At 34.5% G+C, this 71,636-nt stretch overlaps 6 protein-coding genes and 1 long non-coding RNA gene across 14 annotated transcripts in view; 4 read left to right on the top strand and 3 right to left on the bottom strand.

Annotated features, from left to right (window-relative positions):
• The window catches only part of LOC145803346 (uncharacterized), a 4,540-nt gene extending 1,294 nt beyond the window's left edge, over window positions 1-3,246 (top strand). The window contains exon 3 of the long non-coding RNA XR_014345452.1: window positions 3,028-3,246. This is a non-coding gene — a long non-coding RNA (uncharacterized LOC145803346). The remainder of the gene's footprint in view (window positions 1-3,027) is intronic.
• Window positions 3,247-12,901: 9,655 nt separating this feature from the next.
• LOC114268294 (C2 calcium/lipid-binding plant phosphoribosyltransferase family protein) lies at window positions 12,902-19,918 on the bottom strand. Of its 3 annotated transcripts, none has more exons than XM_028209428.2 (2): window positions 19,461-19,918; window positions 12,902-16,137 (listed from the first exon to the last, which is right to left on the bottom strand). In XM_028209428.2, the coding sequence occupies exon 2, from the start codon at window positions 16,072-16,074 to the stop codon at window positions 13,069-13,071; it is 3,006 nt and encodes a 1,001-aa protein (XP_028065229.2). In that variant the 5' UTR covers window positions 16,075-16,137; window positions 19,461-19,918; the 3' UTR covers window positions 12,902-13,068. The 3 variants fall into 3 exon arrangements, with proteins under 3 accessions (XP_028065229.2, XP_082752234.1, XP_028065228.2); XM_082896108.1 differs by having other exon boundaries at window positions 19,202-19,851; XM_028209427.2 differs by lacking the exon at window positions 19,461-19,918 and adding an exon at window positions 16,990-18,406.
• Window positions 19,919-25,021: 5,103 nt separating this feature from the next.
• LOC114268295 (glutathione S-transferase T1) lies at window positions 25,022-36,155 on the top strand. The gene is made up of 7 exons (XM_028209429.2): window positions 25,022-25,261; window positions 25,348-25,421; window positions 26,522-26,582; window positions 27,308-27,361; window positions 34,454-34,533; window positions 34,630-34,835; window positions 35,738-36,155. The coding sequence occupies exons 1-7, from the start codon at window positions 25,197-25,199 to the stop codon at window positions 35,948-35,950; spliced, it is 753 nt and encodes a 250-aa protein (XP_028065230.2). The 5' UTR covers window positions 25,022-25,196; the 3' UTR covers window positions 35,951-36,155.
• A 672-nt stretch (window positions 36,156-36,827) lies between these two features.
• On the top strand, window positions 36,828-50,313 carry SR (serine racemase). 6 transcript variants are annotated; one of them, XM_082896102.1, is made up of 8 exons: window positions 37,000-37,141; window positions 38,402-38,669; window positions 38,816-38,902; window positions 38,994-39,224; window positions 42,861-42,934; window positions 43,032-43,218; window positions 44,408-44,657; window positions 49,997-50,313. In XM_082896102.1, the coding sequence occupies exons 2-7, from the start codon at window positions 38,494-38,496 to the stop codon at window positions 44,652-44,654; spliced, it is 1,002 nt and encodes a 333-aa protein (XP_082752228.1). In that variant the 5' UTR covers window positions 37,000-37,141; window positions 38,402-38,493; the 3' UTR covers window positions 44,655-44,657; window positions 49,997-50,313. The 6 variants fall into 6 exon arrangements, with proteins under 6 accessions (XP_028065232.2, XP_082752228.1, XP_082752230.1 ...); XM_082896104.1 differs by having other exon boundaries at window positions 49,925-50,007; XM_082896103.1 differs by lacking the exon at window positions 49,997-50,313 and adding an exon at window positions 48,080-48,726.
• LOC114268296 (tubulin beta-2 chain) lies at window positions 45,684-48,507 on the bottom strand. The gene is made up of 3 exons (XM_028209430.2): window positions 48,114-48,507; window positions 47,677-47,946; window positions 45,684-46,595 (listed from the first exon to the last, which is right to left on the bottom strand). The coding sequence occupies exons 1-3, from the start codon at window positions 48,505-48,507 to the stop codon at window positions 45,916-45,918; spliced, it is 1,344 nt and encodes a 447-aa protein (XP_028065231.1). The 3' UTR covers window positions 45,684-45,915.
• An 11,934-nt stretch (window positions 50,314-62,247) lies between the features above and the next one.
• LOC114268300 (actin-depolymerizing factor 7) lies at window positions 62,248-64,230 on the top strand. Its single transcript, XM_028209434.2, has 3 exons — window positions 62,248-62,449; window positions 63,560-63,819; window positions 63,916-64,230. Exons 1-3 carry the CDS (start codon window positions 62,447-62,449, stop codon window positions 64,064-64,066), a joined length of 414 nt encoding a protein of 137 aa, XP_028065235.1. The 5' UTR covers window positions 62,248-62,446; the 3' UTR covers window positions 64,067-64,230.
• A 476-nt stretch (window positions 64,231-64,706) lies between these two features.
• LOC114268299 (putative LRR receptor-like serine/threonine-protein kinase At1g63430) lies at window positions 64,707-70,627 on the bottom strand. The gene is made up of 13 exons (XM_028209432.2): window positions 70,139-70,627; window positions 69,827-69,965; window positions 69,459-69,530; window positions 69,200-69,343; window positions 68,959-69,108; window positions 68,191-68,307; window positions 68,040-68,104; window positions 67,327-67,596; window positions 66,871-67,076; window positions 66,622-66,754; window positions 66,382-66,539; window positions 65,406-65,621; window positions 64,707-65,195 (listed from the first exon to the last, which is right to left on the bottom strand). The coding sequence occupies exons 1-13, from the start codon at window positions 70,221-70,223 to the stop codon at window positions 64,947-64,949; spliced, it is 2,004 nt and encodes a 667-aa protein (XP_028065233.2). The 5' UTR covers window positions 70,224-70,627; the 3' UTR covers window positions 64,707-64,946.
• Window positions 70,628-71,636: the final 1,009 nt, after the last annotated feature.

Genomic DNA, 71,636 nt, shown 5'->3' with positions numbered 1-71,636 from the left:
GAGAAGACAGGACTCCAATCGGTTTCCCGGTTTGGGAGTTAGAGCCATATTTCGGTTTAGGCAAACTAGTTCTTTAAGAAACTTAAATTCGAGGTGTTGACACCCCAAAATCACCAAATGGGGTCGGATTGGCACGAAACTTGGCACACACGACCGCCTAGGCACGAGAGACTTGTGGGAGAAGACGGGACTCCAATCAGGTTCTCGGTTTGGGAGTTAGAGCCATATTTCGGTTTAGGCAAACTAGTTCTTTAAGAAACTTAAATTCGAGGTGTTGACACCCCAAAATCACCAAATGGGGTCGGATTGGCACGAAACTTGGTACACACGACCGCCTACCCACGAGAGACTTGTGGGAGAAGACGGGACTCCAATCGGTTTCCCGGTTTGGGAGTTAGAGCCATATTTCGGTTTAGGCAAACTAGTTCCTTAAGAAACTTAAATTCGAGGTGTTGACACCCCAAAATCACCAAATGGGGTCGGATTGGCACGAAACTTGGCACACATGACCGCCTAGGCACGAGAGACTTGTGGGAGAAGACGGGACTCGAATCGGGTTCCCGATTTGGGAGTTAGAGCCATATTTCGGTTTAGGCAAACTAGTTCTTTAAGAAACTTAAATTCGAGGTGTTGACACCCCAAAATTACCAAATGGGGTTGGATTGGCACGAAACTTGGCACACACGACCGCCTAGCCACGAGAGACTTGTCAGAGAAGACGAGACTCGAATCGGGTTCCCGGTTTGGGAGTTAGAGCCATATTTCGGTTTAGGCAAATTAGTTATTTAAGAAACTTAAATTCGAGGTGTTGACACCCCAAATCACCAAATGGGGTCGGATTGGCACGAAATTGGCACACACGACCGCCTAGCCACGAGAGACTTGTGGGAGAAGACGGGACTCCAATCGGTTTCTCGGTTTGGGAGTTAGAGCCATATTTCGGTTTAGGCAAACTAGTTCTTTAAGAAACTTAAATTCAAGGTGTTGACACCCCAAAATCACCAAATGGGGTCGGATTGGCACGAAACTTGGCACACACGACCGCCTAGGCACGAGAGACTTGTGGGAGAAGACGGGACTCCAATCGGGTTCCCGGTTTGGGAGTTAGAGCCATATTTCGGTTTAGGCAAACTAGTTCTTTAAGAAACTTAAATTCAAGGTGTTGACACCCCAAAATCACCAAATGGGGTCGGATTGGCACGAAACTTGGCACACACGACCGCCTAGCCACGAGAGACTTGTGGGAGAAGACGGGACTCCAATCGGTTTCCCGGTTTGGGAGTTAGAGCCATATTTCGGTTTAGGCAAACTAGTTCCTTAAGAAACTTAAATTCGGGTGTTGACACCCCAAAATCACCAAATGGGGTCGGATTGGCACGAAACTTGGCACACACGACTGCCTAGCCACGAGAGACTTGTGGGAGAAGACGGGACTCGAATCGGGTTCCCGGTTTGGGTGTTAGAGCCATATTTCGGTTTAGGCAAACTAGTTCCCTAAGAAACTTAAAGTCGAGGTGTTGACACCCCAAAATCACCAAATGGGGTCGGATTGGCACGAAACTTGGCACACACGACCGCATAGCCACGAGAGACTTGTGGGAGAAGATGGGACTCCAATCGGTTTCCCGGTTTGGGAGTTAGAACCATATTTCGGTTTAGGCAAACTAGTTCCTTAAAAAACTTAAATTCGAGGTGTTGACACCCCAAAATCACCAAATGGGGTCGGATTGGCACGAAACATGGCACACATGACCGCCTAGGCACGAGAGACTTGTGAGAGAAGACGGGACTCCAATCGGTTTCCCGGTTTGGGAGTTAGAGCCATATTTCGGTTTAGGCAAACTAGTTCCTTAAGAAACTTAAATTCGAGGTGTTGACACCCCAAAATCACCAAATGGGGTCGGATTGGCACAAAACTTGGCACACATGACCGCCTAGCTACGAGAGACTTGTGGGAGAAGACGGGACTCCAATCGGGTTCCCGGTTTGGGAGTTAGAGCCATATTTCGGTTTAGGCAAACTAGTTCTTTAAGAAATTTAAATTCGAGGTGTTGACACCCCAAAATCACCAAATGGGGTCGGATTGGCACGAAACTTGGCACACACGACCGCCTAGGCACGAGAGACTTGTGGGAGAAGACGGGACTCCAATCGGTTTCCTGGTTTGGGAGTTAGAGCCATATTTCGGTTTAGGCAAACTAGTTCTTTAAGAAACTTAAATTCGAGATGTTGACACCCCAAAATCACCAAATGGGGTTGGATTGGCACGAAACTTGGCACACACGACCGCCTAGCCACGAGAGACTTGTGGGAGAAGACGGGACTCCAATCGGTTTCCCGGTTTGGGAGTTAGAGCCATATTTCGGTTTAGGCAAACTAGTTCCTTAAGAAACTTAAATTCGAGGTGTTAACACCCCAAAATCACCAAATAGGGTCGGATTGGCACGAAACTTGGCACACACGACCGCCTAGGCACGAAAGACTTGTGGGTGAAGACGAGACTCCAATCGGGTTCCCGGATTAGGAATTAGAGACGGATTTCACTCTAGGCAAACTAATTCCTTAAGAAACTTGAATTCGAAGTGTTAACGTTCCAAAATCACCAAACGGGGTCGGATTGGCACGGAACTTGGCACACACGACCGCCTAGACACGAGAGACTTGTGGGAGAAGACAGGACTCTAATCGGTTTCCCGGTTTGGGAGTTAGAGCCGTATTTCGGTCTAGGCAAACTAGTTCCTTAAGAAACTTGAATTCGAGGTGTTGACGCTCCAAAATCACCAAAAGGGGTCGGTTTAGCACGAAACTTGGCACACATGATCGCTTAGGCACGAGAGACTTATGAGAGAAGACGAGACTCGAATCGGGTTTCTGGTTTGGGAGTTAGGGTCGGATTTCTATCTAGCCAAAATTATTTACTTAACTATCTTTGTAATTATATAGTAATTAATTTTTTATGTTTTTTTGTAATTAAAATATTAATACATAATTATATTGTCACTAATTATTTTTATTTTTTATTTTCAGATATTTCCTGAGTAGCAGTTTGCTTCTTGTGGAATGCAGCCGTGTGAAGATTGCGACGGACTTTTGTTTATGAAGAAAACTTTTATTTTTGATTTACATTATTTAGATTTGTGAACAACATTATGTATGTATTATGTAAAATTATGTGGTTGGATAATTTTGATGATGTGTTGTTATGAATGGAAGAGTACTTTAATTATGGATGAAATTTTATTTATATACAGGAATTTTTATATTATTATATAGTTATCGATTTTTTTTAGTTATTTTTATTTAATACATGTAATTTGCATATTTTTAATAATTTTAAAACTGCATTTTTTGTTAGAACCAAGTTTTTGTGACGGTAGCGTACCCGTCGCCAATGATATTGGCAATATGAACAAAAGGCCTTTAGCGACGGTACTTTCACCGTCGCAAATAATATTTTTAGAGACGGCACACTTTTCTGTCGCAAATAACAGTATTAACGACGGTATTAAACCCGTCGCAAATAACCATTTTTAGCGACGGTATTTTTATCGTCTCAAATAAACCCTTTTGCGACGGTATTTTAGTGTCGTCTCAAAAACTTCAGATTTTTACACATTAATTGCGACAGTATTTTGCCGTCGCTAAAAGGCATTTTTGCCGTTGCCAATATTTTTGCGACGGCGTTTACCGTCGCTAAAGACCTTTAGCTACCCTTTTTTTGCGACCCCCCTAATACCGTCGCTAAAAGCTATTTACCGTCGCAAAAAAGCATTTGAGACGGCTTCTTTGGTATTGGCGACGATATTTTACCGTCGTAAAAAAGCGAATTTTTTGTAGTGAATAAATTCAGCTTCTGTAGTAGATTTCCTAGAATCAACATCGCTGGCCATGTCAGAATCTGTGAACCCATCAAGTATCGGCTTACCATCCCCAAAACACAAACACACCTTCGAAGTCCCTCGAAGATACCTTAGAATCCATTTTACCGTTGCCCAATGTTCTTTACCCGGATTAGAGAGAAACCGACTCATCACACCAACAGCGTGAGCAATATTCGGCCTTGTACAAACCATGGCGTACCTCAAAGAACCAACTGCTGAAGCATAAGGAATTTTCTGCATCTCTTCCTTGTCTTTCTTACTTGTAGGACATTAATTCGAACTAAGCTTGAAGTGACCCGCAAGTGGACAACCAACCGGCTTTGCTTTATTCATGTTGAACCTCTCAAGAACTTTCTCAATGTAGTTTTCTTGAGACAACCAAATCAGCCCCTCTTTGTGATCACGAACAATTTTCATACCAAGAATTTGCTTTGTTGGTCCCAAATCTTTCATAGCAAAAGATTTACTCAACTCTAACTTCAACTTGTTAATCATGGTAGAATCTTGACGCACAATTAATATGTCATCAACATAAAGCAAAAGAATAATAAATTTACCATTCGAGAAATTTTTTACAAACACACAATGTTCCGAAGTGGTTTTAGAAAAACCATTATTCATCATAAAAGAGTCAAATTTTTTGTACCATTGCCGCGGGGCTTGCTTGAGGCCATACAAACTTTTCTTCAATTTGCAAACAAATTCTCTTTCCCTTTCTCCACAAAACCTTCTGGTTGCTCTATGTAAATTTCTTCTTCAAGATCACCATGAAGAAATGCGGTCTTCACATCAAGTTATTCAACTTTAAGGTTCATACTTGTAGCCATGCCAAGTACAACCCAAATAGAAGACATCTTCACAACTGATGAAAAAATTTCATCAAAGTCAATGCCTTTCTTTTGCCCAAAACCTTTCACAACAAGACGTGATTTGTACCTCAGATTCTTACTATCATTCTTCAATTTGAAGACCCACTTATTTTTCAGAATTTTTCTCCCCTTAGGCAACTTCACTAAATCATAGGTGTGATTTTCAAGTAAGGAGTTCATCTCCTCTTCCATGACATTTTTCCAATCACCTTTCTTTGCATGCTCAATTACTTCTTGGTAGCTCTCGGGCTCCCCTTGATCGGAAATCAACACAAATTCATTGGGAAGATACTTTATTGAAGGATGTCGGTCTCTTGTAGATTTTCTCAACTCAAGTTGTGGTAGCAGTTCTTGAGTTGGATGCTCTTCCTCAATTTCAAGATCAACTTCATTAGGATTAGCATCATCCTCTATATTTTCAATAGGTGGCTGCACATTTCTCCTGTTTTCATCATCAACTGAAGATGAAGGAGATGGATCCATGTCAATGAGATCACTAGTTTTTGGCTCCGGTTGATCACCTTTGCCAAAGTCTTCAATTGTTTGGTTTTCAAGAAACACAACATCACGGCTTCGAATGACTTTCTTGTCGATCAGATCCCACAATCTATAACCAAACTCATCACGCCCATAGCCAATAAAAATGCATTGTCTTGACTTGCTATCAAGCTTGGACCTCTTATCCTTTGGAATGTAAACAAAAGCTCGACAACCAAACACTCTCAAGTGCTCATAAGATACATCTTTACCGGTCCAAACTCTTTCTGGAACATCACCGTTCAAAGGATAGGAATGAGACAAATTGATCACGTCAACCGCTGTCCTCATTGCCTCACCTCAAAAGGATATTGGCAATTTAGCTTGTGAAAGCAAACACCTTGTCCTTTCCATAATGGAGCGGTTCATCTTCTCGGCAATGCCATTTTGTTGAGAAGTCTTCTTAACTGTCTTTTGCTGCCGAATACCTTGGCTGCGACAATACTCATCAAATGGCCCAATGTATTTACCACCATTGTCTGATCGGATGTACTTCAATTTCTGCCCTGTTTCTCTTTCAACCATGGCCTGAAAATGCTTAAATATTTCTAGAACTTGATCTTTAGTTTTTAGTAGAAAAGCCTAAACTTTCCTTGAATAATCATCAATGAAAGTAACAAAATAAAGTGCACCGCTATGTGTTCTAACTTTTAAAGGACCACAAACATCCGAATGAATCAACTCCAACACATTTTATTTTGTAGAAGCAAAATTTTTATGAAAAGAAACTCTATGTTGTTTACTCGCCAAACAATGAACACAAGTTTTAAGATGTGTACCTTTCAAACTGGATAGAAGGTCTTTCTTGAACAATACTTGTAGCCCCTTTTCACTCATATGGCCAAGCTGCTTGTGCCACAATTCGGTAGAAGTATCATCTTGAAGTGCATTGACAACACCTCTTTATATTTTAAATTAACCAACTAACGAAATAGAAAGGCTTTATTTGTGGCTAATTTTCTATCATAAAGGCTCTCTAATTTTTTCCATAAATCATGTGCCGAAGTTTCAGTAGTAACATGATGAAACACACTGTCATCAATCCATTGACAGATAACACCAACGGCTTTTCGATTATGCCTATTCCATTCATCATCTTTCATACTCTCGGGTTTGTCACTACCACCCTCAATAGGTCTATACAAATCTTTACAAAATAATAGGTCCTCCATTTTAGTTTTCCATGTTACCCAATTGCTTCCATTGAAGCTAGACATACGACCCACATTTCCCTCCATTGATTTACACAAATAAATATATCCAAATAAACCGTAAGCTCTGATACCAGTTTCTAGGGAAAATCAATGATTCCCCACAAGTAAATCAATCAATGGGAATAAAAACTAATGCGAAAAAATTAAATTAACAGCAACACAAGAATTTTTACGTGGTTCCCTCAATGTGAGGTACGTCCACGGGATCGAAATTTGATTCCACTATCAACCAAAAAGTTTCCAAACTATTACAAACGAGACACGAATGGTCTCACAAAATCACCCTTAGGTGAATTCCAAATAATCACAAATAACAAGAAGAAAGACCTCATCAAATAGATGAACCAAAATCTTCAGAACCAGAGTTGAAGAAGACCCAAAATAATGCACCCAAAACAGCCGAATCCAAAGCAACAAATTAATCACCAATATTCAACCCACCAATTAGACTTCTCTAAGAAACTTGTTAACCAAGAACAAACCCATCAAAAGGAGCACTATCTCACGGAAAAACCATGAATCAATGTTGGTTGTCGTTCTTTTCCACTACTTCGGAGCAAAAACATAAACAATATATATATTGTTAAATCTAGGACTTGTTTTTATCAAAACCCTAGTTGTATTCAAATTGAATTGGGTTTTCACAAATTAGATATAATATATAAAAATATATTATAACTAATACCAAACCAAATTAAACTTTTTTAATAAATCAATTGGGTCACATACTCCAATAAGAATGTATACCCAACACCCTTCATATATATATATATATATATAAACACATACATATTTATATATTTATGCTCCTATATATATATATATATATATGCTCTTACACATATATAGATATATGGCCCAAAGGTAGATGCTGCATATATATATAGACAAGTAGTCTCTTTTCTTTCCCAAAATCATAGGGCACCAACTATAAAATCATTTGCTCATGAATGACTTGTAACACTTGACCAAATAACAAATTGAATGGGATCATACCTTAAATGTGTAATACTGCTATCAAATAGACAAGTTTTGATGGGTCAATGGACTTTACTTGAGAATGTCATTTTGTTCTACGCTTAACGGGTTTTAACTCAACAAGTGGTCTATTTTCTTTCCTAAAACCATACGGCACCAACTATAAAATCGTTTGCTCATAAATGACTTGTAGTACTTGGCAGTGGCCGAGCTAAGAAATTATATCAGAGGGGGTACTTATTAATTATAATATTAAAAAAATTTACAAAAATATTTTACATAAATTTTTACCATTGACTTCAAGAAAGATAAAAAAAAATAATATTATTTGTAATTAGTGTATCATAGACAATATTAAAAAAAGTCATGGATATAAAGTTTTAAAATAAATTACATAATGATGAAGTAATTTTTTATACAAAATATACGTAAAAATTCAATATAATAGTCATATCACGTCATCATTAACATATGATATCACCAATCAATAGTAAATAAACACATGGAGGATGAACCTTACATGTCAAATATAACTAACAATTCAATAAATTCTATATTTTCATTGAGATTAATTATGTTTGCATGTTAATAATGATAGACATCACCGTTATATTGAAATTTTAATAGATAATAACATCGTAGTCTCTTTATTTTTAATCAAAACAATCATTATTATTCTCATAATTTTAAAAATGTCATTGATATTTTACTCTAAATAATATTTTTATAAATGTTTTTATTTAAAATATTTTCTTTATGTTTGTAAAAAATTAAAAATTAAAAAAAAATTCAAATCACGAGCACATGACCCCTTAGGCCCTTGTTAGCTCCGCCCCTGGTACTTGGCCAATTAACAAATTGAATGGGATTAAATATGTAATGCTGCTATCAAATGGACAAGTTTTGATGGGTCAATGAACCCTACTTGAGAATGTCATTTTGTTCTATGCTTGACGGATTTAACTTAACTTTGTTAAAAAATTACCCCTTCCGGGATGTGACACACTTGGACACAAACCCCTTTTTTATCACAAAAAATTCCGTAGTTTTGCAAATTTTGTTATATATATATATATATTATTTCCATGCGCCTATTCATAAATTTAGAAAATCTAGATAAGATGAGAGTTTGATTTTTAGGCCATGGTAAGATTACTATAGAGATTTTATCAATTATGACAATTGGTGCCTTTCTCTATTGACACTTTTTTCTACTTACACTTTTTGAGAGGGCAATTTATATGTAAATTGGGCCGAGCTGGGTAATGGACCATTATATGGGCCACAGTAAGAAGGACTGAGTAAAAAGGCCTTGTAATTAGTCCAGTCTAGAGGAGCCTTGCAGATAGCCCGATCTGAAAGAGCTTGGTGGTTAGCTCGGTCACCACGGTCGGCGCGGTGATAGTTAGCCCGGTCAAACCATCTTGAGCCGAGGTATTTTTGGCTTCTATTTAGGACCTTGCTGTTGAGTAGCTCAGTCCAAGTACACTATGGTTAGCACGGTCTACAAGCAAAGCCGATGTACATGTTACACATAAAAGCGACGGGATAAATGTAACATGAGTATTGTTAGCTTGGTTACATTGTCATTGTGTCATGGCAATGCTAACACGGTCGTTTGGGTATGACACCGAGCTAAGACCATCTCACTTGGTTTAAGCAGTGAGGGGGGTGTTGAAGGATAAGCATTATCTTTCAGGAGTATGATTCCTAGAAGAACTCTGCATGGAGGAATAAGAGTCCTACTAGGATTGTGCCACGTGGAACCTATAAAAGCTCATAATACCACCTATGGAGAGGTAACACAACTTTGATTCTCGAATACATAGAGCTTTTGTTTATTTGTCTATTTTGCTGACTTAGGCATCGAAGAGGTATCCGGCACACACCCGCCGGCTAGCTCACGTTTGTGTTTTCAGGGAGTAAAGCGACGACGTTTGGAGGAGCGTGGACTTGATCAACAGGATTATACGAGAAGATTATTTCTTGCTCGCTAACTCTGTTACGACATATTTTTTTTTTCGCAAAACATGGCATGTTAACTTTAGTTGAAATCACAATCTCAAAATGTTCTAATTCCATATTTTAACTTTGGTTGAAATCATAATCTCATGATTGTGTTGTTACAACTTGAATTTAATTCCATTAAATGCTAAAATTATATATATTGGGGAGTGACACACGTAATGTGTGTATAATTCAGATAAGTAAGTATAAAAATAAATAATAAAGAAATTAATATCATAATATGTGTGTTGTCTAAATAGTAAGAGTATTTTTAATGAAATTCAAGGTCTTGGGTTCAAATCTTATTTATGCCTTTGAATAATATTTTTTTATTTTAGGATAGAAAAATTTACCACGTGACAGAAGGAGAAACCACTACACTCTTGGACACTAAGTTAGTGCTCGTATATATAATAGTATAGATATAATCAGATACATATCTATATATGCACATATAAATATTTAGTATACATATAGATCATGTTATAATATATATTCTCAAAATAGTGTACTATATGTAACTTAGGACATTTGTGGTGTTCATAATTAAATCTTTTTCAGTCATAATTAAAAACAAGTCATAATTAAATACCACAAGTATAATTAAAGACCTTTTAGATCATAACCAAAATAATAATTACAATAGATGATAACTAACATCACAATGAGTCATAACTAACACCATAATGAGTCATAACCAAATCATAATTAACACCACAATAAGTCATAATCAAATATCACAAATCTCACAACTGCGACATATGATCCTATATATGTGTGTTAACTTTTAAATCTAAGTGACTACATATATATTCTACTTTTCCTTTTCTTTTCTTTTTTTTTTATATGTTTTTCTACAATGTCTCTCTTTATAAAAACTCTTTCTACACTCTTTCTCCTCAACAATTCATTGGTAGGGTTGTTGATAACCACCAATGCATATTCTAATTCCATTGTCAAATAAATTCTCCAAACCTCATATTTTCAAATCACTATAAAAGGAGTTTTTTACATTTTATTTCAATAGTTAATGACTTTAAGAATAATTGATTTTATATGTTTACAAATTATTTTTGACCACTGAATTAACTGAATAAAAAATATTCACAATTATTAAATGATTATAAAAATAAAAATTGTGCCATAAACAAAAATTATTTCGGAGGCATTTTTTTCAACAACACTTTATAGCTAACTAAATAAAATTATTTATAATTAAGTATTAAATGAAATGATTATAACAATAAAAATTGTGCCATAAAAAAAATTATTTTGGAGGCATGTTTTTAGACAACACAAAAATTATTTTTGAACTACTGATTTTATTTATTTTTTATAAATATTTTTTACACAACACAATAACAAAATAAAAAATATTAAATAAAATGATTATAAAAATAAATGCAACCACAATTTATATATTTTTTTATTTTATATGCTAATGTAATGAAATAAAAAATTTAAAAAAATATAAAGAAAAAAAATTTATATAAGATTTTTTCTTTAGATTTAAATCACTTGAGTATTTGTTCTTTTTTTTTTTGTAAGTTTTTATTTTTTATTTTTGGGGAAATAAAACTATTCGGAATATTGTAAAAAGGAGGTACCTGTAATTATGCTAAACCATAGGGGATGTAAGTTTAATTTATCACAATGTGGTTGAAGGGTATTATGGTCAATGTGGTTGAAGGGTATTTAGGGGATGTAACTATGAATGAGAGTGTCAGCTGTGTCTTTTCACAATGTGGTTAAAGGGTATTATAGTCAATTCTACTGTCAAATTAACATCGTTAATGCTCTTTTAATGAGAAGGGGGAATCTGACTATTATTTTCAAAAGTAAGAGAGGTATGTGTAATTTTTGAAACCACATGGAAGATATCTTTAATTAAGACAAACTTTAGGGAAGGTAAATGTAATTTATCCTATTATATTTAAAAATTAAATAATATTTAATAATTAATTGATATGGTCAGGATAGAGAAGGGGAGACAAATCTCTATCTCTTTCTTGATTCTTATTAATTGCAATTTCAATAATGTGCTTTATTTATTAAAAAATGTATATATATATATATATATATATTTAAAAAAAAAAAAAAAAAAAACGCACTTTGGGTGTGAACGTGGGCGTGTGAACGAGATCTTTTGAATAAAATGTGGCCAATGCGGAGCGGAGGAGTAATGGACTGGGCTACTTGGCTAGGGTTTAAATTGTTGAATCTTAGAGTCCACGTAAAAAAGAGGAAACATTTTATGTCATATCATATATGCACTTTTGTATTATATTATGTATTTTACAGTAAATATTATATAATTTTTTAATAAAATTATACATTCTTATAGTATTAAAAAATATGTAACATAATCACAAAAACACGTAACTTTATTTCTGAGATACAAATTATTATAACTATATATCAAAAAAGAAATACGTATATTTACTATAAAAAAAACTCTAAACATATATCACAAAAATGCAAATCAAAATCAATTTTGTCTATTATTATTTGGGTAAAGTATGAAAAAATATAATAAATTTTATAATTTGGATAATAATTGTATTAAATTTTTTAAAAAAATTTAATTTACATAAAACTTAGTCCTGCTTTCATTAATAATTTATTAGTGATATAGATGAAAAATAATATTATCATCTCTTTTACATGACAATGTATATTTTATCTTATTTATTTTTTTGTTTTTACATTATGTAAATTAATTTTAATCTATTTAATCTTACTAAATGTAAAATTAATATAATTATATTAAAATTATAAATTTTTTATTTTTTTTATTTTTTTTCCAAATGTCATAGTCAATGTGATTTATCCTTATTCATATTATTATAATCGTTATTAATGTGTTTCTAGAATATATGGCAAATGTTTGTCCACACGGTTGAAACAAATGGCCATTTTGTTGGATCTCAAAGCCCAATCAAAATCAACTTGTTTATTAAAAAATGGACATTTTCTAGAACATTGGTCTTTTCCCTTCCGTTATTTCATTTATTCAAAATAATAATAAATATTATTTGTAAATCCAATTAAGGAAGTGATAGAGACAGAATTGTTAACATTCTTAAAGTATCTTTAATAAATGGAAAATATTATAAACCTCAAATACTTTATTAAAAATTCACATGAGCCCCACAGTCACAATCGTGTATGCGTGTATTAAATTTTTTAATAATTTTTGTTGTATTCTTAACATTACTGTTAATAAATATTGTTAAAAAAAAGTTCAAGTTTGTTAAAAGTTCCAACAAGAGAACTAAAACACTAATATTCAAGTCTGTTAAAAAAAAGAAGCAAGGACTTAATTTTGGAGAAATAGAGAGAGCACAAGAGGCAATATCTAACAGATTAGTATAATTTCAATGAATAACAAACTCATTAAGACTGCTAAGCGTTGTTCTCCCTGCTAATTCCACTCTTAACAACCATTTATTATACATATATAAAGTATGTTAAAAGTCCATACAAGAATTATTCGTAGTTCTGGATGTTCTACAATAAAGTCACCTTAATTCCAAGTAACAACAACATTGTTGCTCTGCTCCTAGTACAAATCCAACAAAATCACAACATACTATCAGTCCTAGCCGGCAATCGGCGAAAAAAGTTGATCGGCACTGACGGTAGCCAATGGCGAAACCTCGGATGCCTCATAACATAAATCCCCGCCAAAGCCGCCACCACCTGGAAAGGAGTGACGTAAAGTGCTATGGCAGCCACAAGACAGAACGTGACGAAGATGGCTGATGCACGAGGGTCCCGCCAGCTCAACAGCGACTGAGCTCGCTCCCCTTGGGTTGCAATATCTCCCACTACGGTCTGAATCCTACCCGCCACGCTTCTGAGCCGATCATACCTCATTCTGATGAGCTCCGGGCTCCGACTTGTAGGAAATGTGTCAAACTCTTCATCGAGCTCGTCAGGGTGCACGGCCTCAGCTTGTGAGATCTTGGTGTTCATGTGAGGAGGGTACCGAGGGCGGTAGCGGAAGTTCCATATTCCTATAAGAAACATGTAGAGGAAAACTGTGGGCAAAATCAGTTCAGGGAAGAAAACTAGCATGATAAAGAGAATATGTACAAGCACTGTTGTGATGGGATTCCTCCACAAGCACACATCCCCAAACCATTTGCCCAAGGCAAAAAGTCCTGAGAAAACTGACATTAGCCGGAAGAAATTCGCCTTGCTACGGCGCATGCTCCAAAGGTGCGAGTCCATATCAGACATGTATTCCACTACCTCCTTCCGAAGTGGTGGCTCTGCTCGGCCTAGTCGTGCCGCCACTATGTTGACCGCTTGGTGGCGGAGCATGTCGAGTTGCATTACCGAAAAAGGCCGGACATAATGCATTTTGGGCAAAAGTGGTCGTGAGTATATGTAGAGCATGTTTACGAATGATGTACACGAAAATCGAATTGCCAAATGCAACTCCCCCATTTTCTTTACGCCGGTCTGGTGAAGAACAAGCAACGGATAGGAATGTGTATAAATACGGCCTGTTTCGAGCGTAGAAATACGAATCCGAACCTTCCCAATCCTTAAATCCTTGTTACCATTTGAACCCTTTTCCCCAAGCTGGCTATTATCAAAAACACCAACGGTTAGAACCGTCGCTGGATCAAAAACCTCCCAAGTATACTGCTCGTTATACTTAGGACACAGGTTGTCAACTATGGTTCGAGTCCGGACCCATTTGTGACTGTACTTTGCTACACAATACGTATCAGACGTGCCTTTCCCATCTCGTGTTTTCATAGGATGGAGCCCTACGGCATTTAAAATTCCAAGTTCTAAAACCCCAATTGATGGCCTCCAAAGCTGTTTTGCCGTGGGTCGGAGATCACTACTGTAGTGAGTCGACTCATCAAGTACGTGGTAGCCTCCGTCTAGACAGACTCGGAGATGGAGCTTACTAGAGAATTTATCTTTCTTTATCTGATCCACATCCACAGCAACTGGCTTTTCCAGGTTAAACCATCGAGAATGGATGATCCGATCATCAGCACGTTTCTCTACAATGCTCAAAGGAATGATAGTCCGTCCGATGATCTCGTCTTTGCCGGGACCCAAACGATCCTCAACTGTAAGTATAAGGTGATCTTCGAAAGGTTCGGCAACAACAAACAAGAGATCCTCATTCCAAAGCGGGTTGCATGATCTAGCCTGAACATTTTTTGTTTTCATAACTTGGTTTCCGATCTGTGCCTTGACATACACATCAGGGAAGTGATTTTTCTCTGTAGGAACCAAGTCTTGAGCCTCAACAACGGTGACACGCACATACCATAACCGTGGTGCGTGATAGACCTTCGAGCGTATTAGCGTTGAGGCAGCCGCTGAGCTGTCAATGGGTGTAGCTGCATCGGAATGCCATGCATCGGGGAAAGCTTCATCTGCCTGAGTGCCAATCCAGATCGCTAGCATTAGCTCACCCTTTATCTTCTCTCCCTTCTTATCTTCAAGCCGGTACCACTCTGGAGCGAGTGGACTATCTGGCGGCACTCGCATTGGCACCTCGTTGATCTCAAACCTAACAAGGCCGACAAAGTCATCCTTGACCAAATCCTTGTCCTTGACCACGACTTCTAGTACCGACGCTTGCATACGTTCTTTCGAGAAGGCAAATACCACATTCCACGCTGGATTTTGCTGTTTCTCGATGTGCTTCGTAATCCCTTTGTAGTTTCCGATTCTCGCTTCCACGTATGGATCGAGACTTCCTGTAACATCCATGGCGGGAAGATCACGAGCCTTGACAACTCTTACGAAGAGGAAGTGCATCTGTTCAACAAGATCGTAAGTGCTCGCAGCTTTGTCTGTATGAATAACACGTCCCCCGACGACTCGTCCTCCTCCAAGGAATGGGCTTGTCTCTTTAAGTGCATAGTCAACTGGTTGTGCCGATGAAGCAGAGTACATGCGGATGAGCTTCGGAGGCTCGGTTTCAGCTTTCATCTCATCAACCCTCACATGATGTGGTACTGCAACATCAACAGAAGAATTCTGTTGTTGCTGTTGGGTATGATTAGTGTTCGGAAGATGATGAAAGGTACGTCTTGTCTCAGTTTTGACATTAGAAAACATGTTTGGTGCAGCATTTGGAACTGATTGGGCACGTGCTCGGGTATCTTCAACTGCAGGAAGTGGGTTAGAGGACTTTATGGATGGATCATCAGTAATATAAACTTTAAGGCCAAGCTCCCCTCTAACACGTGAAAAGATTCCACGCTTTTCCAATGGGTAGTGTAAGACAATAGCATCTGAATAGGAAACAAACGATGTCCCATTGAGGGAAACTTTCCCAAGGAAGGACGTAGTGTGACCGGCATTGATGTTGTTGTAGATATAGGCATCGAGAGTAAGATTGTGGAGGTTGGAAGGGTCTGATATGTTGAAGTAGAAGCTCTCATTCCAAACGGGATTCAGATCTTTCTCTTTGATAGTTGTACGGAACCTTTGATTATCAAAATAAAGCTCCACAACAGCACTTGATGAACCGTGCCCATCTTTGGGAAGAAGGTTATGGGCACTAACCACATCCACTCCTATCTTGAGGTTGCTGATTGTCATCTTTGGGGTATCGTTATTAGAAGATATGCGAATTCCTAAAGAGATGAAGATGTTTGAGGGTACCTGAGAAAAAGGAAAAGTCAATTTAGTATCTGTGAAGTAAAAACGAATGTGTAGAGGAATAACGAATAATTAAGATATCAGACTAATTTGTACAGGTAATTCCCCATGAATTAACATCAAATAAAATATGCAACACACAAACAGACAGAGCACATTAGCTTAGACAGAGTGCAGCCATAACAGTAGGCCCTATGATTCAAAAGCAGTACTATATTTGACACACAAATGTTGCTACATTTCATGAAATTTGCCAGAATAAAGAACATGAAAGAAAATGAAGTTAAATCTTAAAGGAAATTTCACAAAGACAACTTTCTAGCGTAGAAAAGTAATATAAAGTGCCCCTGAAGTTGGGGCATTTGTTACTTTCCAACAAGATTTGCAAATCGCGATTTCAATCACACAATAAAGCAGTAAAACAAAAACAAGCATACACAGAAAACAAGAAGATATACATGGTCCATGGCCTTGGGCCTCCATCTCTGTGACAAAAAAATGACATTAAATTTAAGTTTGAACTAGGTGAGACATAAAGACAAATGTTGACATGCTGATACAGATCAATAGAAAAGTAGGACAATTTGAAAGATCTTAGTACGTTTTCTCAAGCATAACCAATTTAACAAATGAGCAGATTGTCCACCTTATGACCTTTAAGCCGTTTTTTAGAAACATTCACTGCTCAAAGAATTGATTTCTTTTAGGATTCCAATGAAGTAAACTAGACATAATAAAAATAAATACATAAAACCTAAAAATCAAATTATCAAATGAGCCAAAGTATGAATGGAAAAGAAGAGGTGCACATCATAATGAGAAGAAGGCTGAGCAAAAGATGTAAGGGATTTGAACCTCAAAGGTTGAGCCCGAAGATGGCAATCTTCAAAATATATGCTTCTCGGAAGCTCAAGCATCCAATCTTAAAAATCCTAAAAAATTTCTTCAATGACTCAACTATTACAATAAAGAATCCAATGTTAATCCATAAAGAATAGTGAAAAATAAAAAAGTAAACCAATATAACTTCTGATAATACTCCAAAGACTAACCTACACGGTCATTAAAGTGGTATATTATTTTTTTTAAAAAAGTTATCAACACATCGTTTTGGTGGGATTCCTGCGATAAAATTTTTGTTTGTAGATCATTGTCCTAAAAGGGAAGTCCCAGTATACAACTTCTGCTAATGCAGGATCTGGGGAGAGTGACGGAGAGAATATTTCCATAGTTTGAACCCGTGACACCCAGGTCGTAGTAGAACAACCTTCTTATATTCATAATTCATAGAAGTGTATCATGCTATACAATAATACACATGAATAGCATCACAGAAACAGAGTTTTCCATGTTCTCCCAAGAGATAAAAACAATTACCGCAGACAATTCAAAACGATCAAAGCATAATTGCCACATGTGAAAGATACCCAAGTTTGCGAGCGAATCCCAAGCAGACAGATCAAGAAAACAAGCTGTGAAACAGCTTTTCTGCGAGCCGTTATGAGCTGAATTTGAATTTGTTAACTGGATTCAAGAATGTTAACATATGAAGCCTAATTATAACAATTATTATATTGTCGAATAGGAGTGGGCGCGGGTCGGTTGCGGCCACAGAACCTCCAATCTGCCATCCGTCCGTCAGATTGGCGTCAGATTGGCGGATTGGAGAAAATCAATCCGCATCCGTCCGCCAATCCGACGGATGTGGATTGAGCGGTTTGGCAGTTTGGCGGATGGATGCGAATCGGTTTGACGGTTTAAAATTTTATAAATTTTTAACATAATTCAACTTGTGCCTTCCTAAAAAAAAAACAATATATATATATATATATATTACAGTCAATGACTTAAAAAAATATTACAATCATTGCATGCCTCATCCAAAGCAAGAAAGTTTGAAACTTTAGAATATTACAATCATTGCATGCCTCTTGCACATACAACAATCACAGCATGCCTCATCCACATAAAGTATTACAATCAGTGATTTTTAAAATATAAAAACAATTTAAACCACTAAAACCATGAACAGAGCAGTAGTACAGATTGTATGTCTCTGTATTGTTACATCTATATCTGTTTTTGAAAACAAAAATCAACCAGCATATATCATATTTTCTATTTATTATTTTTAGAGATAGATTTAAAAATCAAAAATTATAGATAAATAATATGTTTATTTTTTTCAATTCAAAAAAGATATTCAAGTTGAAATTTTTTTTTCAACAGAATATTTAAACTCCTTTTTAATTGAAAACACAAACAGAATATTTAAACAAACTAAAAACACAAAGTTTTATAAATTACTAGGGGTGTTCGCGGTTTGGCGGTTCGGTTGCAGTCAAAGGAATCTCAAATCCGCCATCCATCCACCAGATTGGCGGATTGGAGAAAATAAATCCGCAACCGTCCGTTCGTCATCACGCATCCGTCCAAAATGCGGCGGATCGGTTCGATTCAGTCGATTTTGACGGATCGATATATCGGCTGCTCACTCCTATTGTCGAACTCTAATAAAGACAAAGAAACCTATCTATAAAAAATTAAATAAAATCATTTAAATAGAACCAGTGACAGTAAAATACACACCTATTTTGGTGGAAAAAACTAATAGAACCCCAAAGATCAGATCTCTTAGCAGGGAAAAAAAATCTTGATGTAAATAACAAGAAAATATTTTAAAACACCCACTAGTTGAGATTCAGAAACCATTTTTTTTTTAGAAAATATTTTCTGGTCAACACTTTTTTTTTTCTTTTTTTCTTTTTGAGAACCATGTGCTAAGATCTACCCATTTAAACTAAGAATTTTAAATTTGTAAACATTAAAAAATTAAAATTAAGAAGGCATATACAGCATTCTTGAAGCTAAAGGCCCTTGAGGGTAGCTAAAGACACGTGAACTTTACCCAAACAGTGGATTAGCATAAAAGTAAAGGTAATGAAACAAAATTAAAAAAAAAAAGAAAAAAAAAGAAAAAAGAGCATAATCTTTAATAGAAACAAAAATCTACCAACTTTACATCATTGAAAGTAAGAGACAAAGAGATTAAACAGTAAAAGCTCACCAGATTCACAGAGAAGCACTATTAAATCTTCAATTCCAGACACAAATTCAAACAAATAAAAGCAAATAACAGATCTTCATCTCTGAAACTCAGCTAAAGTTGAAATTTATTCCACTTTCATGACCCAAATCGATATTCTACTAATAAACCCAGCAATTCCGAGAATCAAACTTGAAAAAGTGAGTGACAATAAACCCACAAAAACAAAAACAAAAACAAAAAAGAAAAGAAAGAGAGTGAGAGATTTTGAGGTTCAAACCTGTAATTTTTTTTTTTTGGGGGGGGGGGGGGGGGGGGGGGGGGGGGGTTGGGTGGGTGTTAAATCTTCAGATTTTCTTCATTTGAGAGAGACCCAGAATTTCTCATCTTGGTTTCTACCCCTGGAAGAGAGAGATAGAGAGAGAGACTTATGGGAAGGGCACATGGAGCTAAAAGAGAGGTAGAGAGAGAGAAAACATAAATGCAGCCATGGAAATGGAAATGAGAGTCTGAGGTGGTTGCTCTGTGTGTGTGTCAGTGGTACATGTACTCATGTGTGTATGTATGCATGCACTGATGATGCACATTACATACTACATATACTTACATGTATATATATATGTAGAGATAGACAGAGAGAGAGAGAAAGAGAGAGGATTGAAAACGAGGAAGGGGGGGATTTAAAAATAGCGTTTGCCATTATTGTTGCTGTTTTGCAAGTTTACGTATTTACGCTCGCTCTTCAAGGCTTTCGTTTCATTGAAGAAATTTTATAACAAGTGGACAAGTTCAAGTTGTTAACATGGACCCTCACTTTTTATTTTTATTTCTGTGAAATTCGAGGTTTGTTTTTTTGTTTTTTTATTTTTTTATGGATAAATTACAGTGTCATCTCTTAATTTTTTTGTTTAACATAGATTCTTCTTTTACATTTGAAAAATTATATTTATTTTTTGTCAGATTAAAATGACATATTTATCTCTTAATCTTTATACATATAAAATAGTAATAAAATAATATTAATATTTTATTCATGTTATTTTAACAGAAAGAACAATCATTTATTTGGTTTAACTCGTACGAAAAAATCAATTTTTTTTTTAATTTTTACTAATTTTTTAAATATTTTAAATATATATTTTTTATTTTTTAGATACACCTAATCTATATATACTTAAGAATTCAGTAATACTATAATAAATATGAATGACGATATTTGATAGTACTGTAATAAATGTGAGTGAATAGACGAGAAAAAAATGATGGTGAAAATAAAAATAAAATTTTTTAATCATATATAAAAATTTATACAAAATTATTATAAAAATATTGTGATAATGATATTATTATAAATATAAATCATGTTTATGAATATTTTGTTTTAAAGTGAAAGTCACCATTAAGTTATATCATTTTGTTTGAAAAATTTATATAAAGTTATCACTCAATAAGAATATGTTTAAGTAAAATTTAACGATGAAAAATTGTAAAATGTAGTCATGGTGATAGAAAAAAAAGATAGGAAAAAGGGCTAAATAATCATTTAAAAAATTTTAGGACATGACATAAATAATTCAGGGGTAAATTTATAATGAGATTACAAACCTCAAGGAAGATAATGTAATTTTTCAAAAGGCAAGGAAATTTATATTAAACAAAAACCTCACAAGCGCCAATGTAATTTACCTTTTTTTATTTATTGATTTTTATGATTAAAATTATTTATTTTATAAGATTTATTAAGCATATCATCTACTCACAAAATTTATTAATAATTAAGATTACATTCATCTACAAATCACATTTGTTCGATAAATTTTATAAGATAAATAATTTAAATTATAACGGTTAATCTAAATGATACCCATTAAGAGCACATTTGAGGTTAACTTTGTAGTAATTTTTTAATTTTTTTATCAGTATTTTTGTAGGAAGTGCCAAAAAAAATTAATTTTTATGAATGAAAAGGACTGGTATAACATTAGGCAACCATATGGTGTGTGGTAGGGGTGAGCAGCGGATATACCGATCCGCCAAAACCGACCGAACCGAACCGATCCGCCGCATTTTGGATGGATGCGTGATGACGAGCGGACGGTTGCGGATTGATTTTCTCCAATCCGCCAATTTGGCGGACGGATGGCGGATTTGAGATTTATTTGGCCGCAACCGAACCGCCAAACCGCCAAACCACGAGCACCCCTAGTAATTTATAAGATTTTGTGTTTTCAATTTGTTTAAATATTATGTTTGTGCTTTCAATTGAAAAAGAGTTTAAATATTCTGTTGAAAAAAAGTTTTCAACTTGAATATATTTTTTGAATTGAAAAAAATAAACGTATTATTTATCTATATTTTTTGGTTTTTAAATCTAAATCTAAAAATAATAAATAGAAAATATGATATATGCTGGTTGGTTTTTGTTTTCAAAAATATATATAGATGTAACAATACAGAGACATACAATCTCTACTACTGTTCTTTCATGGTTTTGGTGGTTTGAATTGTTATTATATTTTAAGAACCACAGATTGTAATACTTTATGTGGATGAATCATGCTGTGATTATAATATGTTGATGAGGCATGCCGTGATCATGATATTTTAAAATTTTAAACTTTCTTTCTTTAGATGAGGCATACAGTGATTGTAATACTTTTTTAAGTCATTGACTGTAATACTTTCTTTCTTTCTTTTTTTTCTTTTTTTTTTGAGAAAGTGCACAAGTTGAATTATGTTGAAAATTTATAAAATTTTAAACCGCCAAACCGATTCGCATCCATCCGCCAAACCGCCAATCAGCTCAATCCACATCCGCCGGATTGGCGGACGGATGCGGATTGATTTTCTCCAATCCGCCAATCTGGCGGACGGATAGCGGATTGGAGGTTCCGTGGCCGCAACCGACCCGCGCCCACCCCTAGTGTGTGGTAATCTAATTTTGGACCTCCGTGGGCATATCTAAAGACTCATCTCAATTATTTCAATTATTTATTTGGTAGGACCTATTAAATAAAGTATTTAAGTAAAAATAAAGATAATTAAACATTAATAATTATATAATTAAATTAAATTTGTTTTAAGAAATAAATGAAATTTATTACTTTTTCAATAAATATAATTTGATCTTATAATTTTAATATTAAACTAATATAATTTTTTACATAGATTAGTAATTCAATAAATCTTATCAAATGAATAAATTATACCTTTTTATAATTTTATTTTTAATTTAAAAAAAAAAAAAAAAAAAACCTTTATATGATAACTACCAAGCCTTAACCAGTTCATAATGGGTCCATCGTCATCGTGTTGTGGATCATCGTATTGCAAAATTATGAGCGAGCGGCTTAGTCACATGGAGCCCACATGTGCAGTCGGCTCCCGCACCGAGGATTGCTAGCAGTTTGACTACGATGTACACTGGGCGTTTGTGCTTGGATTAATATTAGAGAGCCTGAGCCTGTGTTGTAACGCTTTTTCAAAGTTAATTCTGCCTTTTTATTTGTGTTTTGTATTTGTTTATAATTTTCTAAAGTTAATTTTACGTTCAATTTAAAAATTTTATTTTAGGCAAGAAAATTTAAGTTAATTGGTAATCTAGTTAGTTGATCGGAACAATAAATTTTTTATTTTTTTGTAATTGACAAATGGGTATGTTTGGTTTGTGTTTTAGAGATAAAAAGTACGAAGAGTTGTTTGGTTTGATTTTTTTCAAAAGATGTTTTGAAAAATTATTTTGAGAGAGAGTTTTGGAAAAAGTGATTGATTTAATGTGTGTGAGAGAGAGATTTGTTTGAAAAACTTGTTTGGTTTATAAGTTTTGAGAAATTTTTTTGGGAAAATTTGTGTGGTTTGATTACTTTTAAAAACTTATTTGTAGATAAAATTTCCCAAAATTTTTTCAGAAATACAAACCAAACGAACCCATTAATTTTTATATATTTGGAAAAAAATATTTTTTGATTTTTTTATGAGTTTTAATAGAATTTTGAGTTGTGTGTCTGGTTATGAGTTATAAGTTTTTGTATTAAATATCATATGCCACATCAAAAATTTCTTACTCAATTCAAAACTCTTTTCAAAATTCTTTTACCAAAAAAATTTTCTACACTTAAATCATAATTCCAAAACTCACAAACTCAAAATATAATTCCTACTATCAAATTATATTTAAAAAGTTTTACCAAACGCAATCTAAAAATTTTAGCAAATTTATTATTAAGGTTTCCAACATTTTTATTGTGATTATTGAGTGTCTTGGTCATGTAATAGTTTAATATGGTGTTTGATTTATGAATTTAGAAAATAATTTAAAATGAAAAAAATTGTGTAAAATTACATATGAAACATATGTATATTTTATTTATAATTTATTGTTCTTTTCTCTTTTCTTTTTTAAATTTGTTCCTAAATCCTTGAATCAAATACAGTCTAAAGTATTATAATTAGTAAAGAAGATAAGATTTATAATTTTGTATCGAATAATTAAAAAATATGAAAGAATATACATAATGGTTAATCCAAAAATATAAACATATAGAGTTTCAAGAATATTGATTTTTTTTTTTTTTTTTTATGAGTGGTTGTACAATTCATTTTTCTTATGAAAATAATACCTTTTTTTATTTTCTATTTATGGGTTTGGTTAATTATTACTGTATAAATAAAAGACGAAATATTCATAAAATATAATATTTTTTATTAATTTAATTATATTTTTTTATTAAAATCAATACTCTTTTTAATATATTTACATATTTTTTAAAAACCTTTTGTATATTTCTTCATATTAAATAATATTCAGGAGATACTCCTTAGCATTGGTCACCACTTCATTCAATCATTGCTCATTATCTCCCGGTCTTTATCAACACCACCCTTACAAGCATTTAGGTTATACTTGAAAAGGATTGAAGCAACCCAAGGGTGTGTTGGAAACTTGGTAAAGGCCTGGGTTAAAATCTAAGGTTTCAAGTTCAAAATTTTTTGAGCCAATTTCCTAAGCGTAGTGCAGTTGGTTAGGAGATTAGTCTTAAATTATTACTACCACAACACTTGGTATAGGCCCAATGTTCCCCCACTGCGTGAGTCTTAACTTAAGCGGAACTTCCCATGTTGTAGTCTCCTAGACAACAGAATACCTTAGTTTGTAGTCTTCTTACTTGGAAAGGACAACAGAACACCTTAGTGATTTTTGAAAAAGGCATTGCCCCGGACTTACGGATGGATAACAAGACACCTTAGTAATCTTGAGTCTTGACTTAAGCGGAACTTGTTTTGGGAAGTTAGGACAAATTCTCAGGTTATAGTCTCCTTACTCGGAATGGATAACAAGATACCTTGATGATCTCGAGTCTTGACTTAAGTGGAGATTGTCTTAGGAAATTATGGCAAGTTCCTAGGTTGTAATCTCCTTACTTGGAACGGACAACATGATACTTTGGTAATTTCTGCAAAGGCTGTTGCCCTGGACCTACAGACGAACAACAGGATACTTTAGTGATCTCTGTAAGAGGCACTGCCCTGAACCTACGGAAGAATGTGAGGATTTTCTTCTAAAAGAAAAAAAAAAGGATTGAAGTATACAGTTATGGTGTAGATAGATAGATGTATTTGGTAGTGTGTGAATGAAATATAATAATTATTTTTGATATTAAAAAGTTTGTATAATTTTATTTTTATTTTCTAGTAGAACAGTTGCATAAAAAATTCTATCAATAAGATATTTGTAATTTTTTTAAATGTAAAAGAAATTATATTTTTGACAAGTCCTACAAAATATTATTTATAATTTTTTTATTATCCAAAAATATATTGATTCAACCCGAGTATTTTCGGAAAGGATCGGGTGTATCCGTACCCGGTTCATGGCTTATCAATAACAAAACCACACACAGCTCAGCTCAGCTGAAGCCTCAAAAACCAGATTGAAAAATCACGATACATACAGAGAAACACTCTGATTCCTGATTACCAAACACTGTAATTGATTTGAGAGAGCGAGATTGAGAAGATGAGGCTAAAACTGTACGTTGATCGAATGTCACAACCATCTCGCGCTGTTCTCATCTTCTGCAAGTAATCATATCTCCCTCAAAATTCCCTAATTCATCGATTGAAAAACACTCTTTTGCTCAAATTTATATTTCTATCTGATTTTGTAGGGTAAATGGGATAGATTTTGAGGAGATTAAAGTCGATTTGGTTAAACGTGAACACTTGAATCCTGAATTTAAAGGTGATTGTTTCAATATCTGTTTACATAAAACATATTGTTTCCAAACATTCTTGCTTAATTACATGTGCTTATATGAATGTATGTGCATTAGTGAACTTAATTATCATTTTGTGATTAGCAATCGACTTCGTTACAAACCCATAAAAAAACCATATTTTTTTTTTCAGCTTTTTTTGTTTGGTGATTTTTTTTCCTCAAAATTATGTCAATTTTTTACTTTTACGAGACGAATTTTAAAAAAATTTAAAAATTGAAAAAATCCAAACAAAAAAACCAAAAGAAGAGCCGAAAATGTCACTGTTTTTGACTATTTTTTTTCCCTTGTGTTCTTTTTGGGCTTTTTTCAATTTTCGGTTGGTTTGGTTGAGTAGAACTCAAAAGCTTAAGACTTTTTGAATTTTTAAAAAAATTCACTGAAGACTAAAAAAAGCAAACCCCAAACACTATAGAATTGATTTGCAAAGAAAGAAGGAAAATTGGCATTGTAAAGTCACCAAAACTGATGGATACAGAATTTCAAAACAATGTGAAGTTTATACCTACATATATTTGTATATGCTTACAAATGTATATACAGAACAGACATACATGTGTATTTGATAGGTTAATTCTACTAAAAAGTGGTGAAGGGGACACATCCTGATTCCCGTGTACAGGAAAGTATGAGGAAGTATATGATTAATGTCCTCGTAAAAAAGTATTATGACTGTTTATGAGTAATTTTGTCACTTTTTTCTTCAAGTTTGGTGGCATATGAATGCCACCATATGATATGATAGTAGAGGTAGAGCTTTGAAGTATGTTCCTCTTACCTACATGCATATCTGTCTTGGGGTCTGTATTAATTATTTGGTGTACCACATTAAATACTATGTGGGACTCCCCTGATGAAGTTTGTTCTTTTTGAACTGTTTTACCTACAAAATATTTAGTTAAACCTTAGCATGTACTTCAAGTGAACTTAAAACATACGGTGAAAGCGCTTTTGACAAAAAAAAAGAAAAGAAAGTGCTTTTACTGACAGCCTGAAACAAATATGTGAGGAAGGTACTGACTGAATGCAAATTATTTTTTTTTCCTTTATGCTAATTTCATTTCAGAAATAAACCCTATGAGACAAGTGCCAGCAATAGTTGATGGAAGGTTTAAGCTGTTTGAGAGGTTCGTAGAATTTTCATTCTGCCTCTTCAACTATGGATTAATACTAGTCACTTGGCATTAATGATGTTAAAGATCAATGTGTATTTCTCATGCCTCACAATCTATTTTAGTTTCAAATTTTGGTCACGTCCTAAAATTTATATAAAGAGAGATAGTTTAATATAGTTTTGGCCACATCCTAAAATTTAGATTTGATATATATTTTTTGGCCATATTCAGAATCTCAGATCCTATGATAACTTGGCCTTTTTTTATTTTGACAAATTGGATTCATTGTATAACTGGGAAAATTAGTGGGGCGTAATGCATTTTCACAAATTTTATGTCATTCCTAGGTAGTTGGCCCTTGATTCTGTGTCATTCCTGTAATTGAATGATGAAATTCTAGAAGTTTCATGTCTTACGAAGCCATAAGATATGTATCTGGTTCAAAATGCAAAGTTTAGTTTGCTTATCCCTCCATGGCTTCTGGTTGGTTCAATTCAAGTGTTCTTTGCATAGTTTTTGTATTACTTGGACTCTAGGCATTAAAGGCACTGTTATGCACATTCTCCTAGTGTTCGTATTCTTTTTCATATATGAATTGTAGAGACTGTTGGTCACTGCTATATCTACAAAATTTTGGGATGATGCTCTTCAATCTTTTTGTTCTTTTAACATTCTAAATTATACATTCTGTTTTTAAGCTTATATTGACTATCTTATGCATTTGATATGCTTTGCAGTCATGCAATTCTTAGGTATCTTGCTTGTGCATTTCCTGGAGTAGCTGATCACTGGTGAGAATTGTTGCTTCTTTTTTGCAATTAGTTTTGCCTATAAGGACCTGTGTTATATCAGTACATATTGTGTTAGATACCAATTTCGGACACGAGACAACATGGCATGGGTGTGGTATATGTACACATACCCTACAGTTTTGTCTGTCAAGACTTGGGGAGCACATTCTTGGTTTCCTCAGATTCCTTCCAGTATGTTAACTCAATTTTAAAATGAGGGAAGACACCTACTTCCTGTAGTTAAGCTTGGTGGTGTTCATACCCTTGAATCTGGTTCAAGTTTTTCTAGGAGCTTGGAACTATATTAATTTGTAACTTAGCTAAACAGTAACCTTCTGTAACTTGCCCATTTTTGAAAACTGAAGTTTCCATATATGATATCCTGTCTCGTGAACACTTCAGCTTCCCAGGGTATAGGAGAACCAAACAGGACAAGTTCAACAATTTTTCCATGTTTCTATCCTAAAATTTTGAGGTTTGATAAATATGAGATATGATGTTCACTTAATGTACTTTTTGTTTTTTTACAAAATGCATGTCTATTTCACCTGTAGTATTCATTGCGCATCCCAAAGCTGTTATGTACTTGTGTCTCATATTTGATTATGAAAATCCTAAGTGATTCATGATTAGATCAAGATTTAAATATTCCAATTCCCAAACAATCAAAATACACAATCTAAATCAACAAGCACTTCCGAAAGTGATTTAGATTGTTGTTTTCGAAATAAACAATAAATCGATACAAACGATTTTTATGTGGAAAAACCACAATTGAAGCACATTCAATTGTAATAAAAAATCACGGGCGAAACGCCACTAATCAATCCACTACTGAAGAAAGAAAAATTACAAAGACAACCAACAAATTACCAAACGCATCAAATTTGTCTTCAAGCCTTCTGAAAATCTTTCACCACAGCCTTCGTCTCGGAATTGATCAGTATGAAGTTGAATCCATAGCTTCTAATGTCGAATCAACGACCACGTACAGTATCAAACTCCTTTGATGCTCCACGCTTGAATCTTCGGATTCCACCGAAGAAGAACACTCTTGAATATTAAGAAACAAAGTCCTTGATGTATGTATCTTAGATCATAGGTTTCAAACCCTCTCAAATATATAAAGGAAAACTCACAAAAACTTCAGAGCAAAACTTCAAAAGAAACCCTAAGACTCTGAAAGAAGATCTAGGAAAAAGTAAACCCTAAAATCAGCTTAAAACAGATATATATATATAAAAAACAGAGGTCGCGATCTTCGCTCGAGGGCATGACAGCCCGCTCGAGCGGATTCAGTAAAATACGCGTGTGACCAAACAGGTTTCCGCTCGAGCGCTGGAACACACGCTCGAGCGCAAAATCACACTTCTCAGTATGTTTACAGACATGACCAACTACTGAGATAGCACATATTACGCTCGAGCGCCAATGGTCCCGCTCAAGTGGGAAAGTCAAAAAACAAGAAAAAATTACAACTTTTCAAAACAGAGTTTGTACAAGGATTTGACAATAAAGGGACCTAACAATCTCCCCCTTTGTCAATTCCCGGACAAAACTCTTCTAAACAATTTTCCTTAAAACACAGGCACTAGACAACCCTAACACAACCTATTGAACATTAAGAAAACAAAACTGAAGCCTTACAAAAAGGTTGAGTTACCATCAGTCATCCACCTGTGAATCAGAGAGCAACACAAAAAAACAACTGTGGAACTTCATAAGAATATAACAAATGACTATGAAATAACAAAAGTCCACAAAAACAATAGATATACAAAAAAAAACAAGTATAGCCAAAGTATATCAAAGTATCCAAACCAAACCACCAAATATCCAAACTGTATCATCCACTAAATATCCATACTGTATCATCAAACATTCAAAAATTCTTCCCCTTTTTGGCCGGGAGATAAGGAGCAAAACAGTCCAACAAACAGAGATCTGTGTCAAGCATCAGGGGGAAGAGGAGACTGCTGGATCTGAAGCAAAGAGATAATATGAGCGAGCAGAGTAGTAGTCTGGACGGCGGACTGCTCTAACTGTCCAAGGCAGCCATCGAAGGTATCAAACCAAGCATCTAGAAAACCCAACCGCTGTGTCACAACCTCCTCGAAATGTCGAAGCTGATCATAAAAAGTCCGGGGTGGAACATCATCCTCAGCACCAACTGTGGCAGCATCAATCTCTGCCTCCTCGGCAAGTCCAGCTGCTGTACCTGCGGAAGTACCAATCTTAGAAGACTCCCCCTTGACATGTGCACGACTCTGGGAAACAGTCTTCTTAGTGAAGGGCCTAGATGGAAAGGTATACTCATCATCCTTTAAAACTGGGACTTCAAGCTGGGAAAAGAGACGGTTGATTAAACAACCATAAGGGAGACCTAATTGCTTGTTACCAAAGACAGCAATCATCTTACGAAGAATGAGGGTGGCAAGATCGATGGACATATGACAAGCAATACAGAAAAGAACGAACCCCTGTTCTTGATTGATTTCAGAAGAGTGAGTGGTGACAATAATATTAGCACACAAAATAAGATTAAGCAGTCGAAACTCGAAAAGGAGTTCAAACTGTTTAATCAAAGTGCCCTTGATCCAATTACGAGGAGCACCACACAAAACTTCAACCACGACATTAAAATCACAACTAGGACGAACCGGAAAAGGATAATGTTCCGAAAACACATGGTCAATAATAAGAAGCCCTCTAATAAACTCGGGAGTGATAGAGATGGACTTAGTCTGAACCCACGTGGTGAAGGAAGGACCAATATCATCTATATTCTCAATATTACAGAAAAACTCACGACCCAGTCTAGATTTTGGCGTCCAGAGAAGGACAAAATCAAGACTCCGCCTAATGGATCAAACAAAGGACGGATGGGAATAGACTCGAAGGTATTTGGCTGGACATGACGTTCGAGATGAATAGTCCTAGACGCAAACGACTTTCTGAATAACTTGGCTTGTTTGGCAGAGGGAAATCGATCAGGATTAAACGAAGGACGAGACACTGTAGACTTGCGTCTTTTGAGAGCAGACATGGTGACACCAAACACAACTAAAGCCCAAACAAAACAATCCCCAAAACCAAAGCAACAGAGCACAGCAAACATTAGTAATAGTATTAAAAAAGATATCAAAACCTAGCATAATAACAATGATAGACTCAGAGCATAAGATGAATGACAGTATAATGAAAATAAGGCACTAATTTGTATCCAAAACAAAGCAAATCTGAACCAAACTCACCAAATCAACATATAATTGAGAGATGAGAGAACACAATGAAAGGCATTAGAACAACAACTTAGAACCCTAGAACTATGGACACAGCAGACTACATAAAAACTCAGTGCACTCACCATTAAGAGGAAACCAAGACTCGGTGACAGTACGTGAGGCCAAGGAAACAACCGAAAGACGACCTCTACAAGAGCCGAAAGAATAGAGGAAAAAAACAAAGAGAAAGGGAGGGAGAAACTAACCAAGGTTGAATCAGAGATGAAAGAGGAAGGAGGATGGCAATATTAGGCCCAATGAGGTCGCAAACCAAGCCCTAGCGAAGAGAGATTGAAAAATGGGGAAAAAAAAATGAACTGAAGGGTCGTGGGAGCGAAAATTTTAATCTCTGATTCAACCTTGGTAAGTTTCTCCCTCCCTTTCTCTTTGTTTTTTTCCTCTGTTCTTTCGGCTCTTGTGGAGGTCGTCTTTCGGTTGTTTCTTTTCGTTTTTTTTGTTTATTTTTTTTTTTCTCCTTTGCCTCACACACTGTCACCGAGTCTTGGTTTCCTCTTAATGGTGAGTTTACTGAGTTTTTATGTAGTCTGCTGTGTCCATAGTTCTAGGGTTCTAAGTTGTTGTTCTAATGCCTTTCATTGTGTTCTTTCATCTCTCAATTATATGTTGATTTGGTGAGTTTGGTTCAGATTTGCTAGGTTTTGGATACAAATTAGTGCCTTATTTTCATTATACTGTCATTCATCTTATGCTCTGAGTCTGTCATTGTTATTATGCTAGGTTTTGATATCTTTTTAACACTATTACTAATGTTTGCTATGCTCTGTTGCTTTGGTTTTGGGGATTGTTTTGTTTGGGCTTTAGTTGTGTTTGGTGTCACCATGTCTGCTCTCAAAAGACGCAAGTCTACAGTGTCTCGTCCTTTGTTTAATCCTGATCGATTTCCCTCTGCCAAACAAGCCAAGTTATTCAGAAAGTCGTTTGCATCTAGGACTATTCATCTCGAACATCATGTCCAGCCAAATACCTTCGAGTCTATTCCCATCCGTCCTTTGTTTGATCCATTAGGCGGAGACTTGGTTTTGTCCTTCTCCAAACACCAAAATCTAGACTGGGTCCGTGAGTTTTTCTGCAATATTGAGAATATAAATGATATTGGTCCTTCCTTCACCACGTGGGTTCGGATTAAGTCCATCTCTATCACTCCCGAGTTTATTAGAGGGCTTCTTAGTATTGACCGTGTGTTTCCGGAACATTATCCTTTTCCGATTCGTCCTACTTGTGATTTTAATGTCGTGGCTGAAGTTTTGTGTGGTGTTCCTCGTAATTGGATCAAGGGCACTTTGATTAAACAGTTTGAACTCCTTCCCGAGTTTCGACTGCTTAATCTTATTGTGTGTGCTAATATTATTGTCACCACTCACTCTTCTAAAATCAATCAAGAACAGGGGTTCGTTCTTTTCTGTATTGCTCGTCATATGTCCATCGATCTTTGCCACCCTCATTCTTCGTAAGATGATTGTTGTCTTTGGTAACAAGTAATTAGGTCTCCCTTATGGTTGTTTAATCAACCGTCTCTTGTCCTGGCTTGAAGTCCCAGTTTTAGATGATGATGAGTATACCTTTCCATCTAGGCCCTTCACTAAGAAGACTGTTTCCCAGAGTCGTGCACATGTCAAGGGGGAGTCTTCTAGGGTTGGTACTTCCGCAGGTACAGCAGCTGGATTTGCCGAGGAGGCAGAGATTGATGCTGCCACAGTTGGTGCTGAGGATGATGTTCCACCCCGGACTTTTCATGACCAGCTTTGACATTTCGAGGAGGTTGTGACACAACGGTTGGATTTTTTGGATGCTCGGTTTGATGCCTTCGATGGCCGCCTTGGACAGTTGGAGCAGTCCGCCGTCCAGACTACTACTTAGCTCGCTCATATTATCTCTTTGCTTCAGATCTAGCAGCCTTCTCTTCCCCCTGATGCTTGACACAGATCTCTGTTTGTTGGACTGTTTTACTCTTTGTCTCCCGGCCAAAAAGGGGGAGAATTTTTGAATGTTTGATGATACAGTATGGATATTTGGTGGATGATACAGTTTGGATATTTGGTGGTTTGGTTTGGATACTTTGATATACTTTGGCTATAGTTGTGTTTTTTTTTTTTTTTTAGAAATCTGGTGGGCTTCATAAGTCTGCAAGTTTCCAACCAACTGATCAAGCTTGAGGGTATCAACATTCCGAGCCTCCAATGGCTGTCACTTTTGATTGGAACCTCTCGGGTAAAGACCTCAAAATTTTTCCAACAACTTTAGCTTCAGGGATTTTTTCACCAAGTGTGAAACAGGAATTCACGATGTTACTAAGTTTTGCATAGAAATCATCAAACGTCTCATCATCACGCATAAAAAAGGTTTCAAAGGCAAAGGTGAGACGTTGAAGTTTTGACCTTTTGACAGAAGTAGTACCTTCGCGAATTGTTTCAAGAATGTCCCACGCCTCTTTTGCTACCTCACACGTGCAGATACGACGAAACTCTTCAAGTGTGACGGAGCAAAAAAGGGAATTGAGAACCTTGCTGTTCCAACTCGAGTTTTGATAGTCGGTTGTGTCCCATTTATCAAGGGGTTTGGGAATCTCAATATCATCAATGGTGACAGTAGGTTCACTCCACCCATAGAGCACACAATGCCAAACTTTCTTATCGATGGATTTTAAAAACGCTCTCATACGAGCATTCCAATAAGAATAGTTTGTACCATCAAGTAACGGAGGTCTATGGGTCGAGTTACCTTCACGAATTGAATCCATATCGCCAATCACACAAAATCACACTCCTATAGTTTTGATAAAAAACAAAGAGTGATCTGCTCTGATACCAATTGAAAATCCTCAGTGATTCGTGATTAGATCAAGATTTAAATATTCTAATTTCCAAACAATCAAAATACACAATATAAATCAACAAGCACTACGAAAGTGATTTAAATTGTTGTTTTCGAAATAAACAATAAATTGACACAAACGATTTTTACGTAGAAAAATCACAATTGAAGCACCTTCAATTGTAATAAAAAATCACGAGCGAAATGCTACTAATCAATCCACTACTGAAGAAAGAAAGATTACAAAGACAACCAACAAATTACCAAACGCATCAAATTTGTCTTCAAGCCTTCTGAAAATCTTCCACCACAACCTTCGTCTCGGAATTGATCAGTATGAAGTTGAATCCACAACTTCTAATGTCGAATCAACGACCATGTACAGTATCAAACTCCTTTGATGCTCCACGCTTGAACCTTCGGATTTCACCGAAGAAGAACACTCTTGAATATTAAGAAACAAACTCCTTGATGTATGTATCTTAGATCATAGGTTTCAAACCCTCTCAAATATGTCAAGGAAAACTCACAAAAACTTTAGAGCAAAACTTCAAAAGAAACCCTAAGACTCTTAAAGAAGATCTCGGAAAAAGTAAACCCTAAAATTAGCCTAAAACAGATATATATAGAAAACAGAGGTCGCGATCTCCGCTCGTGGGCATGACAGCCCGCTCGAGCGAATTCAGTAAAATATGCGTGTGACCAAACAGGTTTCCGCTCGAGCGCTGGAACACATGCTCGAGCGCAAAATCACACTTCTCAGTATGTTTACAGACACGACCAACTACTGAGATAGCACATATTACGCTCGAGCGCCAATGGTCCCGCTCGAGCGGGAAAGTCAAAAAACAAGGAAACATTACAACTTTTCAAAACAGAGTTTGTACGAGGATTTGTCAATAAAGGGACCTAACAGATTCTAATATTTATATTCTGCAGCCTGGTTCTTAACAATGTTTTCTGTTAATTCTTAAAGGTATCCATCTGATCTATTCAAAAGGTCAAAGATCGAATCAGTGTTGGATTGGCATCACTCTAATTTACGCCGTGGTGCAGGTATTTTATTCCCAATGTTTTGGTATAGTAATTTTTCACCCTTTTATTTATGTTTTCTAAGGTCTATGTCGTTCTTGATTGATCTTTCCTTTTCAGCTACTTATGTTCTAAATACTACGCTTGCACCTGCGCTTGGCCTTCAATTGAATCCACAAGCTGCTGCTGAAGGTGAAAAACTATTGTTTGCATCACTTGCAAAGATTGAATCTATTTGGTTGAAGGGGAATGGTCGGTTTTTGCTGGGAAGCTCTCAACCATCCGTAGCAGATCTGAGCCTAGTTTGTGAAATAATGCAACTAGAGGTAAATAATTAAAATTATGTTGGTAATAATATTTATGTTTGTGTGTGGTGTGTATCATTTTAAAAAATACAGAAGTTCATCAACTTTGAAGTTGCCTAGCCAAATAAAAAAATTAAAAAAGAAAACAAATATTCAACTTTGAACTTGGAGAATGAAAAGTTTTAAGGAAAATGTCATTGAGAAATCAAAACAGACAAGGCTGGCCTTCAGTTTTTGGGGCCCTAGATGAAGTCCTAACATAGAGTCCTTCATATATTCACGCACACATGCACACATACACACACACACACAAAAAAAAAATCTTTCATATATTTACCAATATTACGTACTAAAATGTACTTGCATGAATAGAAAAATTCAGTTAAGGAAAGACACTAAAATAATTTAAAACTGTCATCAAATAAAAATCGAACAAATTGTAACTATTACATAAACGTTACTTTCCTCTCATTTTGAACTGCAAAATTACTAACTAAACTTGCATAATGTAGAATTGGACCCTTTTTATTCGAGGCCTAATATGTAAACAAATTTTTTATGGACCAAGTATAAGGGCCAGATTTTTGGGGGGCCCTAATTCATAGCAAAAATTTGGGGGCCCTAGGTGTCAGCCTTGCTCACCTATGCCTATGGCTGGCTCTGAATACAGCTAGGGTTTACCATCTAGATTGTCTTGGACATTTGGATCTATACTTTTGGTTAGAGCATGCATTTCTGAAATTCTGATCCTAGATGAATTGATTCCATGACCATGACAAGGACTATGTTACGATTTCGTTGACCAATGGATGAAGGATGGAACATGATCATTATAATTTTTGTCTAACTTATTTTGTTATGTATGTGAAAAAGTTGGAGAATTATCTTAAGATCTCATTGAAGGAAAAATTGTTTGGAATCAGGTTTTGGAAGAGAAGGATCGTGATCGAATATTAAATCCATACAAGAAAGTTCAGCAGTGGATGGAAGATATGAAGCGCGCAACGAGGCCTCATTTTGAGGAAACGCATGGAATCCTCTTCAAAGTGAAAGCAAAGCTACAAAAGCAGCAGTTGTTGGGAGCTAATAATGCAACCAATTCTAGTATAAAAACTTCATTGCAGTCGAAGATGTGAGTACTGTTATGAAATGTATGTTTCAAATCTGTAGTACTCTCTATCTGGTACCGGGGCCTGTGATCATATGGTGAAAGGAAATGTAGACACAGCCAAGCATAAGACTGTTGTACTCGGAACTTTTTATGTTGTTTTTTTGAAATTTGTAGTGGAACTTGTGCATGTGTTGAATAAAAGCCCACCAGATTGGCATTGTTTAAGATTATGAACCTTGGTTTTGTTCAAGATTTTGTAGGGGGGAGAGAGAGAGAGAGAGTGAGAGATCTTAATGGATTGCAAGCATAATCATTCATTTTTATAATTTTTTTCCAGTAAAAGGAACTTAATTAACTAGAAACCAAAACTGAAAGCTAACCCTTTCATATCTTCCATAAAATTAATTTATTAGAGTGATCATATACACTTATGTATAATAGATTTATATGAAAAATTATGGGCTAGCTTTTGGAAAAGGAGTATCAATTTTGTTGGTGTCTCCCAATTTGATGATAAATTATCGAATAAGTTTGACTTCTAACATGTGTGGTATGTTGTTTGAATAATCGGATAATAAATAATCATTTTGTTCCATTTTTTTAGACAATCAATGTTTGTTGTTGTTTTTTATTATTGAGTGAATACACAATCACGTTATAAATCAGATCTATTAAATAATTTTTCTTAATATAACAAAAGATAGTCAAATATTAGAAGAGTTTCAAAATTAATGTAAAGTATTTTGAAATAAAATATTTAAAAAAAAAAATCTTGCACTTTTTAGAAAGAAAAAAAAAAAAATTTATTTGTGTCTCCCAATGAGTTGTTATTAGCTAAACATTTTATGTTACTACCTTGCACCAAAAAAAAAAAGAAAAGAAAAGGGGGGGGGGGGGGGTTTGAAATCAGTAAAGCTAAGAAATCACACAAATCATCAAGAAATTTATCCAAAATAGTAATGAGTGATCCATGTTTTATATTTAAAATGAATTTCAATTGTGATTTTTTTGATTAAATTTTCTGTAATAGAACAATCCTTTACTATTTCATTTGCTTCGGAGGCCAAAATGGTAAATATGTTCTGTTTATATTAGATGCCATGAAAATGGAGAGAGAGAGAGAGAGAGAGAGAGAGAGAGAATCAATTGGTTAGAGCAGAGAAGTGAAGGAGTGAATGCGCTTGGTGATTGAAATATCTTCTTACTGGCTACTATTGTAAGTTTGATTCATTCTATCGCATTTGATTTCAGTTTCGATTGTAAAAACTTGGAGATAATTATGAAAATATTTGACAGTAATTGTTTGAAATTTGAAACTATTTAAAGTGCAAATTGCTCTGCTCTTAGAGAACTTAGAGTTCTTATCATGGTGAATTGTTCCAATTGCATAATTATTCAATTATATGTCTAAATTGAGAGTGGGATATTGGGGAAGAAGAGTAGGGAAAAACCCTTTTGGAGATTAGGAATTTGTCAATTTTCTTTTGCTACAAACAAAAAACCCTTTGACTGATTTTGTTTTTTCTTCTTTTTTTGGCACTGGTTTAACCCATCTAGGGAAGAATAATGATGAGCTTGTGTTTTTGAACATTTGCATAAGATGAGACACCCTAGAGAATGTATTTTTTAGCATGTGCAGAGACTATATTTGACCTTTAATTATCATTTATCAACATTATATATATATTTTTGGAAGCGATTAAGAGCATCTCCAACCCAAACCTTCACCAATTTTTTCAAATAATTTGATTACAAATTTGAGTAAAAAGCTTGATTTGATATGAATTCTCCAATCCTTTCATCAAATTTTCTTCAAAATTAAAATAATAAATAAAATACTCCCCTCTTATCTCAAATTTCACTTTTCATTAAATTTGATAAAAAAACACATCTCCAATGCTTCATCTTTTTAAATTTTCATCGAATTTATATTTGATGATTTCTCAATTTGATGAAAAAGATAACTTTCTCTTGATTTGATGAAAGGATTGGAGATGATTTTTTAGCACTTATTCATGAAAAAAATGAAGGATTGGAGATGCTTTCAGAAATACAAACTTCTGTCCAACAAGAACTAGGTGTGTGATTCATAATCATTAGTCACTAAGTCGGCTTATGTTTTATTTCTTTAGACTCAAAAGTTAAGACTATTGAAACCACTCCTATATACTCATTTGTAATTGGAAAGTGACTTGCAAATAGAAAACTTACACAAAAAACACATCTAGAATGATGTGTCAATGACATTTATGAAATTATGAGGGCAATAGTGGGTGTCAATGGCATTTGTGATTTAGGTTCATGTTTACCCACCACCCACATACTGATGCATTCATCATGCATGTCTCACTCTTTCTAATTCCCTTTACTCAGTTTTTCCTATTGTAAAACATGGCTTTTTTAATTACCAAGTTCCCATTCTATATTTTTCTGAATAGATGCCAATGTTTGGCATTTTTTTTTTTTTAATAATTAGATATCCTATAAAAAGTCTTTGGAGTGATTGAAAGTTATTGATCCAATCCCAACCACCTGCAAGACCAAAACTCTTTCAGAAGAGGTGTGCCAATGGAAACAAAGAGCCAAATGAGAGATGAGAAGTATGCTGCTGATATTTCCTCCATAAGAGAAGCGCAAGTACGCATCAGTCCATTCATACACAAAACACCAGTCCTCTCCTCAGAAACTCTTAATTCTATTGCTGGAAGGAAGCTACACTTTAAATGTGAATGTTTTCAAAAAGGGTGAGAAGCTAAATGATGACGTTATTTTCTACTTATTTTCCAAGTGAAGTATGATTTTGCATTCTTACTATTTTCTATTCACCTTCAAATAGCTTTCCGTGAAACTTAAGGCCTTTCTTTGTGTCCTCTCCCCTGTTGCTTATCAGTGGAGCATTTAAATTTCGTGGTGCATGCAATGCTATATTCTCACTCAATGATGATCAAGCAGCTAAAGGGGTCGTAACTCACAGCAGGTTTGCTCTGCGCCTGTCAATATCCCATAATGTTGATTTTGATTTTTCCCCCCTTGAATGTCCACTGATTAATTACGTCCTTCAAAATTAGTGGTAACCATGCAGCAGCAATATCTTTAGCTGCGAAACTACGGGGCATTGCAGCATACATTGTAATACCCAAAAATGCTCCAAAATGCAAAGTTGAGAATGTCATACGTTACAATGGCCAGGTTATTTGGAGTGAGCCCACTATGAGGTCAAGGGAGGACATGGCAACCAAAGTGTTGCAAGAAACCGGTGCAGTTTTTGTTCATCCATATAATGACGGACGCATCATAAGGTGCTAACTTGCATTTATTTTGTATTTTTGTCGGTTACATGGAATTTTGTCATGTGAATGTCCTCCATAATATTCTTGATTTTTCTCATGATTCCCTATTGGGGATTCTCTTCCATTTCTTGAAAGTCTTTCTTAGCCTATGACCTTGTTCCAGTACATGAAACAAGAACTAAAACGTGGTACACCGTATGCTTTAAAATGTGATATGATAGTGACACATCTAAAAAAAAAAAAAAAGAGGGTATGATAGGCGTAGACAAGGTTCTGAAAAACGGTTGCGGTAGCCGTAACGGTGGCGTTGGCGCGGTTGCGGTTGCGGGGTGTAAAGGCCGTGGTGTAACGGTTGCGGTAACCGGAACCGTGAATTTTTTTATTCTTCGCACAATTTGAAAAAAACTTACTGATACGCATATTTTTTTTCCATGATCATATTTATTGGGTTAAAAATAAATATTGATCAATTTTTATAAATTTTTAAGTATGATCCAATATATTTTATATTTTTAAATCACTATAAACTGAGTTTTTTACATTTTATTTTAATAATTAATAACTTTATATTATACAAAAAATCAATCACTAACTATTATATATATAAAATAAACAATGATAAAAGTAAGAGAATAAATAAGAGCCTAAATATATATATATATATATATATACATATTTTAAACAAGCCAAATAGATAATGACCACACTTATTATTATTATTATTTTCAAATAATATATAAATAGACACACACAAACAAAATGGTTGAGTGATAGCAGCTGAATAGAATAGCATAGGCCTTACAGCTTCAACAAATCAATAACATGTTCTTCATGTTCTCTCTTTTCTCTCTTTATCTCTTGCTCTTCCATTTTCTCTCTTTATCTGCCCTCTTCTCTCTATCCCTCTTCCTCCATTTTCAGCTTTTTTTTGTGTGTTTTTTTGAAAGAAACAGTTTGGAACCGTTATGTAACGGTGCATAACAAGCCGTTACGGCTGTTACGGCGCCGTTACGACCGCTACGGCAGCCGCTACGACCGACACATCTGTGAATCTCAATCACACTGCAAAAGCGGCCGTAACGGGTGGCGGTAACCGCCAAAACCGTTACGTAACGGCGTTACGTAACGGTTGCGGCTGCTTTTTAAAACCTTGGGCGTAGACCTACGTTACAAGGACTCTTTGGAATTTCAAAGGTACCCGTGTCGACACGACACGTCACGGGTGCGGGATACAGTCGGGATACGGCTCTTTACAAATGGATATGGCAGAAGTAACAAAAGAGGAGAGAGCAAAGAGAGAACCTAATCGCCGACTTCGATCTCATCTTCTTTGCTCGATGCTCGGTCTCGATCTCGATTTGCCGACTTCGATCTCATATTCGATCTCATCTTCTTCGCTCGACTTCAATCTCATCTTCTTCGCTAGATGCTACTCTCTCGATCGTCTTCTCTCGTCTCTCGATCTCTTTCTTCTTGTCCTCTTTCGATTTCTCTCGTTGATCTGTCTTCTCTCTCTCTCTCTCACTGATAACAAAAAATCATATCTAATATAAATTATTTATATTATAAAATAATTATATACATAAATTATTATTTTATTTAGTATATATATATATAATAAATCATCTATTTTCAATATTTATATATATATATAATAAAATCATATTAATATAAATTATTTTATGCCTAAAATAATTTTTATATTTTATATTTTAGTGCGATGCCTAAAAAATGCGTAATATTTTTTTGACACATCCATATTTAGCCGTATCTATGTACCAGTGTCTAATTTTTTGGTACTTTTTAGACGTACCTGCGTATCCCTCATTTAAAGGTTTGTCAAGTCCGACATCTAGATACATACTCGCACCTGACACTCATACCCGAGTCCACGTAACGTAGGCGTAGACTTGTATAGATTACAATATTAGTATTTAAGGTACTCCTAGAGGAATTTTCTTTTAAAGATTAGACATCTAATAAAATATAATATAGTATAATTTTTTAAACTGACAATGTAAAAGAAACATTTCTAGGAGCATTATAATCCATTTATTTTCATTTTGTTCTTCCAAAGCTCCAACTCTCCCTAAATTTTACTTCATTATATTTATTTGTTTTTCCCTCCAAGGAAACCTTTAGATTGTGTTTTGATCATGGATTTGGATAATGATTTGGAAAGTAAAAGGAAAAAAGTGTGAACATTTCCCTCATATTTTCTCTTTCCTTTTCCAAATGCTTACCTACGTTACACGGACTCGTCAGTTTTGGCGAAGTACCCGTGTCGACACGACACGACACGGGTACGGGTACGGGATACAGACGACGGGATACGGCATGGAAGAAGTGGATACGGCATGGAAGAGAAGACGTAGAGTAAAGGAGAAGAGAAAGAAACCTGGTCGGCGAGAGGATCCTGATCGGCGACTTCGAACCAGTCGACTTCGATGACCTTTGAACCAGTCGCAGCAGTCGACTTCGATGACCTTCGAACCAGTCGATGACCTTCGAACCAGTCACGTCTCTCACTCGATCGCCTCTTCGGCCAGATCGCGTCTCTCGCCTTCGCTCTCTCTCTCTCTCTCTCTCTCCTTTTTGCCTCTGTCTTATCTTATACATATGTATAGAATAGAAGATATAAGATATAATACGAAGATATGAGATATAATACTTATAATATATATAATATATAAATAATATATAATACTTATATAATATATAATACTTATATTTATAACAGTTAATAAAAAAATACATATATTATATAATATAAAATAAAATAAAATAAAATTAATAAAAACACATTATTTAAAAAATAAATTAAATAATTAATATGTATTAAAAAAAATATTTATTCCTTATTTATTATATTTTTGTTATTTATAATATATATGTCAATTAAAAGTAAAAAAAAAATTATATAGATAAATCAGAAAAATTATCAATAAAAGTAATACACACGATAAAAATAATAAATATATTTAAAAAATAACTATTTAACTTATCTTTATATAATAAACATATTTTAAAAATTAAATATTTAACGTATCCCCGTACCTGTATCCTCGTTTGAATCCATATCCACGTATCCTCAATTTTTAATTTGGGCAAATTACAAACACCTCCCTCGAGGTTTTGTAAAAATACAGATTCCCCCCTGACGTTTGAGAAATTACATCCCACCCCCTGAGGTTTATATTTTCATAACAAATTGCCCCCTGAGGTTTTTATTTTCATACAGATTCCCCCCTAATTTTTTCTAATTTGTTATGAAAATTTGACTCTCAAGGGGCAATTTGTAATTTCTCAAACCTCAGGGGGGAATTTGTATTTTCACCAAACCTCGAGGGGGGTGTTTGTAATTTGCCCTTTTAATTTTGAAGTACCCGACCCCTAGATACGTACCCGCACCCAATACCCGCACCCGAGTCTGTGTAACATAGATGCTTACCCAAATCCAGGATCCAAACACAGCATTAAGGAAATAAATAGGGAAAAATTTGAGATAGTTTTGGACTAAATTTATCATTTCAGAACATGCATTTCAAAATGTAAATCACTACGGTATTAGCATTTTTTGGACAACATTGTCCTCTATTTTTTTTTCTCTCCTGATACATAATAACATTAAGCATTGGTTGGCAGTGGACAAGGCACCATATCGCTGGAGCTTCTGGAGCAGGCCCCACAGATAGACACTATAATAGTTCCTATAAGTGGTTTGGTCAATAACTTGAGGTGTCAAGTTCACATTTCATCTTATACATTGTTTTTCTTGTTAATCTCTGTTTTTCTTTCTACAAATGAAAATTTTAGGAGGCGGTTTGATATCGGGGGTGGCATTGGCTGCCAAGTCCATCAACCCTGCAATTCGAGTTTTGGCTGCTGAACCCAAGGGAGCAAATGATGCGGCTCAATCTAAACGAGCCGGTAGAATTATAACTTTGCCCGAGACAAACACCATTGCTGACGGCCTTCGAGCTTTTCTTGGAGATCTTACCTGGTAAGGCCAAAACTATGTAACCAAAACAATGTGTAGAAGAAAACCTATACTTTGTCTATTTATTCATGGCTCTCCAAATTTATTTACTGTTACGCTATGAAGCATGAGTACGGATACGAGTATTAGTACTGGTACAATAAGGGTATGTCGATATTGTAAAATTCAAAAAGAATAGGGTACAAGTACGGCTTGGTACGCTTGTAAAAAAATATTTATTTTTAATTTAGAGTAATGCAAAAATTAATTAAATGTTTTAATTTGTTAAGATCCAACCTACAATTAACATTTAATGTCAAAAGTAAAGGTATAAATCAAAATTAAATGTCAATATATTAAATAATTTATAAATCGTAGTTTAATTTTAAAATCATATCAAGCATAAAACAAAAAATAAAAAAGAAGTCTAGGGAAAAGAGTTTTATCTCTGTAGTAAAAAAAATATTGTTTCAACTGAGGAACGATACGGCTTGGGTATATACTAGGTACGTCTGAGTACGCCAAAAATTAAGACAAAATTTGAGTATGTGTTTTGTATACTCGGTACGTATGCAGAAGTACCATATGAAGTACCATAAGCGGGTAAATACCTGGTACATGTACGGCAAGTTTTTCGAAGTATCTATGCTTCATATCTGTTACGTTTGGTCAATTTTGTATCAATTACATTTTCTAAATTTTTTAGGAGAATTACAAATAAATGGGAAGATGAAAAGTTAATTACAAAATGTTGGGGTATGAAAAATAATTTTAGTAGACATGGAAGGATGAACAATTATTACAAATAGGTGAGAATTTTATAAAATAACCAAAATACCCTTCCCATTTTATCTTCTCTCTCCCTCTCCCGTGCAAACCCTAACCCCACCACTAGCTAACCTCTCCCTGGCGCTGGCAGCCCCTCTTCCACCTTCCTCTGCCCTCCCCAACCCCTCTTCCATCCTCCCTGACCTCCCACCCCTCTGGGCGTGGCATACAATTTTGTATCAATTTCATATAAAAAAAAGTTCCATACTCTTTTGTAGTTTTAAGATGCTTTGTACATGTCATACACAGCATTTGATGCAATTTATTCGCTTTTAACTTTCTACTTGTTCTGCAGAATTGATCCTTGCTATCTAGGTTGTGCATTTAAATCCGAATTATTGCAACTAAATGTCTTGGAGACCTAACTGTCTTTTATTGGAATCAGGCCTATTGTACGAGATTTTGTTGATGACATCATTACCGTGGAGGATAAGGACATAATAGAAGCGATGAGACTTTGTTATGAGATTCTGAAGGTTGCGGTGGAGCCTAGTGGCGCCATAGGCCTTGCAGCCGTTCTGTCCGATGACTTTAGGAACAATCTAGCGTGGAAGGACTGCAACAACATAGGAATTATACTTTCAGGGGGCAACGTTGATCTGGGCGTACTTTGGGATTCCTTCCTTAAATGAAAGGTATGCTAGTTTTTGCTTGATGGAATCCTCCCACTCTGAACAACTGCAGCGACATAGGAATTTTACTGTATACTTTGGGATTCCATTAAATTATAGGTACATTATTAGTTCTTGATTAATGTTAGTCCTCTTTTGGCAAATAATATTTGCTCTTGGTCGTGAAATGACAATTAAGTTTCCTTTTACGGTGCCATTCTCGTTTCCCCGTTGCACGCATGAAACTTTGCCAAAACTCTGCTGAACAGCAGCATGCATTTCAACTTCTTTTTTTCTTTTCTTTTTTTTGGTAAAGTAAGAAACTGATCCAAACATTCTTGGTGGGGGTGGCATTATCGAGATCTCTACATGACATGGAAGGGTAAAATTCTAGTTATTATTCACTTAGGCCATGTTTGATTCACAACACTAATAGTGAGGTATTAATAATCCTATCAAATTAGTGTGGTATTAGCTATCTCACCCCTACCCCATTACTAATAATCCTACAAATTTGTTGGATTAATTATCCATTGGATTAATAATCCTAAACCAAAATGTCCAAACAAACATAGGATGATTGGGCCCACGGATTAATAATCTCAATCCCATGCTTTAATCCTTCCAATCAAACATACCCTTAGCTTATTACATACTTCATATTCTTCATTGGACTCTAGCAATAGAGAATCTCGAATGGTTACTGCGTCTAGTAATAAATTTGTTTTATCTATAGCATTACTCAATCACAAATAGTAGCATCCATATCGATATTAATTCTTGGGCATATTATTATAAAAATGTTACATATCTAAAATAACATATTCAAAATTTAAATATATAATATAAATTTAAACCTAGTGTATGTGTATACCAAAAAATTATTGGCTATTTCCAAAACATAAATTTAATCCACATAATTAAAATTCTAAACATTTTTTTTTTCTTGAATATATAGCAATGCCTGGTAGACAGCAGTGGACTTGAGAAGAATATGATGGTTCACAAAAAGAGGCAATCAAATTCAGCTAATCGTAACACAAAAACAGAGAACAGCCAATGACCATTTTTAGCATAGAAAACTAGTACTTGAGAACAAGAAAACATAAGCCAATAATTTGTGAGAATGACATCTTAAAGCAAAGACAGCAGCAGACACTAGAGACTGGGATCCAACATTGAAAAACAAAGCAATCCCATAATATTAGAACACATTACACAACAAAATCACATATTCCACTGACCAAAGAGGCTTATATTTCAGACACTAGTCTTCTGTCTCTTAGGGTTCATCATGATAGGCCTCCTCATCTTCTTCATACTCCCCTTCCTCATCCGCAGTTGCATCCTGATACTGCTGGTACTCGGAAACCAAATCATTCATGTTGCTCTCAGCTTCCGTGAACTCCATCTCGTCCATCCCCTCTCCAGTGTACCAATGCAAGAAAGCCTTCCTACGGAACATAGCAGTGAACTGCTCACTGACTCTCCTGAACATTTCTTGGATGGAGGTTGAGTTACCAATGAATGTCGAAGCCATCTTCAGACCGGTTGGAGGGATGTCACAAACAGTTGATTTCACATTGTTGGGGATCCACTCAACGAAATACGATGAGTTCTTGTTCTGAACGGTGATCATTTGTTCGTCGACCTCCTTGGTGCTCATTTTGCCACGGAACATGGCTGATGCTGTGAGGTAGCGGCCATGACGAGGATCAGCAGCACACATCATGTTCTTGGCATCCCACATCTGCTGGGTGAGTTCAGGAACAGTGAGGGCACGGTATTGCTGAGACCCACGAGATGTGAGCGGTGCAAAGCCAACCATGAAGAAGTGGAGCCTTGGGAATGGGATGAGGTTGACTGCAAGCTTGCGGAGATCAGAGTTCAGCTGACCAGGAAACCGGAGGCAACAGGTGACACCACTCATGGTGGCAGAAATCAAATGGTTCAAATCTCCAACTGATCAAAACAATAACATTAGTCTCCAAAGTTAAAATGGTTACTAAACCTGGATCACATTTTGTTATAGAACTCAAGTCCCAAAACATAAAATCACAGTAAATTGTTGTCTATAGTTCCTTTAGATGATGAAAATGGTATAACATTAAAATATAACATTTGTATCACACATCATACAGAAAATAATACAACACAAGCAAGCTGTCAGAGAGCAAAATACACATGCATATATTCCTCCTCCAAGGGCAGGAAAGATGAAGAGAGACTCGTGAAATCACAACTGTATTTGTGCAAAGAAGATAGAAAAGAATCTTTGACTCATCATCACGTGACTTCACATTTATTTCACAAAACCCAAATGATTTCAAATCTTATTTTTCAGTAACAAATGCTTTCAATTTATTTAAAAAATTCATGTTTCATAAAATAGTATTCTTAAACATGCTTCTAGGTCAAAATTTCAAAAAGTCTATAATAAATTTAATACAATTTTTCATTTTATAAAAATAAATTTAATCTTAAAGTTATGCACTATATGACTAACAAGAGATGAGGGAGGTGCATTGTTTAAGAGATAAGTTTAAATATACAACAGACTTTGGGACATATGTTTGCAAACTTCTCGGATTTGGTAAACAACTCTATTCGGTAGTTCCAAAGTTACTACGTAATAAACAAATAGAGAGTCACAGAACATAGGCGAATCATATCTCTAAGTCTCTCAACTAACTAAATAACTAACTAACAAAAGCGAGTCAAATTTTTTCATAAACCCGTAAAAATTCTCACTACATTATTGATTGAAAATACGATATGAACTTGATACCGAAAAATTAACCACTCCAATCAGAATCAACATTCAGAACACCACTAACTACCGCGTTCAAATCAAGAAACAAAAAACACCTCATTCTATTAAGTATATACACTACTAAATTCTGTTTAAATTTACATGTAAAAGAGAAAATTATAAAAACCAACTCGGTAGAGTTTGATTGCTGAGAAAAGTAAAAATACAAAACAAAATCAAAATCAAAATAAAATATTCATTTGATTGTGGTAATTAGAGAAAGAAACTTACAGCTGGGAGTGGTGAGCTTGAGTGTACGGAAGCAAATATCATAGAGAGCCTCGTTGTCCAAAACCATACACTCATCGGCGTTCTCAACTAGCTGATGCACAGAGAGCGTGGCGTTGTAAGGCTCAACCACCGTATCGGACACCTTCGGCGACGGAAACACGGAGAAAGTCAGCATCATCCGATCCGGATACTCCTCCCTAATCTTCGATATCAATAGTGTCCCCATCCCCGATCCAGTACCTCCTCCCAACGAATGACACACCTGAAACCCTAAATCCATCCCAAACACATTTAGCGTTAAGCATTGCTATTAACAGATCAGATCTAGCTTCTACTAGATCAGAAGATTTCTAGTAGAAGCCAGATCTATCTAATCGGTATCCATTGTTGTTGTTGTTGCCAGATCAGATCTAGCTTGCTTGTACTACAATTCTTACCTTGGAGACAGTCACAATTCTCTGCTTCTTTGCGAACGACATCGAGAACCGAGTCGATGAGTTCGGCTCCCTCGGTGTAGTGACCTTTGGCCCAATTGTTGCCGGCGCCGGACTGGCCGAAGACGAAGTTGTCGGGTCGAAAGATCTGGCCGTAGGGACCGGAGCGGACGCTGTCCATGGTGCCCGGTTCGAGATCCATGAGGACGGCTCGGGGAACGAAGCGGCCACAGCTGGCTTCGTTGTAGTAGACATTGACTCGCTCGAGCTGTAGATCGGAGTCACCGTTGTACTTGCCGCTGTAGTCGATCCCGTGCTCTGCACATACCACTTCCCAGAACTTCGCTCCGATCTGGTTCCCGCATTGGCCTCCTTGGATATGCAGAATCTCACGCATCTTTGTAGGGAGAGAGAGAGAGAGAGAGAGAGAGTTGCAGAGAAAGAGAGAGAGTGTGAAAAGCACAGAGGAGAGAGATGGACAGTTTGAGTGATGAAATTAGGGTAAAGTGATATATTATATATACATATATAGGAGGGACATAGCTGTTTCTGTTAACTCCGTTTGATTTTGGATAAATTACATTTTATTTCGTCATTTTCTTATTTTGACCTTTAATTTTTTTCTACTATAACTATTTATGATTCAATTTTTTTTTAATTTAATAATTTATATTTAAAATTAGACAAGAAATAATATATTGATAGTACGGTTGAATTTGTTAAGGATTTTGGCCTTTGACCTGTCTGGTTCAAAAATTATTTATTAATATAATTTTACAAGATTACCGTTTTATTGAGTTTGATCATATTATTCACTTTGTGTGTGATCTACTTGAGCACTTTGATCGGAAGCTTGTACGTCATGTCAAGCATCAATTCAATGGCTCGATTGCTTCACTAGGATGACCGTCGATTTTGAAGAATTAGTGATAAAAAATTAAAAAAAAATTCTTATTCATAGTGCAAAGGTTCCTGAATTTCTTATTCATTTGTTTCATTTTGACTTTCATCAATCTAAAAAAAATTAAAAAAATAATTACGAAATAAAAAATATTTTATTATATATAAATCATGCTTTTATTACAAATTTAAATTTTAATATAATAATATTTTTATTTCATGTGATAATTAATGTGATGTTTTTTTTTTTAAATTTTGAATAGAAATTAATTTTAAAGACAAATTAAGAAAAACTTAAAAGATATATAACTAAAATGAAAAGAAAAATGTAAAAACTAAAGTGAAAAAAATACTAAGAGCAGCCCCACTAGCTTATTTAAATTTTATCCTAAAATATTATTAAAAAATTTATTTCTTATTTTAAGAATCACTTTTTCATTTACTTCTCCCAACTGACTCCCTATTCTTTCTCTATTCTATTAGCAAACTCTCTATTTTTTCTTTATTTTATTAAAATATAATTTTTAATTATAAATTGTAAAAAAAATAAAATCATAAATGTGTACTGCAGTCTCTAAACAAAGCAAAGCAAATATATATATATATATATATATAAGTGAGCTACAATGACTCTAAAAATAAAAAATCACTGTAGCAAAAACTAATTTAAAGAATCATTTAAGAGATCTCATACAAGTGAATAATGAGTCATTTACCTCTTAAAGTTAGTAAGAGCATCTCCAACGGTTCATCTAATGTTTCATCAAATTTGAGTAAAAAAATAATCATTTCCTCAATTTAATACTTCATGCTCCAACGGTTCATCAAATTCTGTATCAAATTCTGTGGGTCGACTAGTTGGTCGACCGATAACTATAAATATATATATATATATTTTTTTTTTTTGCTTGCAGGTGGGTGACTCTTGTGGACATAATTTACAAATTTGTGGGATTATGGAAATTCATCAATTGTTTTGTTTGCAGGTGGGTGACTCTTCAGGTGGGAATATGGAAATTCCGTTGTTTTGTCTTCATCCTTCCCAATTCATCCAAAGACTCTGAATCCATACGCTATTTTGTTTGCAGGTGGGTGACCGGTTGGTTGACCGGCTGGTCGACCGGATAGGCAAAATTTTTTTTTTTTTACCTGTTTGAACCTTTTTTGACCGGTTTGAACCTACCTAATTTAAAGGAAACCGGGCGACCGGTTGGTCAACCGACCGGGTAACTGGTTGGTTGACCGGTGTATCACTTTCAACGGTCAGTAACAGTGATTTGGTAAAATCTGTGTCTTGATCTCAGTTTGATGTCTTGTTTACTGAATTCTCATTTTGGTATGACTTTGGTGCAACCGTTGGAGCGTGAAAAAGTGAGTTTTTTATCAAAATTTAAATATGATGCTGAGTTTAGTTCACCATTGGAGATGGTCTAAGGAGGGAATTTAGGGGCTTTGGTGAGGATGCTCTCACCAAGGATCCTCTAGAGTGAAATTTCCCTAAAGTTTTCTAGAGTGCTATATTGTGTGGTTGAGATTTACTGGCAAGTCACATCAGAAAAATTAATGTGACTTGCCAGTAAATCTCAACCACACAATGTAGCACTCTAGGAAACTTTAGGAAAAAATCACTCTAGAGGATCCTTGCTCGGATGTTCTAATCAAACATAGCACGGGACAACGTGTAATTCAATTTTTGACTGAAGTGTTAACGGCTGGGGCTTGACGGAAGTTTGGTTTTAGTGGGAATTTGAAATTTTGAAATGAGATTTGGGTTGGGTGATGATGTGACAAAGATATGTTTGGTGAGCTCGGGACGTGTCAGGGTTGTAATGGTTGGAATTTTGAAAGGTCCCACTAAGCGGAGCGATTGCTTTTTTAAGCCAATCAAAAAAGATGAAATTACGTCTGTGTCCCTGTTCAAGTAAACTATACCATCGGGGACGCTCGAGTGTCGCCATCGCGTGCGGTGTGCCCCTCTGGCAGACGCACGTGACACGCACAGCAGTGGATCCACCTCTCAGATGATAATTATGGGTCCCACAAAACGTATACTCCATCGGTTTGAAAATCATGGTTTTTATTTTTTATTTTTTTGGAGTATTTAACTTTTTTTTATACTCCCTCTCTCTTAAAATAATGGTTTTTTTTTTAGAGAATTTAATTTTTTTTATAATATAATTATTATATTTGAAAAAAGTTAATTTTCTAAACTTACTCTTTTAATAGTATATTTTTTGAAAATATCAATATCATAATTATATTTTTTATATTGTTTATTAATTTAAAAGAAGGGTAAAATAGAAAATTTATATTATTTTTGTACTTGATTTTTTAAGAGGGACTAATATTTTGGGACAATGAAAAATGGAATAAGAGACTAATATTTTGAGACGGAGAGAGTAGTAAAATTATCATATTTTAAAATATTAATTTTTTAAAATTACACTTTAATAGTCTATATTTTTAAAAATATCAATTGTCATAATTATACCTTTTGTGTTATTAATAATTTAAAAGAAATGTAAAATAGTAAATTCATATTGTTTTATTCATTAATTTTTGAAAATTGACTGATATTTTGAGATAATAAAAAATGAAATAATTGACTAATATTTTAGAACAAAATGAGTATTTTACTTCTTAAAACTTAAAAATACACACACACACACATATATATATATATATATTTAAATTTTATTCTTACATAAAATTTATATAAAAAATTTGACAAAAATGATATGTCAATATATCATTAGGGCACTAAGTTCATAAATCCAATTTTGAATTATTGTTGTCTAAATATTCAGACTCTAAAATACTTTAGTCTTAAAAGACAAGTTACTACAAAATAACTAAATTGCCCATCATACCGTATACACGGAGCTCCCCTCACCAAACCCCTCTCTCTCTCTCTCTCTCTCTCTCTCTCTCTCCATTTCATTGTCTCTCTCTCTATCTCTTTGGAGCTCTTTCTCCTCCTTTCTTCATAGCTTCGATCCTAAACAAAACCAAACTACTCCGCCATCTTCTGGCGGCACGCAACACAGTTGCTGGATGTCACGACTCAAACCCACCCTTATAGGTATAACATCATAACCAATCAGTAATCCTAGGATTACCAAAAGCCTTTGAACAGATTAATATATAATAAGCGGCTAGCGGAAAAACTGAAATTATTAAAACTTAATTTACATAATTAAGACGTCATACCTACGTCACCATTCATACATACAGACAAACAAAAAGCTTGTTCAAACTTAGCAAAAGAAACAAAAGATCTTTAACATGATTCCAAAACTTGGCCACTGCAAAAAGGGAACCTCCTTGGGAGGCACTGTAGCTAGTTGACAAACAGAACTGCAGACAATCAACTCTAAGTCTGATTACCTACATACATAAATAATACGATGAGCTGCGGTCCAGCGAATAACAACAGAGTAAAGGTTTTATGAATGATGTCCAAATAATCTCAGAAATCAGATTTCATAACAGAAACAGATTCAGATTCATATACTCATCAGAAAATCATAAGCAATTATATGTGGTACATCCATTAGCCATCATGTCATCTTGGTCCTAGGACCCATATGCATAGTCGGTATCGACGATTCCAAAGGTCTATATCTTGTGCACAAGTAGACATAGTATTGTTTTCCCCAGGCAAGGATCATGCATAAATCACGATATTGTTTTTCCCGAGTCAGGGCCGTATGATCATAAGTCACAATATTGTTTCCCTTAGGCGAGGACAATATAAACATAAGCCACAGTATTTGTTTCTCCCGGGGTAGGGTCATATAAACTAAGGATACCACAAGTACATTTCATAAAATTGGATATTGATTAATGATTCATAAAATAGCATTTCATAGAACCAGTCATATCTTATCATTATGAAAAGTACTTATAATTAAATATAGCTTTACAGAGTTGTTATTCATAGATAGCTTTAATAGCAAAATGGACAGAGCAGACAAATCGGATAGCCTATGGCGCGTGATCTACATAAACACATAGTGAATACACATTAAAATATTTGCCTGGAAAAATAATTAACTAATTCCTTTTCTATCTTGGTGTGTTTATAATCTTTATCCTCATTATCATGTCTTAATTGGGGCTTAAGGATGCCTAAGATGCAAAAAGAATGCCAAAATGTGCTTTAAAACACTAGTCAGATTTTCAAAAACAAGGTAGTCCGCTCGAGCGTAACTTTGGTCGCTTGAGCGAGCTGCAAAGTCTGCAAAAGTATTGGTTGCTTGAATTTTCTGCTCAACAGATGCTCGACGGTCGCTTGAGCCAAAAACTGAGTAAAAAAGGTCTCCGCTCGAGCACAACTTCGGTTGCTCGAGCTGTCTACAAAATTTTGTAAAAATTCTGGGAGCATGAATTTTATGCTCGAGCTTAGACTTCTCCGCTCGAGCAGAGGTACAAAACAAAAAGGTGGTTGTTCGAACGCAACTTCTATCGCTTGAGCAGTAATGTAGAATTTTGGGATTCCCAGATTACACTCCCAGCTTCAAAACTTCATTTCAAACCAACAAAACACATCTTTTTGGGCCTAAAACTTAAGGAAATATATGTAAACTTGCAACACATCAAGAATTAAGAATCATTTCGCAAAATCAAGGCCAAAGAATAAAGTCAATTGTCTAAAATTCAACTTAAAACTTAAAGAACATGACTTGCATGTAATGATACGAGCTTTAACTTTCCAAAACATGATCAATTGGGGTCAAATGGTAAGAAATGTAATGAATTCTTAAAACCAAGATAGAATTATCATATGCATGAAAGAATTCTTTTGGAAATAACCTCAAAACTCTATGAAATGCACATGCATGCAAAGAATCATCTTCTGCGCTTGGATAAGGTTGATCTATAAGGATTGTAAAATAGGAGTGTCGAACCTACGTTTAACTTGTGACCTTTGTGTCATGGAAATGTCAGACTTCGATATCATTTTGGGCATGGACTGGTTGTCTGTCCACCAAGCGGTGATTGACTACCGTTGAAGGAAAATAGTAGCTCACACGCCTGACGGAACACGTTTCCAATTTAAGGGGGATAGACAAGACTCCATGAGTTCAACGAAACGTAGGATGCGGTGGCATGATCAACTTGCAGGTAGGATAGTAAGTTTGATTTTAAATGAGGAGGACCAAGAATAATTAGAACTTCCGCGAGTAGCATGTGAATATGCAGATGTATTTCCTACGGAATTGCCACCAACCCAGGAGGCAGACATTATACTTTCCAACTCAATTCTCATGTTAAAACACTTTAACCTCTTGAATTCATAAGTGATCCAACTTAATATCATAAAACAAAGGTTGAATTCTTACCTAGAAGTTTAAATTCTCTTGAATTCTAGCATGTCTAAGCTTGATTCATTCAATTCCTCTTCAATGTTTAGCAATCTCTCTCTCTTTTCTCCTCCTCTCACATTTTTGAAGGCTTCAAGATGATCACATGTGTGTTTTTTTAGGCTTCTAGACTCAACTTGAGCCTTATATAGGCTAATTAGTGGAGCTTAATTAAGCTTGGTTTAAACTAATCAAATTGTAATTATTAATTCTAATTATTTCGTTTTGAATCAATTTTCAATTAATCCTACTAGAAATTTCTAAAAAAGCTAAATAACACATAAACCGAATCAATTTCGTATTCTGTGGACGATAAGACCTTCAATTCGTAGAACAAAACATAAACACAAACAGATATTTCTACGATAAACAAATATAAATGCAAATAACATATGACACATGTAATTAACGTAGAATCTCATCTTAATTACTTATGAAGCCTTCTTAATCAAATATCATAAACTAATCATATGTCGGGGTTGTTAGACTGGATTAGCACTAATTTACTTTCTCTTTCTAGATCTCGTCTGAAAGCCTTAGATCTAGGATCACCACTGATATCCTTCGCTACTTTCAATCGGTCCAAATCATCGTCACCTCCAGCGTTAGCCATAACCAAATCGACTTGCAAGAGTACTGCTGTTGTGGAATTGTCGACGCAAGCGGAGGCGATGTCATCATGTCACGACCCGCTCTCCGCACCCAAGGGTTAAGCATCGTGATGACCAGTAACTAAAGTTACCTACGACCAATTCTTGAACTAATTAATAAACGCGAGCGGAAGTACTATTTAAATAAGGGTACCAAAACAATCATTAGAGCTTCTATTTTTATTACAAAATTATATCGACAAAAAATGCCGATAGTTACATATAAAAATATCATAAAAGTGTTGTGTGTGTCTATTCCACAGCCCCGCATCTAAGACTTTCCAAAAGCTATTTCTAAATTGCATGTTTCCTGAAAATTGGTAAACAGCTATAAGCACATGACAGAGTGAGAAATATTATACCAAGAGTATAAGGGACACGAAATAACTATAGATAGTTAGTTAGGCCAAAACATTTACATAACTCAGTTTGGTAAATAAATCATTTAAGTAGCATAACTGAAATACAGAAATTATGTAAATAAATAACCATAACCATGGTACTGAACAGAACAGAACAAAACAAAACAAAACAGAACAAAGGTCACAGAAGTGACAATCAGAACATAGGTACGAACTCAAGAGGTGGCTCGTACGGACTATAGAGATGGCTCCCATAATAGTGTAGCACTTATCTCCGTACAGTATTTTTCTCAGCACGGAACAGAGGTACAAATTCAAGAGGTGGCTCGTACGGACTATAGAGGTGGCTCCCACAATAGTGTAGCACTTATCTCTTCACAAAACTTTACTCCGCATAGAACAGAGGTCAATGGATCCATGATAAACAGAGGGTCACAAAGTAACCAAACATAAGTCAATGGTTATTTAAGTCCCCCAAGGCGTGGGACTCCTATGGTGATACTTATAAAACACAATTGTTTATAAAGTTATAGTCAAATATTTTTTAAAATATAAACAAACATATCCATGAGTTTCATCTTCACAAACAGGGTTCATAAATTAAATCACGTAACTGAAATATTAATATAATTTATAATAGTTTATAACTTATATAAAATAAATATGGTAAGTCAAAACATACGTAAAATATATTTTGGTAACTCAAGATATAATATAACTCACATTATCTTTAATACCTTACTCTTTCTTTCCATTATTTTTTTCTTCATTTCTTTTCCTTCTTTCTCTCATTTCTTTCTTCTTTTCTTTCTTCTCCAGGTGACACGCCTCCCCTTTTATAGGGAGATAAGCGAATACGTGGCAGATTCGATAATAAATTCATAGATTCATTCTTATCCTCAATAGATATTTAAGATAATTATTATTTGACCTAATATTTTAATATAATCATATAAATAAATTAATTCTTAATTAAATTATATTTTATTATATACCAACAGAAAATTAATTAATTATTTTACTATCACACCTATTATTATTATTATTATCAATATTATTATTATTATTATTATTTATATTTTGGCCTCTAAATTTTTAATAATTATATTATTTTACAAAATTACACATAATAGTACAAAATAAATTATATATTTTCCTAACTGTGATTAAATAATATTAGTATAAATTCTACAGAATAATTAAAAATCTGGGTTGTTACAATCTTCCCTCCTTTTAAAATTTCATCCTCGAAATTTGTCATATGTAAGCTATCCACTGCGTACTTTGATAAATATATATTAGATGATTAATCTGATAGAAAATACTACATCAAAAAAAACTTTACTAAAAATAACTCACTGTCTATTTGTCAAAAATTGTTTTGGGCCAAAATAAGAAATAAGGAGCGGCTTTAAAAACTTTTCATTCGTTTTGTTTACGATAAAAAAAAAATAAAAAAAAATAGAATGAGGTCACAATGATAGAATCATATGCAAGAGTTGAAAAAATTTAAGATGAACTTTTCATTGATGAGAAATAGTTTCAAAATTATATCTTTATAATTTGAACCCACTTTTAAAAAAAAAATCAAAATAGTTTTTTTTTTATTACTGAACTGAAAATTATATGTATCTAATTATATTATAATTTTGGTGAGTGCTTGAACCCGACATCCTTCTTTTCTTGTCCTTTTTTTACTTTAACAAATATAAATTATATCTAATATCCTTCACAAATTAGGCACACTAAAAAAAATGTATTTTACATATATATATATAATCATATAAAATTATAATATAATTAAATCGACTAACAAAATGTAATATTTAGGTGTTAATTACCTGCTATCCTACTTCTTAAATGTGCGTGTGTCCTATGCTCCAATGATGATTGTTTTATTTTTTTATAAACCTGGTTCTGATACCACTTGTCACGACCCGCTCCCCGTACCCAAGGGTCAAGCATCGTGATGACCAGTAACTGAAGTTACCTACGGCCAATTCTTGAACTAATTAATAAACGCGAGCGGAAGTAATATTTAAATAAGGGTATCAAAATAATCATTAGAGTTTCTATTTTTATTACAAAATTATATTGACAAAAAATGCCGATATTTACATATAAAAATATCATAAAAGTGCTGTGTGTGTCTATTCCGCAGCCCCGCATATAAGACTTTCCAAAAACTATTTCTGAATTGCATGTTTCTTGAAAATTGGTAAACAACTATAAGCACATGACAGAGCGAGAAATATTATACCAAGAGTATAAGGGACACGAAATAACCATGAATAGTTAGTTAGGCCAAAACATTTACGTAACTCAATTTGGTAAATAAATCATTTAAGTAGCATAACTGAAATACATAAATTATGTAAATAAATAACCATAACCATGGTACTGAACAGAACAGAACATAATAGAACAGAGGTCACAGAAGTGACAATCAGAACAGAGATACGGACTCAAGAGGTGGCTCGTATGAACTATAGAAGTGGCTCCTACAATAGTGTAGCACTTATCTCCGCATAGCACTTTGCTCCGCACAGAACAGAAGTATAGATTCAAGAGGTGGCTCGTACGGACTATAGAGGTGGCTCCCACAATAGTGTAGCACTTATCTCCGCACAGCACTTTGCTCTGCATAGAACAGCGGTCAATGGATTCATGACAAATAGAGGGTCACAAAGTAACCAAACATAAGCCAATGGTTATTTAAGTCTCCCAATACGTGGGACTCCCGTGGTGATACTTATAAAACATAATTGTTTATAAGGTCATAGTCAAATATTTTTTAAAATATAAACAAGCATATCCATGAGTTTTATCTTTACAAATAGGGTTCAGAAATTAAATTACGTAACTGAAATATTAATATAATTTATAATAGTTTATAACTTATATAAAATAAATATGGTAAGTCAAAACATATGTAAAATATATTTTGGTAACTCAAGGTATAATATAACTCACTTTATTTTTAATACCTTACTCTTTCTTTCCACTATCAAAGACCATCTCAGCTTCCATTATTTTTTTCTTTCTCTCTTCCTTTCTTCTTTTCTTTCTTCTTTCTTTTCTTCTCCCGGTGACGCGCCTCCCTTTTTATAGGGAGATAAGGCGCATACGTGGCAGATTTGATAATAAATTCATAAATTCATTCTTATCTTTAATAGATATTTAAGATAATTATCCTTTGATCCAATAGTTTAATATAATTATATAAATAAATAAATTCCTAATTAAATTACATTTTATCGTATATCAACAGAAAATTAATTAATTATTTTACTATCACACCTATTATTATTATTATTATTATTATTATTATTATTATTATTATTATTATTATTATTTTGACCCCTAAACTTTTAATAATTATATTATTTTACAAAATTATACATAATAGTACAAAATAAATTATATATTTTCCTAACTGTAATTAAATAATATTAGTATAAATTCTACAGAATAATTAAAAATCTGGGTTGTTACACATCGCATCCATTTTCGACGCTTTATCTTTCATTCTCCTTTTTTTTTTTCTCTCTCTCTCTCTCTCTCTCTCTCTCTCAATTCTTTGGTTCATACACAGATCTGAGTTGAAACCCTAGGGTTTCTTTTCTCTTTCTCTTCATCTCTTTTACCAATGGTAGATCTATATTAGAGCGCCTATGTTTAAACCATCGATTGTGCACAGATCTGAGTTGAAACCCTATGTGTAAGGTCCCAGTGTCCCATATCAGGAATGAAGGAGGAGTTCCTAGGCTATAAAAGTAAAACCCTAGACCCTTATATAGCATCGAGGCTTTTTCCCGAGTGATGCTTAGGCTAGAGTAGTTATGGAATGGGTGACCCACTGGAAAGAACAAATCTGGATAGGTATGGCCTAAAACGGATAATATTGATGACATGTAAAGGGTTGAGGCGTTGCAAATGGTATTAGAGCTGACTCTTTGGAGTACCGAGTGTCGACCCTTACATCTTTTGGTGCATGTGGGCGGGCTTGTGAGCTGGCAAGCTACTGCACGGGGGGACGTGGAGCCTTAAGGGAGGTAGATTGTAAGGTCTCGGTGTCTTACATCGGGAATAAAGAGAGAATTATTAGGCTATAAAAGTAAAAACCTTGACCCTTATATAGCATTTAGGCATTTTCCCATATGGTGAAATCCCTAGCAGAACTCTCCAGTCAAGCGTGCTTAGACTGGAGTAATTTTGAGATGGGTGACCCACTGGGAAGAACAAATCCGTGCGGGCATGGCCCAAAGCGAACAATATTGATGACATATGAAGGGTTAGGGCGTTGTCGGTGTCTCACATCGGGAATAAATGGGGAGTTCCTAGGCTATAAAAGTAAAAACCTAGACCCTTCTATAGCATCGAGGCTTTTTTTGGGTGGTGAAATTCCTAGCAGAACTCCCCAGTTAAGTGTGCTTAGGCTGGAGTAAGTCTGGGAGGAATGACCTACTGGGAAGAATAAATCCGTATGGACAAGGCCCAAAGCGGACAATATCGATGACATATGAAGGGTTGAGGCATTACACTACGTTTATATATATGTATATACACATATATATATATATATATATATATTTTGATAGTGGATCTAAGTCTTAATTGTTGGTTGACGTGGTTGTTGTTGTTATATTTTCAACCCTTAGTCGTGTAGATTTGTTGTTGTTGTTGTTGTTGTTGTAGATTTTCTTATTGTTGAACAAATAATAAAATTAGATATATAGGTTCAACAATTTTTTTGTATATCTGTTGAACATAAATTGATTATTGTGATGTTTTATTGTTATTGATGTTGGTGAAACAAATTGCAGATATATAGGTCCAACAGATAGATAGGTTTAACAGATTCTATATATTTGGTTTCATACAGAGAGAGAAAGTAGGTTCAACAGATAGATGTAAAAATAAAACAAATAGGTCAAAAAATTGTATAGTTAAAAAAAATGAAATCAAAATTTGAACAGATGTTTGATTGCTTTGCAAATTTGTACGGACAAAAATTATACAGATGAAATTTGTATAGATATTTGGATAGAAAATTTGTACAAATAAAAATATTGAACAGATAAAAAATTGGATAGGTAAAATTTGGACAAATAGAAAATTAGAATAGATAGAAAATTTATACATAAAAAGTTTGAACAGATAGACAAAAAAAAAATTGAATAGACAAAAAAATTTCAACAGATATACAACAAAAATTCAACAGATAGTCAACAAAAGTCACACAGATAAAAAAAGTTAAGGGATAAAATTGAGAAAATAAAAATGTTCTCAAGGATTTCTCACCAAACTATTTAACAAAGTGTGGACCCCTCACTAAAAAAATAAAATAAAAAAATTGCTAGATCTAATGCCTCAGACAATTGCTAGAGCGAATTTTTCACCAATTTTCTCATATCATTATTGTTGTTATAATTAAAGAGCTCCTGATAGGGCTGAGCAAGGAATCCGTGAAATCCGTAATCCGATCCAGTCCAGTCCAATCCGATAGGTTTGGATTAGTTTTTTGAATCTGCGGTTCGGTTCCGGATTGAAGAATTAAAAATCCGTAGTCCACGGATTGGTTCCGGATTGAACCCCGCGGTTCCGGATTGGAACCGATCCGGACCGTATACAAATAGTCTATATTTTTATTGTATATCCTCCTCCATAGTATCTTCTTTTATTCTATATAAAATCTAAACTCAAACCTAAAACCGTTAAATATCTTATTTTATTACTTTTGTTTATATTTTCTTATGGTTGTTTAAATTCAAGAACAATATGTCACTATTATAAAAAAACATGTTGCTATTATGAAAATGATATAGCGCTATATTTAGGCCAAGTTTGGCATGCTTGAAAAAAGACAAAAAGTCAAAAAGTCACTATCCTATTTAAGTCATATCATCTTATTTAAGTCACATCACCTCTCTAACACATCACTTCAAACCCAACCCAAACCCAATCCATATTTCATAAAAAGTCAAAAAGTGCACTTATTTAGTCTTCCCAAACTAGGCTTTATATTTTTATGAAATTAAAGTGTTATATATATATATATATTTTTGTTATTTAATTATGTGAATCCGTGGTCCAAAACCGATCCAATCCGTATTTAAATGGATTGGTTCGGATTGGTTCCATGATTTAAACGGATTGGATTGGTTTTAATTTTTCAGGAACCGTAGATAACGGATTGGTCCTGGTTTTACCCCAATCCGGTCCAATCCGGACCATGCTCACCCCTAGCTCCTGATCATAATTATGATAATGCCATAATTAACCTCACAATAAGCCAACCACAAAGGCTGTAACTAAGGTGCAAAGCGTGTGTACTATAGAATTTCTCAAAAAAATAAATGTTACACAAATAGCATTTGTGGAGTGAGAAGTATGATAAATGTCATAATGTGATTGTTAGCAAAATTCAGTCTAAAAATTGGTCTATGGTTTAAAACAAGAAACCATCATTTTTAGTTAGGGCTTATTATATTCTAAAATAAGATGTATTATACTGCTATTGTTTTAATCAATTAAAAAGTGAATATGTTAATAAAATAATTTTAATAAACTATACAAATTTTTCGTGACAATTAACATAATTACATCTGACTCATTAATATAGTAAATTAAGATTCTATTTAGAGGATAAATACATTAAACAAAAAAGTCATTCAAATAGGCTCATCATCGTTTTGGCCTTCAAATTTGGATTTGCCAAAACATTAAAATTGTCCAAAAATGGAAAAATTGAGTTTGGAGCTTTTGAAACCATTGCAAGTTCACAAACGTGTAGGCAAAGAAGTGAATTGTGGGGGGTTGGTTATTAGAGAACAAAAAACAAACACACAAAAAATTTAACCTGTCATTTTGCCCAACAAATCCTCTCCTCCCCCTCAAAATTCTACCTCTCATACCCCCAAAAATCAAGGATCTGTTTTTCTCTATTCTACTCCTCCCATGTCTCTCTTTCATTCTCTTGGCCCCTTTGCTCCTCCCTCATCTCTCACATTTCTCATTTCACATTTCTAGCTCCTCCCTCCTTGGTAGTCAACGACATGGTATGCTCTCTCTCTCCCTCCCTCTTTCATTATGAATTCTAGCGTTTAGTCAGGTGATAAGTTGAGTCTTGATATAGGCTTATGAAAACATAGGTCACTAATTCAAATTTCATAGAGCACTTGATCCCTTTAGAGCCATTCAAGGGTTTGTATTCAATAATTACCTGATATGTGTAGGACAAGAGACTGCATGTACCAAGAAACTAGTTGGGATAACTTTAAAAACATTGGGTGACAAGTTGAGTCTTGAGAAGAGTTTGTGAACACATAGGTCATGAATTCAAATTTCATAAGGCACTTGATCCCTTTGGGACCATTTACACTATGTTTGGTTGGGGGATTTGGGAAGAGATTTGGAAAGAGAAAGGGAAAAGACGTGTGAAACTAGGTGAAATGTAAGTATATTTTATTCACATTTCACTTACATTTTTCTTTTTCCTTTTCAAATCCTTCCTAAATCTCCTAACCAAACACAGCGTTAAGGGTTTGCATCCAATAATTACCAAATATGTGTAATTGCGTATACTAAGAAATTAGTTGGGACAAAGCTCCAGATGCCTTGTTTTTTATATTAAAAAAAAAGGTATGATTATGTTTTTGATTACAGAAATATAATCATGATTATGTGTAAAGGTAAAGAAAGAAATAAAAAAAAAGATTATAATGGTGGAGTTATTGTAGTTACTGTGGTAGTTATATTTGGTGGAGATGATTATGAGCTTGAACAACTACTCTCTCCATTGCATTATTTGGTTCGGTTTGTCTATGCCAAGTCTGTCTCTTTCTAGTTGGTTTTTAAAAGGAAGATCTAATTACATTTCATTGAAGCTATAATCACATTCACAAGCCAGGTAGTTTGAGCTGTCATGGATGTTAGGTTTGACTCTATGATTCTACTATATGATTGTGTGTATTCTTTAATACCCAACAATGCTATGTAATTAGAAAGAAAAAAAAAAATTAAAAAATTATTCAAAATTTGTCAATATAGTTGTATTATTTCATATAGTGAATGATTTGCATATGCTGATGATGCACCAGTTAAAATTTGAAAGGTTAGTTATATTATTTCACAATTTATTTCAATTGCTGCTATATGTATATACGAAGGCAAATGCGGCATCTGGAATGGCTGTGGATGATGAGTGTAAGCTGAAGTTTTTGGAGCTAAAAGCGAAGAGGAACTACCGATTCATAGTGTTCAAGATCGAGAACCAACAGGTGATCATTGAAAAGCTTGGTACTCCTGAACAGAGCTATGATGATTTCACTGCCGTCCTCCCTGCTGATGAGTGTCGCTATGCTGTCTTTGATTTTGACTTCATAACTAATGAGAATATCCAGAAGAGCAAAATATTCTTCATTGCCTGGTAAATTATTAATTAGTACTCATCACATGCTGATGAGTAGCCCTCCATTTTTTAAACATAGATGCTATTTTTTTTTAAAATTTTTTTGCGATACAGGTCTCCTGATACATCAAGGGTGAGGAACAAGATGGTGTATGCTAGTTCCAAGGACAGATTCAAGAGAGAACTCGACGGCATTCAAGTTGAACTGCAAGCAACAGATCCTAGTGAGATGAGCCTCGACATCATAAAATCGCGAGCCCTCTAAGCTTGCTTTTCTTGTTTTTTCCAATCCAAATCTTGCACTTTCATTTTGGGGAGGCCTTTTTCAATCCCTTTCTTCTGTAACTTGGTTCATTTCAAAACTGAACTAAGTGGCAATGCGATACCATAATGCATTTTTTTGTCAGCTCAGGTCTTCTTGAGTGGTTTCACTACACAATTAACCTTCTCTTCTTATAAGTTAGTTCTAGTCAAAACCAAGTGGATTTTTATGTCTTTTTGCAAGTAATTTTGCAATCTTCAGGGCTTTTTGAGCCTCATTCCAAATGGGTAGTTCATAGATATAGATTTCACTGATTTATTTTGCACATCTACAAGTTACCAAGTGTAATGTTCATATATATAATGCTTTTTTCTTTTTTGTAATATACTAATTTCTAAGTTTCTTCAATTTCAATAGACATATGGGCAGATAAATGGATCTTTCCCTTCATTTTGGGAAAACTAATATGATTTGTGTTTTATAAAATATAAAAACAGACAACAAAAACCAATATAAATGAATTCTTTTCTTTGTCCATATGAATTGATTTGAATGATTTAATGCTATTATGATTAATGTAGAAAAAGAAGAAGAAGAGAGACAATGTTCTAAAATAGAATCCATGAAAACACATGGAAGAGAATAGATGCAACACTGGCCTTTATTTTATTTTTTGTAACAAGGTCTTCTTTTACTATCAAGTAATTTCATGAATAAACTGATCAACTGTTTACAAAGAAATGGGGATTTTCCATGCATGAAACTCTCTTTTCTTTTAGCATGAAAAAAAAAAAACCACCAAAAAAACAAAAACTAAAAAAGGAAAAGAGTAATACAATTCTGTATTTCAGATTTACAGTATGTCTGTGTTGTTAGCTTCAACTCAGTTAGATGAAAGCGCAAGCTCTGCCCATGCCAAAGACGATGCCTTAAGCTCAGCAGATACAGACGTGTCGATTTTGCTCTCCAATATCGTGCACAATTCCTCCATTGACATGGGTTTTGAGGGATCTGGACTAATGCAAAGAGTCACCACCTCACATATTACCCGGAGATCATCAAATCTGAAATGCTTCAACTCAGGATCCACCACAGATGACATTAGATCCGGCAGTTCAAGAAAATCCTTAGCCTGCACCAGAGGGAGATACATTTCTCGTTCATCAGTACATCCTAGCAAAAAATTATTGTTGTCTACTGTTTGAAAGACAGTGAAAATTCACTATCATAAGACTCAGAAAATGTTCTTATTCATTGTCGGTATAGCCTAGCAACAAGTTATTGTTTTGTATGAAGTATTGACAAATGTTCAAAATCTAAAAGTTTTCGATGAAGTTCTTACCCAATCTACCAAACAACCTTTGTCCTTGCAATAAGGAGGTCTCCCGCTAACTATTTCCAGTAAAAGTACACCGAAGGCATAAATGTTCCCTTGGAAGTCCAGATGGCGTGCCTCTAGCGAATTGGGAAGAACACTGACAGTGCCTTCATGGCCAATAGAGCCAGAGTTCTTTTCTGATCTCGAAAGAATCGACTTCCAACTTTCGAAATCAACCAGCTACAGCAAAAATTGAGGCAAGTGCTTTCAACCATTAAAATTTTGCATAGGGTGTTGCAGTATATCAGGATTGAAAAGCAAATCATCTAGAAAGAAATAAAATAAGTAAAGAAAAATGTTTATCCTCAAAACATGCGAATTATGATTTAATAGGAAAGGAAAAAAAAAGAAAGAAAGAAAGAAAAAGAATCATCTTGAATCTTCTAACAGCAAAATTGAATTTGACGATTGATTTTTAAGAAGCTTTTTTGATGACTTTTTATTTGTCTTTAGTAAACTTTTTTTAAAATGTTTTTAAAAACTTCACTTTTAGACCGATGTAAGAAGTAAATAAATATATTTTTTTTGGAAAAAAGCATAGTAAAGACCACCAAAAAAATAAAAATAAAAAATTTGACACTTTTCTTGTTGGGTCTTTTAGTGAACTTTTAATTAATTTTTTTTTTTTTAAAGATTCTTTTAGATTAGACAGACCTGAAAATAAAAACTTTTCACACATTTAAAAAAATAAAATAAAATTAAAGATCAAAAAAAATTTGAAAAAAATTATAACTTTTTTAGATGTTGCCAAACAAAAGTCTCTGCTCAAGGTTTCAAGAAGGCAACCCAATTATTTGAAGTTCATGATCTCTGACTTCCAATTCCCAACCTCGGTGATTTTTTCAACATAAGGTGATTTCTATACTAAAATAAACATTTTGAAATTTTGGTAGAATGCTCACACTCTGTAATATTGGAACATAAAAGGTGTTGGGTGTACCTTGGGAGACAAATCTTCTGTAAGATATACAGCGCTAGAATTCAACTCAGATATAGTAAATGGCGGGTCAAGTTCTGCGTGAAGATAGTTTAGTCCCCGAGCAATGCCTATAACAAGTTTCATTCGCCGTGTCCAAGTTAACTGGCATCCTTCTCCATCTGCAATATAAAGAAAGCTAGGGATTGAGCTACTAAAGCATGTTGAAGTAACCAACCGCTACAAATACAAAGCTTTACTTACAATGGAGGTGCTCATACAGTGTCCCATTTGATGCATACTCAAAAACCAGCATCCTCGTAAATGGATTACTCTCTCTGCAATAACCAAGTAGCTTTCCCGTATTCTCATGGTTTAATCTTGCCAAATCAGCCACCTGAATAGTGCAAAAACTAAAAGATTTAAAAGGTTTTTTTCAAAAATATTTTAAAGATTTTACTTTCCCATGGAGCTTCAGCTAGAAGTTTGGTTTAGTAATACCAAACACTTTACCTCTCTCTGAAAATAAAGCTCGAGATAGCCTGCCCAATTCTCTTCTTTAATGCAAAGGGATATAACAGCAATCTCGGGCCCGCCTTGGATGGTGCCTTTGTAGACTATACTGTCTGGAGAGGCCCCGATAATGTTGCTAAAATCTTCGCATGCGACTTCAAGTTCTTGTCTGCTAAATCTCAATACATCCTTCAACATCTCTGATTCTGTATAGAGACTCCACCAAAATTGAGTTAGTAGTCATTTCTTGTCTGCTAAATCACTCTGTTTGGTTGTTTTTGTTTTCATGTTTTTGGCAATAAAAGTGGGTTGTTTTCATAAAATTTTCCAGAAAGCAGTTTCTGGAAACAATTTTCCAAATGTCTAAAATAAAAATAAAAATAAAAATAAAAACGAAAAAATGAAAATGAAAACACAACCAAACAGAGTGATATTTCACGTTATAAGAGAGCTTACCAATATATGTAGTCATGTGGCCGTTATCGCTTGCAGATTTCTTCCAAGGGATAGTGATCGAAGAATTGCTTTTGCACCTCTGGAGAGCGGTGAGGAGAGCAACAAGGAAGATAGACCCCACCATGGTTCCGGTTGCTATTTCCAGAGCTAAAAGCCAGGCAGGTTTTGAAGCTGAGATGGGTTTCAAAGTTGCCTGATGCTTAGTTCCATCTTGAGCAGGCCGGTTGTTTGGGTTGACTCCTGAACGGTGTTTGGCAGGTGGAGCACCACCTGTAATAAGAGGAATATTGCCATTTACGAATCACAGAATCGAATTTGAGGAACTATATTTGCACCCAACATCAACATGTTCTAGTTAGTCCAACTTTTAGTGTTGTGAAATGTTTCCAAAATTTTGGTTTGGTCATTTACTCTGAAACATGTGAATTACATATTTGCAAGGGATTAATCAATGGTTAAGCAGCCACCAAATATACAACTACTAGAAGGTGAGCTATGAAAAATCTGATGATCTTTTACTGATTGACCCAAAAAAAAAATATTGTAAATGAAGAGAAAAGAAAACTGAAGAAGTTATAAAAACTGGAAGATTGAAATTTAAAATAAAAAAGTGAGGCAATTGCAGGCATTTGGGAATGAAAAGTTGTGACAAAAGCTTCACTGGGTTGGAGGCTTTATATAATAGAAAGAGATAAAGATCATGTTGTACATACCACATTGTGGAGTAAGGCGCTGTTTGGGATCATTATCTTGAAGGCAGTTTCCTTGAAAGCTTGAGCTGCATAAAACAAATGTAAACAATAGTTTTAGAGTACCAAAAAAGGGGGTGGAAAAAAAGTGTCCAAGTGACAAAGGGAGAGTTACCTCGGAAGGTACTCCAGGCACTTGGGTATGCTCCCAACAAAGAAGTTGTATGAGAAATCAGCAACTTTTAATTGCGATGAACGACACAAACCAGTAGTGTTCCAACTTGAGGCATACCTGTAACAGAAATAAACCGTGTCAATTTTAAGAACATCAATACATTCAAATCATCTAAATAATGCTGTTTTTCATTATTATACAACAACATTCATAACATTATCAACTTTTATATATTCTTTTCACTATTTTACATTATTTGACTCCTTAATGCTTGATTAGCAATGACAGAACATTACTATAATTAGAATCAGGATACCTTTATGCAAGTATAATGGGAAATCAATACTTATAAAAAAGCAGGTAATCAAGAAAAAATTGAGGAAACATGACATTCAAAACAGGAATTTCTCCCATACTCCCTATCATTTTTGCTTTTTCCATTCTGTTTTCTTGGTAGCCAACCAACGGGAAATAATTTCCTTTATACTTTCTTTTCCTTACCTTCACTAAATCAATGAATTAGCCAGCATTTTAGTATTTAGCTAAGCATAAAACATACAACTAGTAGTGTTATATTACGGATCTGTAGATTGTATTGATCAGTTCATCAATATTGTATTGTAGCTAACAGTAAACGAAGAGTGCGATTATATACATCTTTATTTTCTACTTAAAAACACATTCAAGTCGAAATACTCACTACAAGAAACTATTTCAGCGACAGCACACAAAACTTTAAAAAGTCCAATGCAAGAATTTTCTACTTACATCCCATGACTGGTGGATGTAAAATCTGAATTGTTACTTCCAGGAACAAATCCTTGAAGCTTATTCCTATCTAGTCGAAGTTCCTCGAGGTACTTCAAATTGCCAAGTTCAGGAGGGAGTGTCCCCATCAATCCATTGGATTGCAGATTTCTATAGAAAAACAAGTGAAAAATGAGAAAGAAAGCAAAGCGGAACGAGACATAAAGTCGATTGAAGAAACAAAAATGTCAAATTCCATTACATTTTCATGAGGCTGGTCAAATTCCCAATTTCAGGAGGAATTGGACCCAATAGCCGATTCATTCCCAAATCCAAGACCCTCAGGTATTTCAACATGCAAATTTCTTTGGGTATTACACCAATCAAATTGTTTCCGTGCAAAACTCTGTAAATCATCAGGATATCAAATTAAGCTTCAACCGTTGTGTTCTATTTAACAAATAATTAAATGAAACAAGAAAACAGAACCATTATATAGTTCGATTAGAAGGAAAGCATACAGTTCTCTCAAGGAAGAGAGTAAGCCCAATTCTGGAGCAAGAAAACCTTTCAATGATGACCCAGAAATGTTTCTGCAAAACAGAGTTTCCACCACAAATGGACAACAACAATTAGCCTTTAATTTTATGCTATTAATTCTCAATTACAATAACCTTAAAGAAATGTACTTGTTACTGCTAGGGGTACACAAGATATCCACACACAAAAAAAAAAAAAAAAACCGAGAATCGAACTAATCCGACCTCTACAAGTTGGGTTGGTTCGATTTTTTTCAATACATTGGTTCGATTCTAGGTCTAAAAATAACGAACCCAGTCACAACATAGATATAAACATGAGTGTATGCGATTAAGATCATATATCATACATCTTCAAGACATGATCTTGAGCCATAGAACAGGAAATGCCAGACCAATCACAAGGGTTTTCATCTAGGGTATTCCAATTTGACAAAACCAGAAGTGGGTCCTCATTTATAGCTTCCTTGAAGGCAGAAAGAGCATACTCTGCGCAAAACCCAGAATCCTCAGTGAGAAAAAAACTCCATAAAACCCAGATCATATGCAACACTAATATGAATAATAGCATTAAAATAGAAACCCTATACAGAATTGTGCATAAAGAGTGACTGAATCAAAGATCCAAGCAAGAAACAAGAAGAGCAAAGAGATAGAGAGACCTTCATTTGTAGCAAAGGCTTCACAGGTCACAAGAAAGAGTCCCAAACAAGCCCATACAAGTTGAAATACACTGAATGGCCTCATTTTCTCTGCAACTCCACAATCTCTCAAGAACTCATCGAGTTGGAAAAGAAAAGAAGAGAAGAGAAAAGAAAAGAAAAAGGTAGAATTGTGGGTTTATGAACGGAGAGATTAACCAAAAGGGTTTAAATGAAGCACGAAATTAAAGATAGCTTAAAGGTAAATCTACAAATCTGCAACAACCCATGAAAGCAAAACACTGGGAAAAGAAAAAAATGAGACAGTGAGAGACTCAAGTTGTTAGAGGTTTCGTCGATGAGAAAACTTGGATTCAAAGAGAGGTTTGTTGTCAGAAACAGAGAGAGAGAGAGAGAGAGAGAGAGTGTGTGTAGAACAAAGATTTTTGAAAAATAAATGGATAAAATGATAAAGAAAAAAAAGTACAGAGAGAGGGAAAAAACAAGAATAAATGGATAAAATGATAAAAGAGAGAGTGGGAAAAAAACAAGAAAATATTTCGAGAAGATTGTTAAAAGTTATTTTTTTATTTTTATTTTATTTTGATCATATTATTTTTTATATTTTTTATATATTCTTTTAAAAAATTTTTAAAAAAAAGTAAAAAATTAACTTTTAATCATCTTTTTAAAATAATCCAAAAAAAAAAAGAAGAAAGAAAAAAAAGAGACAAAGATAGAGATATCTGTGTTCAGGAATGTTTTGTTTCTGTTTGATGGATTATTAAAATTGGATGTTTTTTGTTTTAATTTTTTTTTGGTGTGATTAATTTATAAAGAAGAATAATATTATATGTATTAATTAATGTACTAATGAATAATGTGATATAATTTAAAATTTTAAATATTTATAATTTATATAATAAATAAAATTAATAATAATATGATAACATATATTAATATATTAATTAATATAACACCACCGTATAAGGAAAGATTATTACAGAGATTGGACTGTGTGGGGTTGTAACTTTATGCTTTTAATCTTCACTACTAATGATTGATTTTAAGCTTTAATCTTTGGCACTGAATTGGATGGCTATAATAATATCTCCCCATACCAGATATTAAGGATTGATTTGTGAGGTTCTAAAAAAGTGTATTTTTTAATTTATTGATTTATATAAGTTGAATTTGAGTTGAGTTTGATGTGATGTGTTAGAAAGGTGATGTGATTTAAATAAGATGATATGACTTAAATAGGATAGTGACTTTTTAACTTTTTGTATTGTTTAATGTACCCCAAACCAAGCCTAAGGCCTGATTTATTTTCTTTAAAAAAAGAAAAAAAAGAAAAAAGAAGTACATATGTAAAAGTTCATTTTTTTTTAAGAATTTAGAATGATCTAAATAAGTGTATTTTTTGATTTTTTATGAAATATGAGTTGGATATAGGTTGGGTTTAAAGTGATGTGGTAGAAATGTGATATGACTTAAATAAGATGATGTGATTTAAATA

Source organism: Camellia sinensis, chromosome 11 (assembly GCF_055761805.1).
Source record: "Camellia sinensis isolate YWXY chromosome 11, ASM5576180v1, whole genome shotgun sequence".
NCBI classification, from domain to species: domain Eukaryota; kingdom Viridiplantae; phylum Streptophyta; class Magnoliopsida; order Ericales; family Theaceae; genus Camellia; species Camellia sinensis.
The sequence above is the reverse complement of the archived record's forward strand: the minus strand, read 5'-3'. Positions and strand labels throughout refer to the sequence as shown.

Bases quoted from the DNA above. Each gene is read 5' to 3' on its own strand.
- LOC114268294 (XM_028209428.2), bottom strand. From the start codon at position 16,074: ATGACAATCAGCAACCTCAAGATAGGAGTGGATGTGGTTAGTGCCCAT.
- LOC114268295 (XM_028209429.2), top strand. From the start codon at position 25,197: ATGAGGCTAAAACTGTACGTTGATCGAATGTCACAACCATCTCGCGCT. The intron at 34,534-34,629 runs GTATTTTATTCC...TTTCCTTTTCAG, and splicing joins TAATTTACGCCGTGGTGCAG to CTACTTATGTTCTAAATACT. The intron at 34,836-35,737 runs GTAAATAATTAA...GTTTGGAATCAG, and splicing joins GTGAAATAATGCAACTAGAG to GTTTTGGAAGAGAAGGATCG.
- SR (XM_082896102.1), top strand. From the start codon at position 38,494: ATGGAAACAAAGAGCCAAATGAGAGATGAGAAGTATGCTGCTGATATT. The intron at 38,670-38,815 runs GTGAGAAGCTAA...GTTGCTTATCAG, and splicing joins TGTGAATGTTTTCAAAAAGG to TGGAGCATTTAAATTTCGTG. The intron at 39,225-42,860 runs GTGCTAACTTGC...ATTGGTTGGCAG, and splicing joins AATGACGGACGCATCATAAG to TGGACAAGGCACCATATCGC.
- LOC114268296 (XM_028209430.2), bottom strand. From the start codon at position 48,507: ATGCGTGAGATTCTGCATATCCAAGGAGGCCAATGCGGGAACCAGATC. The intron at 47,947-48,113 runs GTAAGAATTGTA...GGATGGATTTAG, and splicing joins GAATTGTGACTGTCTCCAAG to GGTTTCAGGTGTGTCATTCG. The intron at 46,596-47,676 runs GTAAGTTTCTTT...TGTTTTGATCAG, and splicing joins CAAGCTCACCACTCCCAGCT to TTGGAGATTTGAACCATTTG.
- LOC114268300 (XM_028209434.2), top strand. The intron at 63,820-63,915 runs GTAAATTATTAA...TTTGCGATACAG, and splicing joins AAAATATTCTTCATTGCCTG to GTCTCCTGATACATCAAGGG.
- LOC114268299 (XM_028209432.2), bottom strand. From the start codon at position 70,223: ATGAGGCCATTCAGTGTATTTCAACTTGTATGGGCTTGTTTGGGACTC. The intron at 69,966-70,138 runs GTCTCTCTATCT...GGTTTTGCGCAG, and splicing joins AGCCTTTGCTACAAATGAAG to AGTATGCTCTTTCTGCCTTC. The intron at 68,308-68,958 runs GTAAGTAGAAAA...TTTCTGTTACAG, and splicing joins ACATCCACCAGTCATGGGAT to GTATGCCTCAAGTTGGAACA.